General features: G+C 35.4%; 3 protein-coding genes across 4 annotated transcripts in view; all 3 read left to right on the top strand.

Annotated features, from left to right (window-relative positions):
• Positions 1-11,301, top strand: part of LOC125647863 (AH receptor-interacting protein-like) — a 12,960-nt gene extending 1,659 nt beyond the window's left edge. The window contains exons 2-6 of the mRNA XM_048874687.2: positions 4,920-5,099; positions 5,918-6,095; positions 9,364-9,550; positions 10,390-10,532; positions 10,843-11,301. Of these exons, the coding sequence (XP_048730644.2) occupies positions 4,920-5,099; positions 5,918-6,095; positions 9,364-9,550; positions 10,390-10,532; positions 10,843-11,045 (891 nt within the window). The 3' untranslated portion in view covers positions 11,046-11,301. The remainder of the gene's footprint in view (positions 1-4,919; positions 5,100-5,917; positions 6,096-9,363; positions 9,551-10,389; positions 10,533-10,842) is intronic.
• A 7,333-nt stretch (positions 11,302-18,634) lies between these two features.
• LOC125647884 (uncharacterized) lies at positions 18,635-24,149 on the top strand. Its single transcript, XM_048874715.2, has 4 exons — positions 18,635-18,914; positions 19,242-19,329; positions 20,401-20,525; positions 20,769-24,149. The coding sequence occupies exons 1-4, from the start codon at positions 18,800-18,802 to the stop codon at positions 21,938-21,940; spliced, it is 1,500 nt and encodes a 499-aa protein (XP_048730672.2). The 5' UTR covers positions 18,635-18,799; the 3' UTR covers positions 21,941-24,149.
• Positions 24,150-32,245: 8,096 nt separating this feature from the next.
• LOC125664888 (uncharacterized) lies at positions 32,246-64,528 on the top strand. Of its 2 annotated transcripts, none has more exons than XM_056156388.1 (4): positions 32,246-32,660; positions 53,609-53,752; positions 59,914-60,133; positions 64,309-64,528. In XM_056156388.1, exons 1-4 carry the CDS (start codon positions 32,600-32,602, stop codon positions 64,409-64,411), a joined length of 528 nt encoding a protein of 175 aa, XP_056012363.1. In that variant the 5' UTR covers positions 32,246-32,599; the 3' UTR covers positions 64,412-64,528. The 2 variants fall into 2 exon arrangements, with proteins under 2 accessions (XP_056012363.1, XP_048753645.1); XM_048897688.2 differs by lacking the exon at positions 32,246-32,660 and adding an exon at positions 48,801-48,890.
• Positions 64,529-72,089: the final 7,561 nt, after the last annotated feature.

Genomic DNA, 72,089 nt, shown 5'->3' with positions numbered 1-72,089 from the left:
TCCACGTAAGTTCACGATCATAGTCCAAGGTGTGACTTTGTGAGATCTCAGCCATTTTTGACGAGGGACTTCTGGGATTGGCGTCAAAATTTTTTTGTTGTGAATGGTTTAGATTTAGCTCGAATTATTTCCACTTGCGCTTCATTAGTGCTCGCAGTATGCGCTGGCTCACTGTTAATGATTTGCTAAATGTTTATTACCTTGGTTTATATTTACATTTTTATTTTGTAATATTGTCAACTTGCCATGAATACTATAGCAAACGGATATTTATCTTTCTGTCTATTCATGATGATGTCACTACAGGAGTCTGTCTACATCTTGGTGAATTTGGCTTGGATAGGATACACGGACTGACATCTACATTGGTCTAGGTATCAGTCCAGATTTCAGACTAGGGCCTGCCAGGAAACAAGCTTTGATTCCAGGCAGAGAAATGCACATTTTATCGAGTGGTTGAAGCTATACAATGAAATTTCTCCAAACTGGGTCCTCTGAAACCTGCCAGGTTCTCCTTAAATATCGTCCAAGTTTTAACGCTCTGACAGAAATCTTGACATTTTCTTACAAATGAATTCTTACAAAACCAGCCACCCTTGAGAAACAGGCATCAACCACTTTCCAAAAAAAATATCAGGAGATGAACAAGTGTAATTTCTCCATTTAGTACCTGAAAACTATTAACCAGAGGTGTGTTCAAGACTGGCCAGGTGTGAAAGTTACCTACTGACCAGATGTAAAAAAAAAAATAAAAAAAAAAAATAAAAAAAAAATAAATAAATTCAAGCTGTGATGTGAAGGTGCTGTTCTCAAATGGACAATCTAAGTGACCCTGTCTCATAGGGATCCAGGTTAGAATAGGTCCTCAGTACCCCTTACCTGTTGTAAGAGGTGACTAAATGGGATGGTCCTTCAGATGAGACCGCAAAAAGTGAGGCCCCGTGTCACAGCAGGTTGGGCACCGATAAAGATCCCCCCTGCTCAAAGGTCGCAGGATCCCCCCTCCCTGCTCAAAGGCCGCAGGCACCAAGCATAGGCCTAAATTTTGCAGCCCTTCACTGGCATTGGTGACATCTCCATATGAGTGAAAAATTCCTGAGAGAGATGTTAAGCAATATAAGATCAATCAATCTAAGTGACCCCTGTAAATTTTTTACTTTCCAAATTCTATATAAAGTTTGATTAACGAATTGTTAGGCTGTTCTTGGCACACTGATTTTGACTACGGATAACGGTTTACCTGATCAAGATATAGATCTCACGGCAGGTGTGACCAGTCGCCAAGGTATGCTTACTCCTCCTAGGTAACTGATCCCACCTCTGGTATATCCAAGGGTACGCGTTTGCCCTACTTTCCATTTTGTATTACTTATAGGAGTTATGAGATTGGTCACTGTTTCTTATTATCACCTTTCATATTGAACATGATGAATGAATATAATATCAAACACCATATTGTTTCATCATACTTTTTTATAACTACATTTTACAAATATTTACATATGCAATAGACATAAACAGAGTATTTGTAAGAGGAATGAGGAAGAAACCTCTTTGTGTTTTGTTTTTGGAATCAATCATCTTATAACTTAAGAATAGATAATTGAAATATGATATATTAATTAAGATGCACATCATACCTTCAATATTGATTAGGTACAGGTTGATTAGTTAGATATCTGCCTATAATTTTTCAAGGTGGTAATTTTAGATCACCAGGATGAGCAGCAGCTGCCTTGTATATATTGCATCTACCTTTAGTAGCAGCTATAGGGGATTATTACAGATGTGATACATCTACCTTTAATAGCAGCTATAGGGGATTATTACAGATGTGATACATCTACCTTTAGTAGCAGCTATAGGGGATTATTACAGATGTGATACATCTACCTTTAATAGCAGCTATAGGGGATTATTACAGATGTGATACATCTACCTTTAGTAGCAGCTATAGGGGGTTATTACAGCTGTGATACATCTACCTTTAATAGCAGCTATAGGGGATTATTACAGGTGTGATACATCCACCTTTAGTAACAGCTATAGGGGATTATTACAGATGTGATACATCTACCTTTAGTAGCAGCTATAGGGGATTATTACAGCTGTGATACATCTACCTTTAATAACAGCTATAGGGGATTATTACAGCTGTGATACATCTACCTTTAGTAACAGCTATAGGGGATTATTACAGCTGTGATACATCTACCTTTAGTAACAGCTATAGGGATTATTACAGGTGTGATACATCCACCTTTAATAGCAGCTATAGGGGATTATTACAGATGTGATACATCTACCTTTAATAGCAGCTATAGGGGATTATTACAGGTGTGATACAGCTTGTATTTTTATCCAACATTAAATCATTATCAAAAACATCTTACTTCAAAATTGGTTTTTATATAAAGATATGTGTTTTGTTTTATTTGTTGAACCATGGTGCAAAGAAGAAATACCTAATGCTAATTAAGATAAAGTATCACTAAATGCTAAAGTTTTTGGTAAATCAGCCACCCCTCTAATCCAGCTGTTTCATTCAGTCAGGTAGCCAGCTTGTTTAGGGAAGTTTTTATGGAACACCGTTACTGCCTTATAGTGGAAATCAGCCTTATGTTATGTCAGACTTCAGTGCGCCATTTTGCATCTGTATCAATCTCGATACCTTGAAAGTTTATCATAACTTAATGTTGTAACCACATAACACAAAGAAGTATTGATATAACGTAATGATGTAACTACATAATGTAAAGAAGCATCAACATAACGTAATGATGTAACCACATAACGTAAAGAAGTGTCGACATAACGTAATGATGTAACCACATGATGTAATGATGTTACCACATAACATAAAGAGGTATCAACATAATTTAATGATGTAACCACATAACATGATGTATCGACATAACGTAAGACTGATTTCCACTGTAAGGCAGTAACAGTGTTCCATAAGGTTTACTGTACATGTATTATCTAATATTTCATCAGAGATATAGATCACTGATATCTATTTATCCGATTTCATTTCGGGCCCTTTTTTTCATTCCTGACAAGTTTGCAGAGGTAATCTCAGTGAGATTTGGCCGATCTGTAAAATTTGGATTAAACCAATAATATTGGTGTCAAGACCCATCTGAATCTCTCGGAGACAGTGTCCGAGTTTGGTACTTCTCACATTGTGACATATATTATACACCTAGGTACTGGCTTTGAGGACAATAGCAAGTTTATTGTCCTCTTCAACAGCAACTATTTCCCGAGGTGCAGCCGAGGGAAATAGTTGCTGTCGAGGGGGGCAATAAACTTACTATTGTCCAAATAGTCAGTAAATAGGTGTTTTATTATACCGAAGTAGACTTTACTTGTGTCAGACATACCAAAGTGAAGTAAACTAACATTTGGCATTAGCTTAGATGGAATCGACCGAGGCGATCCGAGTGGTAAACTAATTAGAGTTATCAGACTTTGACGTCACAGAAAAGAAAACACGGGAAAATATAGCATAAATAGTTTTGAGACTATTTCCCTAGCGTGAGATAGTTCAGAAACTATTTCACGACTAGCGTTATCCAGAAGAAATAGCAAATTTATTCACCTAACATTTATATAGCAAAAACATTCTGAGGTATAATACATGTATATACTCTTTATGCTTGTGATTCTGAGGTATAATACATGTACTCTTTATGCTTGTGATTCTGAGGTATAATACATGTATATACTCTTTATGCTTGTGATTCTGAGGTATAATACATGTCTATACTCTTTATGCTTGTGATTCTGAGGTATAATACATGTATATACTCTTTATGCTTGTGATTCTGAGGTATAATACATATACTCTTTATGCTTGTGATTCTGAGGTATAATACATGTACTCTTTATGCTTGTGATTCTGAGGTATAATACATGTACTCTTTATGCTTGTGATTCTGAGGTATAATACATGTATATACTCTTTATGCTTGTGATTCTGAGGTATAATACATATACTCTTTATGCTTGTGATTCTGAGGTATAATACATGTACTCTTTATGCTTGTGATTCTGAGGTATAATACATGTATATACTCTTTATGCTTGTGATTCTGAGGTATAATACATGTGTATACTCTTTATGCTTGTGATTCTGAGGTATAATACATGTCTATACTCTTTATGCTTGTGATTCTGAGGTATAATACATGTCTATACTCTTTATGCTTGTGATTCTGAGGTATAATACATGTATATACTCTTTATGCTTGTGATTCTGAGGTATAATACATATACTCTTTATGCTTGTGATTCTGAGGTATAATACATGTACTCTTTATGCTTGTGATTCTGAGGTATAATACATGTACTCTTTATGCTTGTGATTCTGAGGTATAATACATGTATATACTCTTTATGCTTGTGATTCTGAGGTATAATACATATACTCTTTATGCTTGTGATTCTGAGGTATAATACATGTACTCTTTATGCTTGTGATTCTGAGGTATAATACATGTATATACTCTTTATGCTTGTGATTCTGAGGTATAATACATGTGTATACTCTTTATGCTTGTGATTCTGAGGTATAATACATGTCTATACTCTTTATGCTTGTGATTCTGAGGTATAATACATGTCTATACTCTTTATGCTTGTGATTCTGAGGTATAATACATGTCTATACTCTTTATGCTTGTGAGTTGAACTTCGGTATCTCGAACATCAACATTTCAAATACCATGGATATGACAAAGTAAGATAGAAGTCCCAGCTACATGTACATTTTCTTTTTGTATTTCAACCTCAATATCTCAAATGCTGAGATATCTTTAAGTTTTTTCTCACCCCCATGGAGTTCGAGATAATCAAGTTTGACTGTATTTGAAAGTGAAATGAATTAATCATTATGCCATCTTTTTTTTTCCCAGCTGTATTTTCATTTCCGAACAGAAATCTGTGATGAAAAAAACACAGTCCTTGATGACAGTCATAAGTACAATAAACCACTGGAAATTATTCTTGGAAAAAAATTCAAACTGGAAGTTTGGGAAACTTGTTTACGATCAATGAGGTTAAATGAAGTAGCAAGTTTTACTGTGCAAAAATCAGTGAGTATCATTTAATTTTGCAAGACTTCTATCGATTATTTTTACTATGTAAAAGAAAATCATTAGAAATAGCTGATTCTTTAAATATCATTTGCAGTAAAACATGTGACAATTAAAGAACTAATGTTCATGTGATGACTGTCTCCCGGGAGACTCTTTCTTATGGAAGGCTTTGTAACATTCTTATCATTAAAACATTTGGTAGATAGGGTTTTTATTGTGCAACATATGAATGTACGTGAATGGCAAATGACAAATTCAAAATGGTCTTTTTGTTAGCATCATAAGGATAGACACATAATTAATTGAAGTTTCATATAGCTGCAGAACTGTAGCTCTCTGAAAAAATATTGGGACAGATCAGAGATCTGTTTCATACCGAGTAATTCTTTAATTCTTTTCTTTAATTGCCTAATACATTATCTATATAACATCACATTCAATGCATACTTATTTCCTAGAACTATCATTCTGACAAGTTATGTAGTTTGATTTGATATACTGCACTATGTACACGTATATCTGTAATAGGGAAAAAGCAAAGTACATGGTTCACTCAGGAAAAACTGCCAATAGTTCCTTAGTGACATCTGCCTCAGGAAAATGTTTTTACCAATGGGAAACAAATATAGCTATTTTTGAAATGCTTATTTTTGTAATTGTATATTACAAGTTAGCAATGAATTTTTTTTTGACAATTATAAGGGTATTACATGTACCAGGTTGAATAGGTAATTTTCACAATCATCAGTACGAAGGTGGACATACTGTGGTTGAAGTTTTGTAAGAGTCTGAGAACTTTAATTTTGTACTTTTAGCATACATCTGTGTATCCAGTTGTATCCAAAACACTAAGAGAATATTATGGAGAAAAGAAGACTCACAATCATGATGAAGGAAAACATTGCTGTGGTATGATGATGGCTGAGCATGGAGTGGGTTTCGATGACCTCAATGACCTTATGAAGAATCCAAAACAGCTTAAGTTTACATTAGGTTTGAGTTTTTCATTGTAATGATATTCAATCAAGTGTAGTTCCCTTCATCATTGAATGTGATCCGTTCATTAAACACTACAGATCCAAACATAATGACGTAGGCCTATTTTGCATTTGAACAGTTTTTGAGATTGCTTATTTCCAATGGATCCCACATGATTCAAAATTGCATGAATGATTCATTGATATGTATATATGCAAGTAGTGGTGATTCCGATGCTTTCTCAATAAATGTATCTTCTCTGTTGTTCAGACTTGCATGACTGATGCATTGCACACAACCAATAATGATTTGAATACTGCAGCAGGGTCCTGTATTTTCTGCAAACATGGGATTCAAAGTTGAACAAGTGTGCATTTTAGGTTGCTCACTGCCATTTATATTGTGGTTGATGCATCTGGCCTAAATTTTCTGAAGGAGTGATTAAATTAAATTGCTTTACAGTAGGCCCCTTTATTATTAACAGGAATTACAACATGTACAGTTGAACTCGGGCATCTTGAACACCAATATCTTGAATACCATGGATATGTCGAAGTGATTCAGAAGTCCCAACCACTTATTCTTTAAAGGGACTGGTTCACGTTTTTTGAAAGAAATATTTTTCATTTTTTATGTTAAAATTTTAAAATATAACTCATTTAATGTTGACAACCAAAATTTGGACACTCTGAATGCGAGGATAAGAGCAATTCTGTATTATGTAAACAAAGACTTGAGTCATTTTATGTAAACAAACAAACCAGTGAAATGTTAATTTTGTAATTTAAAGCATTTTCATTTTGTACAATCACAAATTTTAACTTTTAAATGACACATTTTATCTAAAGCATTCTTGAGATGTGATATATATAATAAGCTTGGGTTAATATCCATTTATTTTGAAAACTTTGTAAACAATAACACACTTCATTCTTTGTTTTCAAAACAAACAATAAACTCTCTATAATGAGCTTCCGTCATGATAAATAACCTTAATTTTTTTTATGAAACATTCTAAACAAATTAGACTGTATATTTTGATCATTTAAAGTGAAAAACAAAATTTGGGAGAAAATCGTGAATCAGTCCCTTTAAAGGGAAAGGCAACCCAAAAGATTTTTACATGATAAATGATAAGATTAATTATATGATAAAGATTTGTCATACAATTCTGTTGATATATGGCCTAGATAAGTTTCAGTACTAATTTGAAAACATCAAAAATTGAAATTCCCACGATCTATAGAGGCTGCCATGATGTGCAACTCTTTTGTATTCAAGACCACAAAAATCAATAATTTTGACATCACACCGTCTGTTCCGGTTTTGATGAGATTCTAAGATCATCCACAGGTGCTTGGGTTCAGGACCACCCCCCCCCCCCCCCCCCCCCTCCGAATAAGCTACATGAGTTGATTTAATTATTTTTTTTCTTGAAAATATTTCTAATGCATGTCAACAATGTCTTGCATACCCATTAAGTCTAAAATAATTCAAAATAAGCCCTTTAAAAAATTTACCCTCACTGGTTATTATAAGTTCTGTTAATTATAATAACCAGTGAAAGTGATTTTTTTAAAGGTATTTTTTTTAAAAGGGCTTATTTTGAATTACATGTATTTCGAACTGTATGGGTATGCAAGATGTTGACATGCAATAGAAATATTTTCAACAAAACATTAATTAAATCAACTCATGTAGCTTATTTGGAGGAAGGGGGGGGGGGGGGGGTCCTGAACCCAAGCACTTGTGAGATCATCAAAGATGTGCATGTGGTAGATCTTACGAATAAATAGGTTGATGCCTTCCTGGCAAGCAGTTAATTACACTGACTCAACCAAGTCATTTGAAAAGAAAAGACTACATAAACTGTGGATCCATCATTTACGTAATGACAAGTTGTGGTTCGAGACATTTGTATGAAGAACATTTACCGTCTGCCTTGTCTGCGACTCGACCGAACATATTCTTTTCTCAATTTCTTCTGTAACATGCAAGGGAGGTCACTGCCTGTGAACCCCCTGCGGGCTCGTACCCGTGATAGAAACAGATAACCCCAAGATGCTGCAAATATTTACAATGCGCAGACTTAATTAGTTGTATTGCGCCTATATAGGATCTATTGACTGGTAGCAAACAAGTGCACTGGCAGGGAATTCCACACACCAGCGCACTTCCACAAGGACAAGCAGGGCATCCCCGCACACCTGCACACGCGCAGTGATGACCGCACACCCATCACTCTATAAAGACCAGTTCTAATCAGATACAGTGGCAGGGATGTCCACACACCCAATCTTGTGCAGCAACCAGCAAAGATATCCACACATTTGTAGCTAACAGATTCCATATCCAGAGCAGGGTTTGACCCCTCTCTGTTTGTTAGTACTAAGCAGGGATTACCTTACACATGAACATTGCACGGTTTATTGAGTTTTAACTCGGTAACCTAATTTAAATATTAGTGTAGGAGAATGCTATATATCCACAGTACCATAATGATCCGTAGTGTATAATTACTTACAAATTAAAACAAAATACTAATCATACCAAAGCTTGCTAATCTTTATAGAATCTACTATAGAAACACACAATGATTATAATTGTACGTACTTTAATTCAAAACTAACCATCATGAAGTATTTATTTGAGTATGTCTAATAAGCAATTAAAATGACAGGGGCGATAACTCTCGAAATAAAGATAACATAAGAAATACAGCTTTCCGCTTCACTTCTTGCGAAAGAACGGGCTCAAATCTATACGGCTCCAAACTTAACTGTTCGTGACTTGTCATGTTTACAGTGCTGCTGATGAAATAAACTGGAATAGATGGTGTGACGTCATGAATTAAACTTCAATGGCCACTCTCTTAGCGGCGGGTAATTTAAAATACATGATAGATTAATAATATTGATTTAATTGTTAAGCAAGGATTTTTGTTGTTAAAGACTGTCAATTGCGATATCAGTAAGTAATACTTTATTCATAAAAGCAACTATGTGGTTAGGGTTGCCTTTCCCTTTAAGTATTTTACCCTTGATATCTCAAATCCTTGGATATCTCTCAGTTTTTTCTCAATTCCATCTAACTTGACTGTATATGGTTTACCAGAATGGATGATAGCACGATACCAGTCTGGTACACTTACTAGCTTCTTTTCCCCATAAAATCCGCCTCGCTCTGTTATCCTCCAACAACATTTGTTCTTTACACAGTTCTGCTGCTGTTAGGGAGCATCCATAAATTAAATAATACTCTTTATTTCTTATTTTATTACCAGAATTATTGAAATTAGAGAAACCAGAAGACTATGAAAAGGACTCATGGACATTAACAGATGAAGAAAAACTGAAGAAAATCCCAATACTGAAGGAACAAGGCAACAAGTTTTTCTCAGAGAAGAAATATTCGGAGGCAGCAGATAAATATTTTGAAGCGCTTGGTTTTCTGGAACATCTGGTGGTGAAGTAAGGATACACTTGTAACCTTACCTCTAAATACATGTACTAAAAGATGCTGTGAAATTCTTCTCTGAGGATCTTAATTTGCTCTATACAAGAAAAATTATGTAAATTCCTCTCAGAGTACTTTTATTTCCTCCTGCTCTAACTATCAAACAAGTTTACATATTTTGTAGTTGGAAAGAGCTAATGTTTCTATTTATTAAACCCAACTTTTAATAAATATTGTCTTATCTTATATATTAGAATATGCTATATACTTAAACTTAAAACATCTATAATGAATTCAAACAATGTTTTTTCATCTCAAAAAAGTCTTACTTAGAAAATATTTAGAATTGTATGGAAGTTATGTAATCCCCCCTACCTGTTCACTGTTAAGGAAGTATGCTGCTTACTTCTCCTAGGCACCTGATCCCACCTCTGGTGTGTCCAGGGGTCCGTGTTTGCCCAACTATCTATTTTGTATTGCTTGTAGGAGTTATGAGATTGATCACTGTTCGTTATCTTCACCTTGCATGCTACACCAAAGAAATTTGATGTGGATGAAAAGTAGAGGATATGTACAACAATATTTTGAAGTTGAAAATTTTCAAATTTACTTTATTTTGTCAAAAAAATACAGTTTTAGTAGAAGGTAATCTGAAAAAAATTTAAAACCCCTGCTGGACTCGAACCTCCGACCTACAGTTCAGCAGTCGGTATTCTAACCTACTGAGATACTCGGCTATGTATTTATATGGAAAAGGAAAAGTCAAATATTGCTGATATCGATTTTTTCATCCATATTTTTAAAGGAAGTCAGCCATTATGACGATGTAGAGTACTACCTTAATCATTTTCAGGGAGAAGCCAGGTGATCCAGAATGGAACAATCTAGAGGATATGAAGGTCCCATTTTTATTGAACTATGCTCAGTGCAAATTATTTTTAAAAGACTATTATCCAGTGATTGAGCACACCTCAACTGTACTCAAACGGGACCCAGGTAAGTTAGCTGCATGTACTCAAACAGGACACAGGTATGTTAGCTGCATGTACTCAAATGGGACACAGGTATATTAGCTGCATAATGCATTTTTTGGTAATGGCAAACACTTTACATTTAAGTGAATGGACTTAATCAGGTGACTCAATTCATCTAAATTGTCGTATATGCACCATTTCTCTAATGAAATTTAAATTGTAATTCCCATATATAAGAGATTTTTGTAATAGATGCAATTGTACGGTACATAATGAATGCATTATGACTGTTATGTCCAATACTAGAATATCAGTATGCTTCTCCATTTCAGTTAACGTAAAGGCCATGTTTCGCAGGGCCAAGGCACACATTGGAGCCTGGAATCCCCAAGAGGCTAGAGAAGACTTTAACAAGGTCATGACCCTTGACCCATCACTGGCAACAGCTGTCCAAAAAGAAATGAACAAATTAGAAGAATTACAAAAACAAAAGGACATTGAAGATAGAAATAGATTAAAAGGACTTTTTAGCTGAGAATAGCAGTGTAAAAGTCTGTAATAAATACCACATTTTATTATTTAAATGTATATTATTTATTATTAACTGTCAGGGTACATTATATGTGTTTAGGAACTCTGAAACATCTTACTGAAGTTGTCAATTAAGCATTACAACCATTACTTGAAACAATTATTGGTTGAGTTTTTATACAATTAAAAAGAAAAGAACACATTGGGCTAAATTTGTTTTCCTTTGGAATAAATCTTCTTGTTTTCTGAACATCACAAAATTGTTTTTATACCTCAAACCACAGAGTTGTGGAGATTATAATGTTTTTGACCCATCCGTCAGTTTGTCTGTCAGTCAGTCCGTCAGTTCCTTTCTTGTCAGTGGAACTCCTCTGAGACTGCTCAACAGAATTTCTTGAAACTTTGTTGGTTGGTTGTATATTGTTTAATGTCCAACTTAAATTTGTATGCCCCCGAGATCGAATATCAGGGGGCATATTGTTTTTGTCCTGTCTGTCATTCTGTAATTCTGTCTGAAACTTTAACCTTGCTAATAACTTTTGAACAATAAGAGATAGAGCTTTGATATTTCACATGAGTATTCCTTGTGACAAGACCTTTTCGTGGGTATTGAACCTTTTGACCTTGACATTTGACCTACTTTTAATTTTTTTTTTTTACATTGGTCATAACTTCTAAATGATAAATATTAGAGCTTTAATATTGTACATGAGCATTTCTTTTGACAAGATCTTTCTACTGGTACCAAGATATTTGCCCTTGTGACCTTGACCATCTTCGGAATTGGCCATTATCGGGGGCATTTGTGTTTCACAAACACATCTTGTTTTAAATTCATATGGAGATGTCACCATTGCTGGTGAAGGGCTGCAAAATTTAGGCCTATGCTCGGCGCTTATGATGCAGGGAGGGATCTTTATCATGACACACCTCTGTGACAAGGGGCCTCAGTTTTTGTGGTCTCATCTGAAGGACTGCCCCATTTTGTTGCCTCTTACAACAAGCAAGGGGTACTGTAGACCAATTCTAAATCGGACTCCCACGGGATTCGTGAATCTTTGTAGTCAATAAGGACACATTGTGTAGATGTGCGTATCCCAGGAAATTCTGATTCAGTAATTTTTCTGGGAGTTGAGCCGCATTTGAACTTAGAATTTTGAACTCGTCTGTCCTGTTCTTGTCAGTGCAACTCCTCTGAGACTGCTCAACAGAATCTTGTGAAACTTTGTAGTTAATAAGGACACACTGTGTAGATGTGCGTAATCCCAGGAAATTCTGATTCAATAATTTTTCTGAGAGTTATGCCCCTTTTGAATTTAGAATTTCGAGCCCGTCTGTCCTAGCTGATCTTGCAGTAATGCATGGCATTACCATTCATTATGTTAGGCATTGTCAAGCAATGCTGGAGCGTGGGGTATGTGAGCTTGCTCACATTTTCATTTGGTAAATTTTATCTGGAAATCTTGTCAGTGAATATATATCTCTGTGTTATAGATTCTAGTAGTGAAGTAATCTTTGTTGTTTACAGTCCTATTGGAGAAACAATTTACCTACCTACACGTGTATCTACCCAAACTTTTAACATGGCCTTAATGATCAGGAGATCTTAAAGGTGGCTAAGAACCGTTAATCCACTATTTAGAATATAAACCTTTTGGAGAACCAGAATAATGTATCCTGTAAATTTAGTTTTGAATGTAGTATTTAGGGTCATATGGACCACGGATTTTGGCCTGGATAGCTAAGTGGTTAGAGTTCTTGATGCAAGGGTCCTGGGTTTGATTCCTGGTCCATTTCCTATACTACATTTGGTCCTGGTGAACACCCCCGGACTTGCAGATTGCCCTGCCAGGAGCAAAAGAATTGGGGATTTGTGTCTTCGAGGGTGAAGACAATTTAAAAAGGGAGTAGTGTAGTATTTAGGGCTATATGGATTGGATAGCTCAGTGGTACCTGACTAATAATGTAGGAGTCTGGGGTTCAATTCCCAGTCCAGCTTCTCCTTTCCTATGCTACGTAAACTAGTCATCCATAGTATATTCATCATAGGACAAGGACCTTATTTCAATTTAAAATTCCTACTACTATGTCAGAAAAGTGTGTAATCTTTTGATGAACCCGAAAATGATATCTTTGCTCCTCACAGCCATCAAGGAGAAACTTCAATATTAAGAGCCGTCAAGGAGAAACTTCAAAGGTATTGTGCCACATCATACGCCAGAAGTGGTAAATCAAATGCGGATTCTAAAGATTTCTAAAGAACTTTTAGTATTTATTTGAAATCACAAAACTTTTCAAATCACTAACATCAAAACGTCTGACTTTTCAACATTTTACACGACCATTCCTCACAATAAATTGGGCCTCCGTGGCCGAGTGGTTGGAGCATCGCGCTCAAAATCACACGGCCTCTCACCTCTGTCAGCACTGGTTCGAATCCCGCTCGTGCCGGTAAGTGAAAAGGTTTCCCAGTTTACTTTCGAAAGGTATGTGGTCTCTTCCCAGATACATTGTATCTGGGTTTTCTCTTCCACCAATAAAAACTGGGCGCCACCAGATAACTGAAAAATTGTTGAGTGTGGCGGAAAACATCAATCAATCAATCAATCACAATAAATTAAAGACTAGACTTAAATACATCATAGACAGTTGCTTCATTAACAATAATGGGTGAAGAAAATATTCATATCTAGTGATCAGTAATTAAAAAAATTACCCTGTAAAACACCATTCTTATTCTACTAAAGAGTACCCTGAAGATGATATTAAAAAGATGCTGGAGTTCCTCATTGACAATATTTTAGAAGTCTTTGGTGATCAGGTCTTCCAACAGTCTTGGAATTCCTATAGGCACGAATTGTGCTCCTTTATTAGCTGACCTGTTTTTATGTTCTTATGAGACAGAATTTATTGAACAGCTTGCAGATAAGAAGAAAAAATCTCTTGCTGTGGCCTTCAATTTGACATTTAGATATATATATCGACGACGTTTTATTTATTTACAATAATCATTTTCATTCATATGATCCGATATATCCCAGTGAACTCGAAATGAAAGACACCACAGAGACCTCCACATCTGCTTCATACTTAGATATTTTATTGAAAATAGATATCAACGGCAAACTAACAACTCAACTTTATGACAAATCGAATGATTTCAACTTCTCCATCGTCATCTTCCCATCTTTATATAACAATCCATTTTCACCTTCATATGGTGTCAACTGATTCACTAAGCAAGAGTTTGTTCTGTGTATTATAAAAAAATTTTTTAAATCAAGGCACGTTACTGACAAACAAGTTGATGTTACAGGGGTTTCAACAGTCTCGTTTAAAAGAGGCATTTCGCAAATTCTATGGTCGTTATAACGATATAATTTGCCAATACAACCTGTTATTGGGTCAAATACTATCTGGCGTGTTTTATACCAATTTGTTAGACCGTTCTTGGCACACGGATTCTAGTTACGGATTACTCTATTTACCTGATCAAGATATAGGGTTCACGGCGGGTGTGACCGGTCCACAGGGGATGCTTACTCTTCCTAGACACCTGATCCCACTTCTTGTATATAAAGGGGTCTGTATTTGCCCAATTCTCTATTTTTGTATTCCTTATAGGAGTTATGAGGTTGACCATTGTTCGTTATCTTTTCCTTTTCGTTATAATGACCATAAAATTTGCGAAATACCTACTTTAAACTAGACTGTTGACACTCCTGTAACATCAACATACTGAGATTTGTCAGTAGCCTGTCTCAATTTAAAAACTGGCCATACACAGAACAAGCTCTTGCATATCGAATCATTTGAGAGACACCATATGCAGGTGATAATGGAGTATTGATAAATAAAAATTGGAAGTTGATGATGGAGAAGCTGAAGTCATCCCGTTTGTCATAAAGATGTGTTGTTAGTTTGCCATTAACATCTATGTTCAATCAAATAATATATCTTGATTTGAATTTCATAAAATATCTAAGTATAAAACCGATGTGGAAGACTGTGTGCTCTCTTATTTCGAGTTTAATGGGATACATTGTATATCGAATCAACATATGAATGATAGAAAGGTGAAGATAATGAGCAGTGATCAGTCTCATAACTCCTATAAACAACATAAAATAGAGAGATGGGAAAATGATTATTGTTGACATAAAAACGTCGTCGATATATTTAGATGTCGAGTTGAAGCTCCCAGCAAGAGATTTTTTTCTTCTCGTGTAGAAGCTTTTGAATAAATTCTGGCTCATGAAAATGTAGAAACAGGTCATCTGATAAAGGAGTATAATTTGCTCGGAAGGCAAGGAGAATAAGCAGAAACAGGTCAACACAATCGAAAGAGCATTGTCTACAAAAAAGTACCAAGTTACTGTAAGCATAATGGAATGGAAGAAATCTCATGAAAACAAGAAGAGTATGTTTTGTTCCAATGGGTTATCTTCCACTACAAAGTTATGACCAGGAGAAATGTTTTGACTTGTTTTACCAGCGGTTAGAGACCAATGGTAACAAAATTGGATTGTTGATTTTAATGGGGGAAAAGTCAATGTTGATTTTACCAAATAAAATAGGGTTTTTTTTCAATCATACATATAGGACATTATGGTTCTGAAATAACCAAAGAAAGGTTCTCATTATAGAAATGCAATAGCACAGGTCAGCTAACAAAGCACAATTCGTGCCCAAGGGAATTCCAATCGACTATTGGTAGATCTGATCACCAAAGGCTACAAAGATATTGTCAATGAGGAACTCCAGCATACATCTAATTTCAACTTCAGAGTGCTTGTGCGTGGAACCAGAACTAATTTACCTATACCACTAGGTTACCTGTCATTAGGTAAATTGCTCTCTGACATGCTTCATACCAGTTACACACTAATGTAGACTACGGCTTACTTTTTACTCGGTGGAGATATAAGGCTCACGGCGGGTATGATCGGTCCACAGGGGGATGCTTAGTCCCTCTAGACACCTCATCCCATTTCTGGTATGTCCAGGGATCTGTGTTAGCCCTACCCTGAATTCCGCATTCTTTATAAGAGTTAGGAGATTGATCACTTTTTGTCCTGTTCACCTTTTCCCTCTCGGATCATCTCTTTTCTCTACTAATCATTTTCTCCACCAGATAAATAAATATAGATAAATGAACAATGTTGGCAAGTGGGGTATAAGAATTTCAAAATGTTGCCCAAGTAGGAAAAAACCGATACACTCACAAATACAAAATCCTTTCAAATAGTTCCAAAAAACCTTAATAATGCCAGGAAACCTACAACCGACTCATCTCGGATATGCTTTGTGAGGACAACACAAACAATCCAAAAAGATTTTGGGATTTAATTAGGAGCAAGAGAATATAATCATCCGGAGTGGCCTCAATACGTAAAGAGAGGATACATCAAAGCCACACGACTGTAAAAGCCAACATACTTAACGATCAGTTTCCATCAGTATTTACACAGGATACCTGATTAGTGGAATGAGGCACTTATAACACAGCTATTTAAAAAGGAGACAGAAAAAAGGCTTCAAATTACAGACCAGTATCTCTAACATCAATATCCTGTAAATGAACGGAACATAATATTGCAGAGAAACATTCATTACCCATCTTGAGGAAAATGGAATTGCCAATATGGATTTTGCAAAAAAATATTATGTAAGCTAGCTGAAGGATTGAACAATGGAAACCATTTGGACTGTGTATTGCTCGACTTCTCAAAAGTCTTTGACAAGGTGTCCCATCGACGACTACTCAAAATGTGTCGTTACAATGCAATCAGAGGAAGCACATTGGAATTGATCATTAGCTTTCTTATAGGTCTAACCCAGGAGGTCAAATGAGAATGAAAGACATTAAGAACATCAGATGTTACATTCGGAATACCTCAGGGAACAGTAATGGGCCCGCTTTTCTTCCTAACATACATCAATGATCTACCGGAGCAGATAACATTTAAAGCTCGGTCGTTCGCGGACGACTGTCTTCTCTATAGAAAGATCAGTAAAGAGGGGGGTACCAACCAATTCCAACAAGACCTTGACAGCTTGTAGTATGAGAAAAAACGGTCAATGTCATATAAGCAAGATAGTGTGTAGTATTGCAAATGACAAACAGGAGGAGACCCATAAGGAATAACATTATCCATGAAAAGACCTCGGACACAGTAAATCCCGGAAAATACCCAGCCTTCAACATCAACAGTAACTAATGCAATCAAAATATTGGGACAGTCACGAAGAAAGCAAAGAACATCAATGCTTTTCTCAGGCGTAACATCAGCACCTACCCTACGAACACCAATGCATAGTGTTATACTACCTTAAGTAGGACCAGATGTGAAGTACGCTTCAATGACACGGGACCCTATAACTTAGAGGAACATCTATGAACTGGAAATGGTGCAAAGGAGAGCAGCACGCTTCATTACTAAGAATTACGGAATCAAAGATAATAGAAGACCTACGATGACCGACACTACAAAACCGCAGACAGAAAGCAAAGGTAACCATGCTTTACCGTATTGTTCACCATCTCGTCGCTATACCATCACGCACCTACCCATTGTCAATGATTTGACTTTGGGATGAATTACCATCATACACTGTCAACGTCTTCAGTATGGACGGATTTAAGGACAGCACGAGAACAATTAGCATGATCTAAGGCCGCTAGTTTTTTTCAATTGTAGATAGTGCCAGAAGTTTTCATGAACTGTAAATAAATTGATGGAAAATTGTTTCCCATGGGCGTGGGTAAATACTCATTCGCGGCATCTGATGGTGGTACATGTATACGGATCATCCCTATGTGTACTTCGCGAATGTGTCGCTATCTACATCAAATTCTTCCAATCGCTGTTGTTTGATACAATTTTATTACTTCCTTCCACTCCTCTGCAAGATTCTTGAGATTCTAATAAATTTATCTACTACGATTCTGGTCGCCAGCAGCAGGACTAAGGTCTTCCGTACTACAAAAGCCATGTGGAATAGTCACGTAGACTGTATTCAGTTTTCACAAACTGGCCATTCGAGCAAACCACACGTGCCCTTTCTTGGGGTAGCAGGCTCATAATTCATTTCCACTACAACATGCCAGTTTGCATGCTTTGGCTTATCATTTGTTTGTTTAGTTTATTTATGGTTCTAAGCTGAAGTGGCGATATTTCAGCCATACAGTGGCTTTGAAGCTAAATCAGAATGGGGCTTTGAAGTTTTTCAGTTGTTGCGGTGGCTCGTAATAAGCCTATTGTTTTATCGAACCCAATGACGACGGTCCTTTGTGTGCCAAGGGGGTTGTGATATTTGACAGGGAACACTATTTTAAATATCCCATCTGACGAATCATGTTTTGGTTCATTAAATTATGTTTAGAAATACATGCAAACTGTTTGGGATTATTTAATTTTAGTAACCACTGTTTATTAACTAAAAGCCAAATGTTGACCATTTCAGTGAAAAGGAATAATATCAATATCCAATATCAGATTTTGATGTATTGACCTAGGAAGTTTGAAATCACGTGAAGCAGCATTTCCTCCACAAATTCAAATCCAATAGAAACACGGAAATAATAAATTCATTGTAATGAAATAACATTCATCAGAGTCAACGAAATTTAATCAGATGAACATGTGCACTTATTTCCCCATTTTTTGGATATTAATATTGTGATTGAAAATGAAATGATATATCTATTAACGGTGTTGAAAGAAACGTCAACTAGCGTTTAACGAAGTATATGAAATGAATGTGAATGATGTCTTTAATTCCGTTGGACGAGGGAGTACTAACCTGGTTCCCCGCACCGAAGTGGAGGGAGTTACCAAGGGTTTCCAACAAATAGTGGTGTCCTCACAAAGTAAGCTCTTATAGGTATATTTCATACTCAACAGTGGTGTCCTCACAACGTAAGCTCTTTAAGATATATTTCATACTCAACAGAAGACCGACTGTTTTAAAACGGGTATCCTTTTGATGTACATGTGTGTGTCTCTTTATGCAGAAATATATAAGCCTGAGCAATCTATTATAGCGTGAAAATCACATAAGAAAAATAAATCATGAAACAAAATTTAAAATACCAAATTAATTATATCAATTATAAAAAAGTTCTTATTTCATTTTTATTATATATTTGTTATCTTTAGGATTGTAATATTGTAATATATATGCCCTTTTCTGGTAGATGATGGGCAGATATGGGCGATAATAGGATGTGTGTTGACGATAGGAAATATCATTGCAGCATTTGTTATCTACACATGTAGGCGAAGGTATGTGTAACTCATATATATATATATATATATATATATATATATATATATATATATATATATATATTTTATATATATATAATCCAAATAGAAAGAGTTGATATCACACAATCAAAATAATTCAATAAAAAAGCAGAAAAATATACAGTTCCAAAATATATTTAATATATTTTGGAACTGTATATTTTCCTGCTTTTTTATTATATATATATATATATATATATGTGTGTGTGTGTGTGTGTGTGTGTGTGTGTGTGTGTGTGTGTGTGTGTGCATATCATTATTGTATTGTTCCGGGTTTTTGTATCCCTAAACATTGTAAATTAATCCAACGTAGGACTTATCTTATCGGGCTTACGGCGGGTGTGATCGGTCGGCAGGGGGTGCTCACTCCTCCTAGTCACCTGATCCTACCTCTGGTGTGCCCAGGGATCCCTGTTTGCCCGTCCCCTTATTTATAATTTTATTAGTAAAACTTTTCCGATTGTCCCGAGGAAGGGAAAGTCGTCCTTAGGACTTTAATTAAATTATTCGTATCGTTGGTCATGTCTGTGCTTTATATTCTACTTGTATCTTGTATGGTTCTCTTAAATTTACATCAAATGACTGTATCCCGTGTAGCATGTGACAGCGTGGCGAGAATTCCATATTCATCGAAAGCAAGCGTTGTTTTGCCCAGATGGTCAAGTCGTTTAACACGCTGGTCACATGTTGCGAGGAGATTTGGTTTCACAGGTCGTAATTTCAATAATGGGTAGGGGCGGAAGAGGGCAACCATATAATAGTGAATTCCTCTGTGTTTTATACTAAATATTTCTTCACAAAGGCGGTAATATCTATTCAATAGTTTACAGCAATCTCTGCTTTATTTTCTATGATCTTCATAGATTTATATCAAATGACTATACCATTTTCATTCTCAAAAGACCATGTGTTGATCATGTATTATGAAATCATTTGAAAAATCGGCAATGTTTGTTCTTAATACAGCTAATTTGCTTTTGAAATCGAAACTATGATGAAGTACCATTACTGTATATCATATACATATGTTATTACTTCCTTTGATAGGAAAAGGAAACTTAGAAAGAGAGAAAATGCTCGAGCCAAAACTGGCAATGTTCCAAGTGATTCTCATTACACACTACCCACCAACCAAGATCCACATTATCTCCAATTAAGGGACAGTTTAGAAGGTATATACATATACTTGGTTAATGTACACTTTAAGGAGTTAATAGGTGTACTGTTAATAAGCACTTTCATTTGCCCTCTCTGAGGAGGATTATAAATAGAATTTCAATGATTGTCTGAATTGATTCAGATTATGGATTCAATGTCCAATCCTGTTTTATATACGGAAGTGGAAAAAAAAGATTCAATTAATATTTAAGGGTATGAAATTTTAGTATAAGTTTTGAGCATAATGTTGTTTTAAGGTTTGGCAACCAGAAAGAGAAGTGATGTAGACGACGATGGATACCTGACGACAATAGGAGATCTCGAGAAAAGTTCTGGTTATACTGAAATTCTGCAACTTTCCTCTAGTCAAAGATCGAACTCCCATTATCAAGACATTATAGATGTAGATGATTTATCACCACCTTCTCACCTTCTTGTTCACGGTACGCGCAGTTTGGATAGAAATTGGTATGACGAGGACTGTCCGAAAGAAGAGATTGACGTACCTCTGCGTATTCACAAGAGAAGAGATCAACATCTTGTCAACATGGTTATACCCTCAGACTCGGATCTAACAGGGGATGTCAGAGAGAGCTGTGTGTTATCGCCAGACTTGATGGATGATGGGCTTTTTGAATCTTTACATAACTTTGCGAAGTATTTCACTTCCTTGAGTGTCAAGAAAAGAAAAGAAAGCTCCGAATGTCAACTAGAAGTTATTGTAACAGCAGATGATGATAAAGACGATAACAGCAATGTGAAAGAAACTGAAAACACAGAAATCAAAACAAGAGACGAGGAAAACTCATTATTTAGATGCCTGCATATCGAAGAGAAAGACATATTAGTACATAGCAATGAAAACGACAACGAAAATCGTACTATAACAAGCACACTTCCGACACATGTTGTCCAAAAGGAAACATACCAGAGCAATGACAGAAAAAGAGAAACCAAAGAGCTAAATAGTTCTAGTATAACTGGACACCAGGAACTTGCATCAGATGTAGAACACAGAACATGCATTTCTCCACTACAGCAGGATTGGTCGAGTGGAAACAATGCAGATGAAGACCACGCTCCCTCTTGTGCAAACGACCAAACTAAATCGTCGATCTTCATTCCACAACGCACAAAAAGTATTGAAGAAAACAAAATCACATTGACAGACACAAGGAAAGTTGACATAACAGAAAGCAAGCATATCTCCACCATGGCACCCAAGGTCGATACATATGGGACCAGCGAAACTAATGTTCTTTTATCGTTGAAGAAGAAAAGGAATATGTTTTCTGAGCCGATAGCATCTTTTGACAGTGATCACTCACTTAACCATTATGTCCGTAAAAACGGAATTCTCCTTCCGGTTAAGAACCCAACAGACGACAAAGACGTTACCGACACATCATACAAGAGGGACACTATCTAGAACATTATTTTCCCAATACCTTCATTTAGTATGAAATCACAACCATATTACCTTCTCTTTCTCTCTTTGACTTATGAAAAAGAAAGCATTCTATAAGTATTGCATAGTAATATATATTCCCCTACGGACCGTTTAGTCGTTAGTAATTCAGTCTTTCAAACGAAGTTCAGAGATTAAGTGGTTTGCTTCATGAAAAAGAAAATTTCCGGCGTAAAGAGTTGTACACAGTGCATACCCACATGTATTTCAAAAATGAAAGTTGTTTCTTAAATGGCGTCACAAATTATGTTATCACTTCTTGCGTTTTTAGCTCACCTGAGCTGAAAGCTCAAGTGAGTTTTCTGATCGCCTATTGTCCGTCGTCTGTCCGTCTGTCTGTCAACTTTTTACATTTTCGACTTCTTCTCCAGACCTACCTGACCAATTTCAACCAAACTTGGCCAAAAGCATCCTTGGGTAAAGGGCTTTCAAGTTTGTTCAAATTGAAGGGCCATGTCCCTTTCAAAGGGGAGATAATCACAAAAATGTAAAAATAGGGTGGGGTCATTTAAAAATCTTCTTCTCAAGAACCACTGAGCCAGAAAAACTGATATTTACACGAAGACTTTCTGACATAATACAGATTCAAGTTTGTTAAAATCATGGCCCCCGGGGGTTGGATGGAGCCACAATAGGGGATCAAAGTTTTACATACAAATATATAGGAAAAAATCTTTAAAAATCTTCTTCTCTAAAACCACTGAGCAAGAAAAGCTGATATTTACATGAAATCATATGAAAGCTTCCTAACATAGTGCAGATTTAAGTTTGTTCAAATCATGGCCCCCGAGGGTAGGATGGGGTCACAATAGGGGATCAAAGTTTTACATACAAATATATAGGGAAATTCTTTTAAAATCTTGTTTCTTAAGAACCACTGAGCCATTAAAGCTGATATTTACATGAAAGCTTTCTGACATAGTGCAGATTTAAGTTTGTTCAAATCATGGCCCCCGGGTGTAGGATGTGACCACAAGGGGGGATCAAATTTTTGCATACAAATATATAGGGAAAATCTTTAATAAAATCTTCCTCTCAAGAACCACTGAACCAGAAAAGCTGATTTTTACATGAAATCTTTCTGACATAGTGCAGATTTAAGTTTGTTCAAATCATGGCCCCGGGGGTAGGATGGGGTCACAAGGGGGAATCAAAGTTTTACATACAAATATATAGGGAAAATCTTCAAAAATCTTCTCAAGAACCATTGGGCCAAAGAAGTTGATATTTACCTGAAAGCTTTCTGACATAGTGTAGATTCAAGTTTGCAAAAATCATGACCTCCAAGTGTAGGTTGGGGCCATAATAAGGACTAAGGTTTTACATGTAAATATATATGGAAAGTCTTCAGAGATGAGCCAAGGTGACTCAGTTGAGCGATGTGGCCCATGGGCCTCTTGTTTATGTATGAAGTCACAATATAGAGCTTTATTGTAACGTTATCAGGAAGTATCGAAAGGTTTACAAAACGAAAACTTTCTTGTTGCTGCGAAAATTATGGGTGATCGACACACTGGGTGAAAACTGTATTATCTAAGACTAAACATTTGATCAGCTCGTCTTATTACGATCAATTGTTATTGCTGTATCATTCAGTTCAATCATTCATTTGATTACTGTGATCCTTATTTCGCAGATTAGTAATTACACTGCTGCTTCTTAGAATAGGTCCTCAGTACCCTTGCTTGTCGTAAGAGGCGACTAAATGGGACGGTCCTTCGGATAAGACCGCTACGTGTCACAGCATGTGCGGCACGATAAATACCCCTCCCTACTCAAAGAGAGTAAGGTCCTATCATAGGCCTAAATTTTGCAACCAGCAATGATGACGATACAATCAATCGTTCTATTGTTTAAATTCAATCGAGTTCTCTAAAAAAAAATGTTGTCATTCTAACCATTTCTTTATACTAAGTTTAATCTTTTCCTACTAATGACTTATGAACATGTACTTCAAAGCAAATTTTCGTTGTTTAGGTTTAGTATTTATTGTACAAGAGATACAATTACAATTGAAAATGTGAAAGTTTTTCAATCCTTAGTCCTAATGGCTTTACACCAATGTCAAACTAATTCGATATAACATTTTCTTTATAGTTCATTTTCCTTTCTGTTTTGTTAATTAATCACATGGATGAAATTTTACCAAATAAAGTTCAACATAGTTGTATAGGACGGTTGGCATTATGATGTATTTCAGCTCAACATTATATCAAAATCCTGTTAACATTTATTTATCACTTAAGTTAAGCTGGTCGCTGCAGCCTAGTGTTTGGGCCCCCACTACACAATCGGGGGTGTCTCTAGTTCGATTATCGATTCTGGCTACGCGTCAAAGTCGTTAAAAATAGTCACTCATCCTTCCTCAAGGCAATAAGCGCCGAGAATAGGCCTAAGTTTTGCAGCTCTTCAGCGGCAATGATGACCTTTCGATACAAATGAAAAACTCTCGAGAGTGACGTTAAACAATATACAACCAATCAATCAACCTTCCCCAAGCGTCCGGTATTAGGTGTGAAAATCACGAATAATGACCTTACAAACGGAAATCCCGTGTCATAGTAGCATTGGTAGGATACGATTAAGAATATTTATCATAGGTCGACTTTTGCATCTGTATGAGTTAAAATTCACTTTTGGATGTGTTAAGAATTTTTATTATAGGTCGACATTTGCATCTGTATGAGTTAAAAATCACTAATGGACTTAAAACTACAACCAAAATCCAAATGAATTACTCATCCACAAGGATGCATCAAAGAGTGGACAGGTGCATGATTGGTTCACAGTTTGAGGATTCACATGATTGGTTCACAGTTTGAGGATTCACATGATAGGTTCACAGTTTGAGGATTCACATGATTGGTTCACAGTTTGAGGATTCACATGATAGGTTCACAGTTTGAGGATTCACATGATTGGTTCACAGTTTGAGGATTTACATGATTGGTTCACAGTTTGAGGATTCACATGATTGGTTCACAGTTTGAGGATTCACTTTTTGATAAAATGAAAAGGTTTAGGACACCTGACCCTTCCTAAAAATAGATCAACTTATCAATGTTATAACGAAAGACAAGAACTGATATTTTCTCTGCCCATTTGGAACAAACACAGTTGGATATTTTTGTTAAAGAACGTTCAATTCCAAACAAAGAAACAGGTAACCAAAAGGTTCCACTGCGTCAGGTTTTGAAAAAGAATATCCCATGCTATACAAGGTACGGATGATCTCAAAAGCTTTTGAAAAGAGTAGAATTCTCAAAACTGACCAAACTATACTGCGAAGACTTGTGGTTGCATACTCGGAGCGAACACTGACGCACGAACTCCTACAAGTTTCGATTTCAATTGCCAAAACCAGCGGGTTTTTTAAGATCTGGAAACAGCCATACTTTGTGATGACATATGAAAACATTTTGGGACTTTCTTGACGAATTTGTTTCAACAGTTTTCTGTTAAAGAACCACTTTTCTAGTATTGATGTTTTCTTTGATTTGTACTGAGGCAAATCAATCAACTCAGGAACACGTATTCGTAGGGCATAATGACACTATCCAGTTAGAAGGGTGGTGGAAAATGGATACCTCCGTTTTCCAACTATCTACGTGGCTTTTTTGTCTTTGAACGAAAAAAATGGTTGAAAAAATTCACTGCCCTGGTATCTGTGGAGATAATTCTCCAAACGTCCATTGTGAAAGTAAATGTTATCGATGGAGACTTTCTGATAAAGATACTGCAAAATACGATGACGATATGTTACATTTATCAGGCAGAGACAGATAATACAATAGTTCTACATGTCATTTACTGTTCTCTGGTATCCGCTTGTACATATGTTGTCGTATTAGCATCTGATACTGATATTTTATTGCTACTTGTGTCATTCTTTTTTTTGAAATTCAAGAACATTCCTGTTCATGTTGTTTGGAGCAATTTCTCTTCTCCAGAGCTACATAAGTATGAAAAGGTGAAGATAACGAACAGTGATCAATCTCATAACTCCCACAAAGAATACACAATTAAGAGTAGGATAAACACGGACCCTTGGACATACCAAAGGTGGGATCAGGTGCCTAGGAGGAGTTAACATCACCTGTCAACCAGTCATACCGCCTTGAGCCCTATATTTTGACCAGGGAAAAGGAGTGATCCATAGTCAAAATCAATGTGAAAAGAACGGCATCAATTGGTATTAAACATGTCAGATAGCATTTGACCCAATGACAGATTGTATTGGTAAATTAGATCGTTATAACGACCACATAATTTCCGAAATGCTGACTTTAAATGAGAATGTTGAAATCACTGTATCATCAATTTATTTGTCAGTAGCCTGCCTCGATTTAAAAACGGATCATACGAAGAACAAGTTATTATGTATCGAATGAGTTGAGAGAAATAAACACCATATGCAGGTGATAAAGAAATATTGCTTCATAAATATAAGAAGTTGACGATGAAGAAGCTGAAATCACCCCGTTTGTCATAAAGTTGAGTTGTTAGTTTGCCGTTAACATCTATGTTCAATGAAATATCCAAGTATGAAGCAGATGTGAAAGATTCAGTGGTGTCCTTTATTTCAAGTTCACTGGGACATATCGAATCGAGATATGAATGAAAATTATCATTTTACAAATAGATAAAACGTCATCGATATATCTAAATGTCGAGTTGAAGGCCACAACAATAGATTTTTTCTTCTCATGTAAAAGCTTTTGAATACTGGCTCGAGCTAATAAAGGAGCACAATACGTGATCATAGGGATTCCAACAGACTGTTTGAAGACCTGCTCACCAAAGACTTCGAAGAGATTGTCAATGACGGACTCCAGCTTATTTTTGAATATCAACTTCAGAGTACTTGTGTGTAGAATGAGTGGTGTTTAACAAAGTATTGATTCGGATGACTTATCACAAGATATGAATATTTCTTTTTCCCTGTGTTTATTGAAGAAGCAGTTGTCTATGGTAATGAACTTGAAATTTGCTGAAATACAAGACTGAACTTTTTTATGACGAAGAATGTGCTTGTGTTGACGTCATCTATTTCTTAGTTAAAGATCTACATGACTCAGAGAGATTATCGTCCATAACCCACGGTGGTTTAAAGAGCATGTCCATAACCATAGAATTCAGTCTGTGTTCTGGTGTTAAAAAATCAAGGTATGGACTAGCTTTGGCGTCTTCAAATAACATGCTCAATACTTTCAGTGGAACAGAGTAAACTTTTGGTTGCATTTCACGCAATCAGAGGGTGTGTTACGAAATCTTTATATGCAGCATTTCAAAGAAAGCTTCTCTAAAAGTATACAGAGAAAATTATGAGCTTCTCGAAGATTTAGGAGGGGGGAATTAACAGATCAGAGAATCAAAGATTGTGAAAAGTTTGTAAGTTGTATAATCAAAACACAGTGTCCATTGACACACTTCGAGTTAATAAATTGGGAAATCAAAGATCTCTGAAGATATTCCTCCGACTAGTGATATCTTACGTGAAAAGTGAAGATAACGAACAGTGATCGATCTCATAACTCCTACAAGCAATACAAAATAGATAGTTGGACAAACACGGAACCCTGGATATATCAGAGGTGGGATCAGGTGCATGGGAGGAGTAAGCATCCCGTGTCGACCGGTCACACCCGCCGTGAGCCCTACGTATACCATAAAGAGAGCACATTACCAGGCATTTGATGGAGACAGGCAAATATTGGTAGGCTCACATTACTATGTCCAACAGAGATGAAGTTGGATGAGGGTTATTTGCTCCCATACCAATGGCTTTGGATTGATATATCCCTGTGAGCTCGAAATAAAGGACACCACAGAGTCGTCCACGTCTGCTTCATACTTAGATATTTTATTGAAAGTAGACATTAACGGCAAACTGACAACTCAACTGTATGATAAACGGGATGATTTCAGCTTCTCCATCGTCAACTTCCCACATTTATGTAGCAATATTCCATTATCACCTGCATATGGTGTTTATATATCTCAACTGATTCGATATGCAAGAGCTTGTTATGCGTATAGTCAGTTTTTAAATCGAGGTAAGCTACTGAAAAACAAGTTGATGGTACAGGGATTTCAACAGTCTCGATTGAAGTCAACATTTTGCAAATTCTATGGTCGTTATAACGATCTAGTTCGTCAATACAACCTCGCATTGGGTCAAATGCTGTCTGACATGTTTCATACCGATTGTTAAGCCGTTCTTGGCACACTGATTTGACTGCGGATAACTCCGTTTACCTGATCAGGATATGGGGCTCACGGCGGGTGTGACCGGTGAACAGGGGATGCTTACTCCTCCTAGGCACCTGATCCCACCTCTGGTGTGTCCAGGGGTCCGTGTTTGCCCAACTATCTATTTTGTATTGCTTGTAGGAGTTATGAGATTGATCACTGTTCGTTATCTTCACCTTGCATTGCAATCCAGGGGTTTGTCTATTTGATTACATTATACCTGCAACTGCACACCTGGTTGTAGAACATTAACGTGTGAATGTAAACGTGCCAAATTGTAGTGTATGAACCTTTGCAGATACAAAATGCAGAACAAAGAAAAATGTAGGAATAGTTTAAAATAGAAATTCAAATATTTTGGGGGATCGGTTCATATCTATCAATTAAAGTGTTCCTTTTGTATTTGTAAGTTGCGCTATTGTAATAATATAATTATTCATGCAGTTATTTTCTCGTTTAAACCACAGTGAGAGAAAATTAGGAAAATTGAATGTCCGCCATTGTGAATCACCATTTTGAACTATTTAACGCATATTTTTCATATTCGGCATGCTCAAATTATGTTAAAGAATATGCTGTACCAAATGTTGTAATTATTTGCCGTTAAAAGGTTTTTTCTTCTGTATATTGGACCAGTATGGCATATGGCAAGGCGCTTTACTATTTATTCGAAAAAGAGATATCTTTTTTATTTTGAGAGATATCTCTCTAATCTAAATAGATATCTTATTTAAAAGAAATATCTCTTAAAGTTAAGAGTTATCTTTCAAAAGTGAGAGATATCTCTTAACCTCAAGAGGTGTCGTTCAAAGTTGAGATATATCTCTTAACCTTTAGAAATATCTCTTTAAGTAACATATATCTCTTTAAATCAGAGATATATCTTTTTTTGACTTACAGAGATATCTCTTTAAGATAAAGAGATTTCTCTTTGAGTTAAAGAGATATCTCTTTCACTTTGAGAGATATCTTTATAAGATTTTGAATGAAAGATATCTCTTAAAACAGGAAAGATATCTCTTCTCGAGTCCAAGAGAGATATTTCTTTAACTGAAAGAGATATCTCTCTTGATTTTCAAAAATTATTCAATCACCAAAGCGGAAGCGCGCCAAAATTGCGTTACATGGCAGAAGTTGGAAGTAAAGAGATGAAGATATTTCGCCTTTCGATGTGTAAACATGTATGAATGAAAAATACAAACATCTTATACACATATACTATTTTTTATCTACTTTGTGAAACAAATGGTAGAGACAACCTCCTCTACATGTTCAGCCATTTTGATCATGTGCACTTATTACGTCATACAAAATGCGAAGGTCCTAGGCGGGAGAAACTATTGTAGTCAATTTAATAAGTCATGTCTTTAACTTTAAGAGATATCTCTTTTGCATCTTTTTCGAATAGATAGTAAAATGGCTCGCCATAGACCAGACTATCTGAGAATCGGCTTGATCATCGATGTCTCAGAAATATGTCGGTAAGAAATTAAAAGTCTATAAATATATGTTACAATTGAGACCAATTTGAACTCAGTTAAACGCGACAGTTGGTGATACAGGGAACAATATTTGAAAAATGAACATTCTGCGTTGATCTCGACGTAAAATAAACTAGTGCAAACTGTAACGAATGCGGTTTATTACATTTTGCGTCGTTACCAATCTTTTTGCGTCAATACAAACTTGCACTCCCTCTTAATTAGTATTAAGGATTTCTGAGATATAATCAACTAATCACAAAGTTATTTTTAAAGAGCAAGTTAATTATTGTTGTGCTGGAGAAATTAAAACCCGGCAAAAGTTAACCACGTTATGAATCAAAGGTTGGTGACTTCTGCCATGCTTTGACTGAGGCAATCTGGTTCAATATCGTTGGCATGTTGAAAGTACTCTTCGTGTATCGAGAGAAACTAAAGAATCAAACATTTCCAAATGATATTTTTACTAGCTCCTTTGAATTAGGTTCGTTCTTATTTTACTGTGGTTTCCAGTGTAGTGGTTTGAACTATATGGACAGCGAACATCGGCAAGGATACATGTAGCTCAGTGGTTAGAGCACCTGACTAAAAATGCATGTATCCCGGGTTCGATTCCCGGTCCAACATTATATTTTCCCCCTTTCATCTGTCGAAAGAGGTCACTATATGGGGCGGTACTTCTGATGGGACCGCAGAAACCAGCAGGTGTAGCACGATTAAGATCCCTCCCTGCTCATAGGCTAGATTTTGCAGCCCTTCACCGGCAATGGTGACGACTCCATATGAGTAAAAAATTCTCGAGAGGGACGTTAAACAATATACAATCAATCAATCAATCTTTTTACAATTGGTGCCGTTGACCACCCCTGGACTTGTAGGTGAAAGTCCTGCCCGGGGGAAAACAACCTCAGTTGTGTGTCTTCAAGGGCAAAAACAATTTAAAGAGGGGAGAATGCAGTGGTTAGGGTTATATGGACCGTGGGTATCGGCCTAAATAGTTCAGTGGTTAGAATACCTGACGAATAATGAAGTGGTCCCGAGTTTGATTCCTAGTCCAACCCGAATTTTTTCTCTTCCTCTTTCATTCATATATAGTCAACCCATATAACCGACCGATCCGACATAAGTAAGTAGGGTGTTGTTGGATTTTTGTGCTTATATATGTATATATGTGTGTGTGTGTGTGTATATATATATATATATATATATATATATATATATATATATATGTGTGCGTATGTGTGTAAACTGTATATTTCCATGAACATGCACTAATTCCTCATCTGAGGACTGCCAGGGGCGAAAACAGTTCAAAATTGAAAATACATTAACTATTTAAAAACATTCTCTGTTCCGAAACATTAGGGAAACAAACTAGTTGCAAAGTTACTTATATATGGAGCAAGGAGATATCTCTACCAAATTTGTGAAATTCACAATCCATGGGCTAGTGTAAACATTATTTTATTGCAATATGAGCAACTGGTAGAAATGCATGAGATACAACAGAAATATATCAAATTGCAAAATGATTCGGAAACAATTTTCAAGACATATTACTCAGTATCCACGAGTTAGGGATACAGGCTCCATATTGCGGGGTTATATGGAACGTACAGCAAAAGTACGCACGGGCATCCATGAAACAAACTAGGTGTAGAGTTGTAAAAGCATGCAGACCTCTATCAAATATCGATATTTATGACCCCCGGGTCTTGGGTTTAGACTTTATGAATCATATAGTAAAAATGCAGTAAACTTTTCAAAATATTCCCTATTCCTGAACATCAAGGAAACACAATTGGCAAAATGGTTGTTTATGACAAGAATCAGAAGAATTGAGCATCCTTTTTGTCCATCCGGGACATTCAGTTCTAAGTTTTAAAGGTGCATCATCTACTAACAACACTTTTAATTTACGCTCTACTTTGTAAGATACCCATGGCACTGTTATTGGCCACGTGTGTCTTTATGTTAAACCTAGAAGTGTTACATGTTCTCCATTTATTTTGATTTGTTGGCGAAGGAGACCATTTTATTTCGTTCTTAAATTGTTTTCTTTGTAATCGGACTTTTGAACATCCTGGAATTGTTGCTACCAGACTATTGGCATGAAATGTTTAACGACCGTTAGGGGTTGGTCTTTTTAAAAACCGTCAACATCCATGACTAGCAATGATAAGTGTTCGAGTTTACCTGCATGTTAGCAGGTAGGATGGTGTTGTGTTTCAGTTTTAATACAACAAAACGTTATTGGAATACCAAACAGGCTTAATCTTCAATTAATTGTTATTGGAAAACAGGCAATTACATTTACATGAATTCTTGTGTTTGAAGTCGAAATCATTTTGACATTTGACCTTTTCATTCCAAAATAAAGTAGGAAATAGTCGAATGCAGCAGACTTTCGTGGGCTGCATTTATTGGACACAAATGGCAAAATTAAAACGTATATATAAATATACATTTACAAAACAATGTCAGTGACACGAATTGTATAATTAGATTAATTAAATTTTATTTCATTTTGAAGGCAAATGTGCATATAAAGCGGAACACCAAAAGATGACGTTATCTCTTTGTCGATTAGGTGCTAATTTACAAAATGCATTAAGGATGGTATAAATGTAGCAGCCGACATTAAAGGTATTCGGGGAAAGACTTCGTGGCTTTGTCTGGCAAATCGGATGTAAACGGAAGTTGGATTTTTTTCGGTCGTTAATTCGATTAACATCAAACCTGAAAAAGATCAGTAATTAATATCGAGAAGACAGTTGTGTTGTCTGAGACGGCCTACATGAATTAGGTGATTTTACTATAAAGAGATCTCACTATATCGGACTGTCTCTTGGAATCAACAGTTGAAGAATTCACTCTGGACAGAGAAATGGATATCACGAACGAGATGTCAAATGAGAAAAGTGCCACATTTAGATTAATAGAAAATGGTGAGTTGGATTTGTACCATGTTATATTAACAGGTGACTATGTGCATATTTTGGGGGAAAGGACTATCAGTTTTCAAATGGATCATATATATATATATATATATATATATATATATATATATATATATATATATATTAAATCAACCACTCTTTTTTGTAAAGTTAATCTGCAACATCCAGAAACCAGAGATTTTTTTCTTGTTTGAAATTTAAAGTATTTTCTTTGCAAAGAATATTTACAAAAATAATTTACTTCGGCATGGATGATTGGACTGTAAATGTTCGCTCTAAATAACGATATATAGACAATTTTTAAAAATGCATCTGAAAATGACTAGAGATGTTGACGAAATTATGCTAAGTGATATCGATCACACCATATCTATGCGTGTTAAGATATTCAATGTATTACGAAAGGATAATGAACAATTTTGAAGGATTCAAATCGAAAGAAATGTTTATTGTTAAATAATGATGAAAGTGAAGTAGATCAAATTCATATGACTGGTAAATGAATACAAACTGACCTTTTTGCACTTGATAAAATAATATAAATCTAATTTACAAAACTTGTGTGAAACAAATGATTAATTTTATTTCATATTTTGATAAAGAGAAAATGTATGCAACTTTCTACCAAGAGAATTGTATGAAAATATAATTTCTTTTAAAAATATTTTAAAAAAATAAAACAACATATAGACTTCTTTACAAAATTCTACGTGAAATAAATCAAGCAGTAAACAAAATGTTAAAAATTCCTAAGGTTGGTTATTTTTATTTGATGTGATACCATGATTACAAAAATCCCGCCTTCCATTTACAAGATATGAAATACATTTGTATGGTCGTTATATATTGAATGCCTTAAAACAGGGTTCCTTACTGACAAGGAACACACAAACAGTATACCGCAATAGTCGAGTCTGTGACGTCTACTTTGCTGAAGTGACATATGGTAAAATACAGATTTTTAGACTCTGCCTATCTAGTTACATGATTTATGATTATCTGAAATAACCAAACTGAGAAATTATTTGAAATCGTCATTACGTTAAAGTTCGGGTAATTTTTCTTTGATTGTTTTTTTTTTTTATTATAAAAAATATTTATCAAATTTTCTTATATTATACTGGGTACTTGAACATGTGACTTGTCACGTCCATTTACGTATTTGCCAGATACGTGATTTGTCGCATCCATAAAGCCTTTCTACTTTGATTTATTTATAAATCAACTACTTTTAACATCACAGACAGCCTTAATTAGGAAATTTTTAAATGTCAGTAAAACATTCGTATTGTTTGATCTAGGTGTAATCTGTTAAATGATGATGCCCGTTTGGTCTAAAATTTGCATCATTGTATTTCATGTATCCCCTGGGATGCCAGTGAATGCTAAAATACTTTCGGAATACATCAGTATTTAAAGCTTTCAGAATTTGTGTTCAATACTGCAGTATGAGTGGAGCTAGCAATGACTCGAATGAAATTGTCCTTAATCTAAACTATAATACAGAAATTTACTTATCTATTTACATGTATTTATCAATTTAATATGCATATGATTTCGAAAGATTATAATAATCAAATGACAAAAAATTTAGCAAGTGATATCAAGAGGTTTATTCTCTCTCTCTCTCTCTCTCTCTCTCTCTCTCTCTCTCTCTCTCTCCTGTATTTTTATCTAAAAAAGATGTCTTTTCATCTGAAAGATATATCTGTAACTGAAAGAAATTATAACGATGTATCTTTAACATTAAGAGACATTGCATTACGAAAAAGAAACATCTCTTAAAAAAGAAAACTAAAGCAACATTTCCGCTGATATTTGTGCAGAACCATGTATCTCCTTCACATTAGAGATGGCACATGTATCTGTCTTTATTAACTTCATTTAGGTGATACATTTTCTTGGAAAATGAAATGCATGTTTAAAAGAACAAATTGAAGGAATTATCTATTTTTTTAAACGAATAGGCGCAAGAAATGAATTCTTGCTTTGGTGGCAGCTTAGGGGTAAATAACATGCTCTTATAATCTACGATACACACTTCGTTGAGATTCGAATTCCTCGTAATGGAAAACGCTCTGCACTGCTCCATGTACTCAACAAACGAGTTATGTTTCCCACGGCGAGTTAGCATCTTACAATTCTCCACACCCTATATGGTCATATAGATAATTAAATGCATGACCAATTTCATTCAATCCTAGCGACGATATTTCTTTTACATGGACACACCAGCTGTGTATGTAATGTAGTGCCATTTACTAACATCCTAACACGTGGACTTGGGCTAGCACAGGGAAGAGTCGGTACAAGTTTAGCTTTTGAAAAAAGCTTAGAGAGTCAGCCACTGGATTTTTATCCCTGTTGGAATGTATTTCAGCATTAGCAAACGTTATTATTATTTTTTTTATGCTTTTTAATCTAGAATACACCAATGTTTCGCTGCAAATGTACATATGAACGTAAAGATAAAACTAATATTACTCAACGAAATAGTTTCAGGAGCCAAGCATCATATACAGGGATCTTATTTACATTTATATGCTTCGCTGCGTTAAACACAGGCAAGAACTGCGAACCAGCTAAAATTGACCAGTTTACTTAAGAACCTACAACTATGCAATTACTTTTCCATTTAGTAAAATGTTCTTATTTCTTCTGATATAACAGATATGATTATGGTGTAAAGAATTAATCGTAAAATCAATAAAACGGAATTCTTTAATTCGTAACGAAGTTCTTAGGAATGACGTACTTAAAGATTACCTTCAAAGTGGGAACCAGTTTAATTTAAACCAGTTTTGTTTTTTATGAGCGAGGAAAATAATGTGTCCGTTTTGTAAGACTTTCTTATTTTAACTGAAAATACAGACATCTGTTGTAGACAACATATTTTGTATTTGCAAATCAATGCACACAGATCACAGAATTCTTTTTTACTGTTACGAAGTGATCAAGAATGCCCTACTTCAAGATAACCTCAATGCCCACAATTCCAAAGAGCGCAAGCGCATTTGAAGTTCTTCGTATGATAACTAGTCAGCCCGAGGGTTGACTTAGTCAGCCCGAGGGTTGACTAATTATGACATCACCTAACGCTACACTGGACCTCAGCTTAGACCCGTGTCGTGTGCAATAAATGTCGAGCGTGTGGTAAACGATGAGTCTGCTGACTGGTGGGTATGCTCCGAGGATCTCGAAACCTTTCCTCTTACAATGCTCTACCGACTGAACACTTGTCACGATCCAGAGGTCAGTGAACAAATGTCACAGCTGACAGGGGAAGATGGTCAAGTTAAGATACTCACTTAAAACCACATACATGTGTGATGTCACGATACAAAGCCAAAAGGTAACGATTAGGACAAGGACACAAATGACTGACTACGAATATAAATGTGGAAAAAGCTCGAAGGATCCTTGCAGAGACACATGCTAATAAGCTACTCGCTACTTTGTTTCTAGGAGTGTTGTTTTCCCATTCGAGAATTTTTTTCATAGAGACGTCACCGACTTTAGATATTGACCAAAACATGGCACTTCGGGTCGTTATGGTAATGGTTCTTTTTCATACCAATGCCTGCCGTGACATATGTACTCAATTTCTATGGTTATATCCGAAATGCCCGTAACTTTCATTCCACGTACCGGGCGCTTGGTGAAGGAACACCCACTACCTATGTTTGACGCGCCGAAATCGAGAATCGAACCCGGGCTTTTCGGTTGCGGAGCGAGCGGACTAAAACCACGAACTGCTCACTAAAACCTATCCGCAGACTAGTTGCTCGTAAATGTAAAGGAGAGAATACACAGTCAGGGATATATTAATAAAAGCAACAAGAGAGGCCAATACGAGTAGTCATCTGAAAAATTTAGCGGATATATTGTAAATACAGAAACTATAAGTCACGACAGAAAAACTTAGCGGATATATATTGTAACCACAGAAAAACGTAGTGGATATATATTGTAACCACAGAACAATTTAACGGATATATTGTAACCACAGAAAACTAAGCGGATATATTGTAACTACAGAAAATTTAGCAGATATACATGTATTGCAACTACAGAAAAAATTAGCGGATATATTGAACCACAGAAAAAGATAGCGGCTATATTGTACCTGCAGAAAATATAACAAAGTATCGACAGAAATATTTCAAATCAGTTTTTGAACAGATCGTTTTCTCGACCGGTCGACAGGGGATGCTTACTCCTCCTAGGCACCTGATCCCATCACCTCTGATGCGTCCAGGGGTCCGTGTTTGCCGAACTATCTATATTGTATTGCTTGTAGGAGTTATGAGATTGATCACTTCGTTATCTCCATCTTTCAAAAAAGATCATAAAGCAAATCAAATCTGAATGATTCGCCATGGAAAACAAGAATGTTTGGTTTACTAAGGGGAAAAGCCACTTACAATGGTTGAAATGCATCGATAAGAAGGTTGTTTTCTGTGAAATCTGTAGAACTGGTAGCTTAGGGGTTTGAAGCACAAAACCTTAACTCACAATTATCATAGGGCCTTAATGTAGTGCTGTTGTCGAAAAAAGGAAGAGGGCATATCCAGCAAAAATTTGCTCATTTTACGTTTAAAGTCGATTATGACAGACGTGATGTGGTTAAGAGCCTTAGTAGAGCAATATGAGAGTTAAAATGAAATGAAAAGTTGATGGTGATAAGCAGTACTTCGCTCTCAGTACTTCGGCTTCACGTGCGAAAGAAAGAAGATCACGGGACAGTGTTGATGAAAAGTTGAATTAGCAAATTTTAGAAAAAGATTTTTTTTTAAAAATTCGATTCTGTTTTGTTAATATACAATAGAATTACAGAATGTATAAGATGATAAAACTGATAGTTGAATTGTTGCCCTCCATGCTTCAGGGAGTTATTTAGAATAGCAAAAGAGGAACGCCCATGACGTATATGGAATGCCAAAGGGGTAAAAATTCTATCCCTGTAACTGAGTATTTGTAACTACTCAGTGCACCATTTGTTCCTTGTAAATGTAGAAATGTTAAACGTAAATGTAGAAATGTTAAACGTAAATGTAGAAGTGTTAAACGTAAATGTAGACATGTTAAACGTAAATGTAGAAGTGTTAAATGTAAATGTAGAAATGTTGAACGTAAATGTAGAATTGTTAAACGTAAATGTAGAAATGTTTAACGTAAATGTAGACGTGTTCAACGTAAATGTAGAAATGTTTAACGTAAATGTAGAAGTGTTAAACGTCAATGTAGACATGTTAAACGTAAATGTAGACATGTTAAACGTAAATGTAGACATGTTAAACGTAAATGTAGAAATGTTTAACGTAAATGTAGAAGTGTTGAACGTAAATGTAGACATGTTAAACGTAAATGTAGACATGTTAAACGTAAATGTAGACATGTTAAACGTAAATGTAGATATGTTGCGGTACTTATTAATAGTGCAATGTAAATCCAGGAATGACTGAAAATGTTGTTACTCAATGTATTAACGGTCCAATGTTTAAATAGAAATGCAATAGTATTCGAAACTTAAAGTTGTCAATGTGATTTGTTGCTAGATAAGTATAAATGCACGGCATGTTTTGAGGTATAGGTAAATCCACCATTTGTCTCTACGGAACCTTTAAGTTAATTTCCAGAGTGTTTCTAACTGTCCTGTAGAAAGGTTTATGATAATCGTGATTATCATTATACAAGCACGGGGTACATACTCTTAAGGGACAAAATGCACTGAAAAATAGATTACATGTACTCAACTTCTATTTTCAGACAATGTTTATGTTGTAACAGTTCAGTAATTAAAATGGTTTGAACATACTATATATATGCGTAATTCTTTAAAAAATTATAACTGTTTTAGATCATTTATTCAAGGAATATGGGAATAGGGAATCTTATGAAAATGTCTTACATATGAAGACTTACGAAAAACGACACCAACTTCATATTCCAAAATAATAATATTGGAGGGGGATCAGTCATTGACCTTTGTGGTAGTTTCAGCATAGAAATGATCAGATTTCAGTGAAATCGAAGAACGTTTACATTCAAGACAGAAGTGCTATTGCCGAACCTAGTCCTTTGTTGTTACATTCGTGAAGTATAACTAGTTACTGTAGAATTCCTTATTTTCGTGTAGTCAAAATTTTCGTGGCTTGGGAAAGGATACATCCTCATGAGGATTTGATTTCTTGGTAGAAGAGTTATTCTTTTATTGTAGTTCACATTCTTTATAATGGAAATTGAGATCCATGGGTATGTCCATATCACAAAAACATTTTTTAAAACAGTATATGATTCAATTACTGGATAGCGAATTTAGTATGCCGTATGTCAGAAATGTTTGAATTTCCCCGTATTTCTTTGCAAACGACCAAAATTACATCACTGTGTTTTAAAATAGCAGTTTGACTTAAAATAGTAATGACAGCATGCGTCAATCACGATCAAATTGAGATAATTCATTTTAAGGAAGAACAACACATCCTCCTAATGGTTACGTCCTTCGAAACATGAATTTAAATATAAATATCAACAACACTTGCATGTTTCTTTTAATTAAACAATAAAAAACGCGGGTTATGCATTTTTTCTTCAATGATTGCTACCTTCATCACCCGATAAAACAACAAAGAAAGACATTTTATTCTTTATATTAACTATATATAAATAAATATATAAACTAGATTTAACTTCTAAAATATATCGTTGACTCATTCGTTACTTTAAACCATTAGCTAATACACCCTTTAACCATGACGACGCTCCATATTTAGTAAGACAGATGGTACTGAAAAAATTGCAACAAACATGTATTCATAGTCGAGGATGAAAATATGTCAATTTCAAAAGAGAAACGAATCTGTGAATATGAATACGGAGGATTCTACCACGGTTATTGCAAAGATCAAAGGAATGCCGCGGTCATTATTCTGCGATATACCTTCATGCATAATAACTGAATATGGGGAAATTGATACAAATTTCGCTTGCACTTCGTGTTTTGCTAACACAACAATAAATTCGATAACTGATGATTAAATCTAATAATGATAAAAATTAATCAATATACAGGCGCGGATGCAGAAATTTTTTCCAGGGGGGGTCGAACAGAAATATTTATAATATAATAACAGCCAACTCATTTTTCTTATAAATCGTTACATTGTATTTTTTTTTATCTTTGCAAATTCCAGGGGGGGGGGGGGGGGTCCGGACCCCCGACCCCCCCCCCCCCCCCCCCCTAGATCCGCGCATGATATATGTTGCAAATCAAAATTACAAATGACTGAAGTTGTCCTCCAATATAAATAAATCGTTCCGAGATCGATAACATGTCGATGCACAGACATGTTAACCCTCTTCCACGTACTTGTAGTTTAATTTTACATGTTAACCCTCTTCCATGTACTTGTAGTTTAATTTTTTAACTGTGCATTCAAAACAGTAAGGATATAATCCGTGATTTTTTTTCGAAATAAATCCAGTATATCCTACCATCTCACCTTTTTCATAGGCAAAAAAAATATTTAAAATTTTTTATAGGCCTAATACGTTTCTGCAACTGCCATGACGTCACGGTGACCTGATTCGTAGCTGTATGGGTGAACGATCGGCTGTATAGTTCTGGGTCTTTGTAGAGTAGAAATAAAAATTTTGATGCAAGATAACCTCCTCGGTCTCGAAATGTTGTTTGAAATATAAAAGCCTCGGATTTTTCAAATAAAAAATATTGTACAATGTATATATCCTTCACTTTCTATCCATATCAGTTTCTCAAAAGTGTTATTCATCTTTGAGAAAATTTGACATTTTTGAAAACTTTCAAGAAAAATATTCATCTTTTGCACATCATACTTTAAAACAGAAATGAGGTTGTTTATTTTTATCTGACTACCTGTATTTTACCTCAGATATTTCTTATATACTTATATTTTATGGTCCTTTATACTCAATGTAACTGAAGTTCTGCTTACTTGGTAAGCTAGCTACACGCAGTTTTTGTTTTTCAAATACTTACAATTATATATATATATATATGAGCGAAGCTTGGACGGGTTGAAGGCCCGTTCGCTAAGCGAGGAATTTCATAAATAATGTACATTTTCAAGTGAATGCTTTTTTTTACTTCTAATTTACCGTGCTTCACTGAATTAGCAGTTGGGACACGCCAATGATCATTTAATGCTTCGCTCGGTCCAACGGTCTATACATATCTATACTAAAAATTAACTTTGCTAATAAACTTCGAAACGCATGCTCCAAAGTTATTTCGTAGGCTACAGTCGAATCTTACTCGATCAGTAAACATCGTAAAATAAATTGAAAACCTACTTTAATTTTTGATAAACTACCCTGAAATAGTAAAAATTGAGAATAAAGTGATGGAACAAGCTTTGGCGGATCTAAGCACAGTTTTTTCTTTAATGACAACAATGAAAGTAAAGTGGCGGATCTAAGCCAGTTTAAATCCGTTGTTTATCGATGCTCTGATTTTGATCTTACAGAAGAAATAAGTTTTGATAATTGTTGAATAAATAAATATGCCTGTTCTTTTCTTCAATCTGTGATTTTTGTCTTGAATCAACCTTATGGAAATTTACAGAACGAAGCGCCCAGAACGAGGCAACATCATAGACGCCAAGTTGGTTTACAACATGCTCAGCATAAACTAGTGTAGGGGTGAAGTGTTAGTTATACTTAAAATAGTTTTGACTAGGCCCATATTTATCATTTTATGAAGATTAATAATCATATTACCTAGATACATCTGATTCAACGAAGGACATCCCCCAATCGATTCCCCCCCCCCCCCCTTCCCGAAACCAAAGATCTGACGCATCGATAAATATTTGAATACGATGTATGCAAGGTGAAGATAACGAACAGTGATCAATCTCATAACTCCTATAAGCAATACAAAATAGGTAGTTGGGCAAACACGGACCCCTGGACACACCAGAGGTGGGATCAGGTGCCTAGGAGGAGTAAGCATCCCCTGTTCACCGGTCACACCCACCGCGAGCCCTATATTCTGATCAGGTAAACGGAGTTATCCGCAGTCAAAATCAGTGTGCCAAGAACGGATTAACAATCGGTATGAAACACGTCAGACAGCATTTGACCCAATGCGAGGTTGTATTGACGAACTAGATCGTTAACATAATAAAGGATTAGGCAGCAAGCAGCGCCTATACAAACCTTCTTCTTTAAGGTACAAGGTAAAGTCCACATAGTGATGTACATGAGAAATTACAATTCATGTGATGGTTTATGTTACATAAGGAACATTTAATTTGGAGCTCCAAATGACTTCCTAATAATCAAGTTTTATTTCCTGTATATGATATCAATAAATATAACATAACTAATGCATGCAATTGTTCAAAAATTGTTCTTTTAAAAATTCATTTGAATTAAAGATATGATTCATTCAATTCATGTGCGCATTAATTCAAACATGCATTAAAAAGTCCTTCCTCTATCCAATATTACATGTATTTAATTGTGATTTTCCGCGCTTGCATAGAGTTTCATCTAGTTATCCTTTTAAAATTTCAACGGTTTCTTGATACAGTTTTCAACTAAGAGATGGTCATAATTTTCATATTCATTCAAAATTAAGAAACATCACACTATTTTCATGAAAATACATAAATGCTAGGGGATTACTGTGGAATTTTTATTTTTCTATGGCAATTGAAACAATCGATGTGGACAAACAATAATTTGAAGAGGAAAAAAAACCAAAACAACCAATTACAAAATTCAGTTATTTATACTAAAATGTAATTTAACGAATGAGATTGTAAACATGTCATATGTTGATAAAGCGAATTAGAAATTAATAAGAAGGTGTGTGCTTTAAATTATTGTTCTTGCTAAATTACATGTTCATTTTTCTTTCAAAATATTTTCTATACTCCCTCTCTCTTTCTCTATCTCTCTCTCTTATATTATATTATATATATATATATATATATATATATATATATATATATATATATATATATATATATATACACAGTATATATAAAAGAAATTGATAATTAAATTTTTTTTAATAATACAGAATAATTTCAAAATATCATAACAATTTATTTTTATGTCCATCACCAGGACCTCAGACGTAGGCAGTTTGTCATGGTAGAATTAGCTGAGGTTTTATATAAACCAAATTGAATTTTAGGAATTCACGGCGTCCAATACTTTTTTTTTTTTGAGTAAAACTAATCGACATTCATAAAAGACTTCATATGAAAAGATTTTTTTCAGTAAAATGTTAGGTGTTTTTTTTTATTATCAGTGTCTGAACTGTGCAATATTGAAATTCTTTTTATAGATTAGACGAGAAGTCTATGGTGGTTTTTTTTTTTATGAAAACAAGTGGTTGATACTCAACCTCGCTATAAGTACACAAGTAATAAAAATCAAAACGGTGATATTTATTAAGAAAAAAATGTGTAACGGGATTTCTTGATTCTTGGAAGGTGTAAACTTTCTTACCTTAGTGTTGTACATGCATTGTATGACGTGTGGGTGGAGCAATCAGAACTCCTCGAATATATCGAGTGCGCGAGACATTCGAGGAGTTCCGAGTGTTGGGTGGAGCGTGAAATCTACTCATTTATGCCTATCACTGATTTTGATCGAATTTTCATATCCATACACATATTCTAGTGCTAGCGCCGAAATAAAAAAAATTATGACCCTAATGTCTGCTGCGATTCGACAGAGCTCGGCTGGACATTTGGACTGACGCCTTTAGCGAATCTCGGAGCAGTCCTTCATAATTCACAAGATCTGGAAATTTACTTTCAGCTTCAGCCGATTCTACAGAACTGCCATTCGCTTCAAATAAGTGCTTTGACTGTTAAGCTAACTCTCTATCACTATTATTGCTGCATTGCTTACTGTCTTGGTATGTAAATCATAAAATAACAAGAGACTCACGGGCCTCATCGCTCACCTGAGTCACCTTGGCCCATATCTCAAGATTTTCCATATATATTTGCATGCAAAACATTGGTCCTTATTGTGGCCCCATCCTACCCCCGCGGCCATGATTTTTACAAACTTAAATCTGCACTATGTCAGGAGGTTTTCGTGTAAATGTTAACTTCTTTGGCCCAATGGGTCTTGAGAAGAAGATTTTAAAAAGATTTTCTCTATATATTAGTATGTAAAATATTGTGGCCCCATCCTACCATGGTCCCCATGGATGATTTTAACAAACTTGAATCTGCACTATGTCAGGAAGCTTTCGTGTAAATGTAAACTTTTCTGGCCCAGTGATTCTTCAGAAGAGAATTTTTAATGATTTCCCCTACATATTTGTATGTAAAACTTTGATCCCCTTTTGTGGTCCCATCCTACCCCCCCCCCCCCCGGGGGGGATGATTTTAACAAACTTGAATCAGCACTATGTCAGCAAGCTTTCATGCAAAATGTAAACTTCTTTGGCCCAATGGTTCTTGAGAGGAAGATTTTAAAGATTTTTTTAAATATATATATTGGTATGTAAAACTTTGATCCCCTATTGTGGCCCCATCCTACCCTCGGTGGCCATGGTTTTAACAAAATTGAATAAGATTTTCCTTATATATTTGTATGAAAAACTTTGATCCCCCTATTGTTGCCCCATCCTACCCCCAGGAGTCATGATTTGGAAACAACTGAACCTGCACTATGCCAGGAAGCTTTCATGTAAATTTCAGCTCCTCTGGCCCAGTGTTTCTTGAGAAAAAGATTTTTTAATGACCCGACCCTATTTTTGCATTTTGTGATTATCTCCTCTTTGAAGGGGTATGCTCCTTCATTTGAATAAACTTGAAAGCCCTTTATCCATGGATGCTTTGTGCCAAGTTTGGTTGAAATTGGCCTAGTGGTTCTTGAGAAGAAGATGAAAATGTGAAAAGTTTACGCCCAAGACGACGACAGACAACGGACAAATTTTAATCAGAAAAGCTTACTTGAGCCATCGGCTCAGGTGAGCTAAAAACAATCACTAAATTATCCTTTCAAATGATGACATCCATGACGTAGATATTAAAGAGTTCTTTATTAGCGATATACTGCAGGTGAGCGCAGATACTGTATACATCACTAATTAAAAAAAGACTATAGGAACTCTTCAGTATCGGGAGTTAATTATTATCATTTGAACAGACAATTTAATGACTTTTTATTTTGGGATTTACCTGATAATTAATACAGCATTAATTAACACTGATAGAGAGGTGGTTCAACATCAAATCACTTATCTGAAGTAAACCAGAGCGTCACCTAGGTTAATTGCTAGAACCGACTGAAGTTGAATGTGAATTACAAATTCCAAACATGAATTATGAAGGACTGCTCCGAGATTCGGCGAAGGCATCAGTCCAAATACCCAGCCGAGCCGAATCTCGGTCAAGACTATCGTGACCCAATAAACAAAACTTTGACAACTTCTAACAACAAATGACTGAACAGTGCATAAAGGCTTTCAAAAGGCAGTGGTTATGAAGAATGCTGGTATTTCATATGTTACTGATAGTGCACTGTAAAAACGAAGTGTTCTAAGAAATGAATTTCGATTTTGAAAATACAAAAAGACGTGAACTGCGACGTTGCAGTTCATCTCCTCATGTATTTTCAAAAATGAAATTCAAAATGAATATTATTCAATTATCAAATTGAACACCTATACATATATCACATTAAACATCACATAATCGCAATATCAAAACATTACACTAAAAGAATTGAACAAAGAAAATTAAATAAGTCCCCTGCAGAGACGGGGTATCGAAAATTTCGGGGCGTCATGTGATTTGTTTTCATCCACAAATTTGTCTGAAGCGGGATAAATCTCAATATATTAAAAATGAATTGTTTTAAAATCAGAGTTTCCTCCAATCTGATAGACTTTCGGTAATTCATAATTGAGAATACTCGTAAGTCCAAACTAATAATTTTCAATTACTAATTTGAAAATTATAAATTTGAATGAAAGCACCGATCTCACCCCTGTAAGTTTTCACAATATCGTCATTTCAAAATTGACAAGTAGCTGTAACTTACAGTGGCTGATCCAGAGAAGGGAGATTATGGGGGTGGCAATCCCCCTTTAGTCGCATAATTTAAAACAAAATTTAGCCATTTCTTGGGCTATTTTTGGGTCTTCAGCCCCCCCCCCCCCTTTTAGACGGAAAAGGTACAATCTTTGGTCGCAATCCCCACCCCCTTTGAAAATTTTCTGGATCCACGCCTGATTTATGAATACTTGTAAGCTTATATTTATCATATGACAATGATCCATTTCCTTCTTTGAAATTACATTTTACATCTTAGTAAGAAAGACCCCCTCCCTCCTTTTCTTCAATAAATATGTACACGTAATAATGATGCGATACCCTACGAGACAAGAAATCATTTTCAATTATTATTCCTTTTTACATGTATGCATCTTTGTGTGTTATTAACCGTTTATTTTTTTATTGCTCATATGTTATATCTACATAGATACATATCTGTATTTCTCATTTTCATACACTGCAAAACCTTTGACCAGTTTATATATTCCGTGCAATACAGGGGGAAATATTCTGACAGGTCATCTCAGTAACCAAAGTGGTACTACCATGCAAAACTGGATTTAAAGTTGAGTCGTTGGAAATTTCGATTTATTCAGGCGTTGGAACCTTCCGAACACCAAATGTTTCCTATTTATTAACCTGACATTTTTCTACAGACCCTTTTCGTTTTCACACACGGCCTGGATTGACTCAGCAATGAAAGTCTACCAGTTTGAAGCTCATCATATCCGCTGGACTTGTTCAGTCAATGAATAGGGGTAACATTAGCGGCATGTGACCTTATAATTTTACACACCTTCATAGATTTCCATGAAACTTGGCATACAGACACCTCCATTTGTTATCTCTCCGAAACAGAGTTATGCCTCTTTTCAGAGATGAAGTAAAAGATCGTTAACTCAAACGGAGACGTACGCATAGTCGTAAGCGTAAATTAATTAACATTTTTTTTTTTTTTGCGTTTTACTATTAATTCATCGTAACACGTGTTTGTGCTCATTATAAGAAATCTACATGATGTAAGGGTGTACACTATAATATATACAGTTTTAATGGTTTCATATATTCTTGAAAGATTTGAAATTTGCATACGATCTTCATATAAATTAATTCATTCCTATATAATCATCAGGATTGATTATCATCACTTATTATATACAGTAAGAAGCAAAAAATATTGGGACAAACTCCTTCATTTTTACTATGTAGAAAGTAAGGCATGTAGTCAGGAATTTCCAGCGATGAGGGTTATCTGCCGTTAATCAAACACAAAAATGGTGGACATATGTACTAGAAATAGAAAAGGCAGTCTCTTATTATGAGGGTGTTCATCTATTTAGTTATTTGAAAATAATAGCCTTATGACATATTTCATATCGGATTTCGAAATCTTATCCTGTAGGCCTATATAACAAAGAACAAAAACGCTACCTACATATTTCAGCGCTACGTCAGTGCATACATGGATGTAGGCAGTATTTATATATAATTTACAATTCCAATGTTTTGGCTTCCCGTATCTTTACCAATTGTACAATGTTAGCCATTCCCTGATAAATGTAATGCATATGTAGCTGTGAAGGATGCGCGTATAAATCTTGATATATATAGTAGGTCTACCTTAGCGGCTAGGAATTCCAACAGAAATGAAAGTAGAAGAAAACATGTATGAGGGCATGAACTGCGAGGCTTCACGTCGGCATCCTAATGCTTCATGAAGCACGTTAACTTGCGTTTCACAAAGAGCATGGTAACGTGCATTATTCACCCGGAACGAAGTTGCAGGGGATTTTAGATTGTCCGTTGCCTTGATGTATGCTCAACTGTGTGCGTCACTGTGTAGATGATGTAATATCATATAGCAAATACTATTTCAAATTTCAGCCTCGTTCTTGTTACAGAGATCTCAGGAGAAAAATGGAGGTACCTCCTGAAATCAGGGTGAAAAGGGCATCTAGGTCTAGTTTGTAAAACGTATACCCTGTTTGCATGTTGATGCTCCGTTCCTTGATTTAATCTTAAAACAAAGTGTTTGAATTTGCACGACCTCAGACTTTGTCATTTTGTATTGATTCAATCGTTGCTAAAGTATAACAGCACGAAACTCCAAGTTATTGAAAGAATAATAATCATAACGCAAACATCAACTCGTTAACAAATTGAAGTCTATGTTAATTATACATAATGGATGGTATCTCTGAAGCGACACAACTTCATCATGATATTAATCCAAACTCCAGTGTCCCTGTAGTAAGTAATACTTTACATTAAATACAAAAACACTGAAGTTTGGAGAGCCATTTGATTATACTGCACTCTGACTTACACAGAGAAAAGTGCTTGAAGAATACCAGTGTCCATGTCATGTTTCCATGGTAATCACCACAACAAACAGCGCTCCGTGCCACTTCGATATTCCTTGTATGCACACGACTTACGTTAACCTTCGCTATAATTGATGACGGCAGAAATAATAGATTCCTTTTATTCTACTCGGTAGTTTCATTACGATAAACGGATAAAAAGATATCCGCTTTTGGTTTATTTCCTATCCCTGTTCATGTACATACCCGCTGAGACGAAACGTGTCTTCAATGAGGTCCGCCACAGACAACCAAATTAGATACCCAGGGAAGTTTCGTCCAAGTAATCAGTGTAGGTGTGTATCTCTTTCATACAGTACTCTAGTAATTCCAGAAATTCAAAAGATCATTAATTGATGGTGGACATCATTTATAAGCGTGAAATTTTGAAACAATAAAACAGAACACGTCAGATGCGCTTGTTTATTTGATGAGCAAAGGTCAACCATGACAAGATCGTCTTTGCTGTTAATCCTTCTTATATATTTTTTAAAACCCTTAATCTTTTCTCTAGACTAATTAGGATGATAATGAGTGCATCCTTTAGATGTGATGCCGGTGATAACGATTGGATGACTCGTCGGTGGGTGGCTTGCCGAGTGACAGAAGCTGTACAAAACATCAATGAATCGTGAAATGATGCGTCGAGAAAATATCATGTATCGATGAATACTTATAAAAAAGGCCTATTTTATGATATTTCAATGAGGGTATGCAGTTAAGCCGATCTATAAGGTTATGGATTTAAAAGACTGGAGGTTCGTTTTACGATTAAGGTAAAATGTTTTACTAAAGTTATTTATTATCGGTCCTTCTATAGATATGTACGTATTTTTACTATTACAAAATCTCTATTACATAATCTAACAATAGACGATAAGTATTAAATATTTGCGAACAGCTTATCAGTCATTTCAATCGTAAAACATACATTTCAACTACTTTTTAAAAAAAATATGGTTTACTGAAACAGAAAACCACCTCCAATTGTCAGGCGGCGACATATCGGTACCCTTCGCCAAGCGCTCGACATTCGAAATATAAGTCGCGGTGTCTCGAATGAGACCTCAAAAAGCGAGGTCCTGTGCCAGGCGTGGGTACCATAAATAACTCTGCCTGTCCAATGACCCAAGCGCCTGGATTTACTAACTCTAAAACTTGAAGCGAGTAACGTCTTCAAACGAGTAAAAAATTCTGGAAGGGACGTAAAACTCCACTCGGCTATTAACCCACCTGTTAAGGTATTTAAGGTAACAAATTGGCCATGCAGATTAGTTGATAGAATGCTTTTTGTGAGAATAAAACCACCAAAACAACGGCGCTAGAAGTCCCGAGAGATTATCGAATGAGGTCTCCAAACCGAGGTTGGGTAGGCGCTGTACACTAGAGCTGGCAAATCTCAGTTTAGCAAATTCTGATTGAGACGTTGATTATGATTGTATATACCGTGACGATATGATTTAGTTTATAACTGTAAATGTGTATTTATTTATTTATATATATTCTGATGATGTTTTATACAAAACGATTGTTCTGCCTGAATAAAACTACTACTACTACTAGTTATTTTGGATACTAATTAAACGTTTAAGTGGAATGGAAAGTGGAACGGGTGCTCATAAATCACTTCGATGTATTCTTCCTTTGTTTTGTTTTTAACGCACGAGAGATCCCTCTGAATGCATTGAAAATGTGCAGAGTAGATATATGTTTCCATTTTGCAGGCACCATTTTGTAATATTGGTAAATAATATCTCAATCAGGTAAAATTGGTATATACCTACACGACATACTATATTCTGTACAGGCTAGATGGACGAATGCATACATGACTTCTATAGCTGTGTCAAATTGATACATGTATATAGTTTCATTTCTGACATATGTTTGAAAATCCCAAGCTCCGTCATACCTATTTCATTTAAGTGTATATGATTGGTTCGTTTGCCGTTTTGGATCACTTGAAAAGGTATACGTTGATATTCCAAGACGAAGTGAATAATATCCTAGATGAACCATAACCAGACATCCTATAAAACATTAATGGAAAACCATTCTCATTTCTCATCAAAAGATAATTATTTATCAAAATGACGAACGAAAAATTTATGAAACCACATGTGATACATTATTCTGTTTGATTTCGAGTAAAAGCGCATGTTTTCTAAATAAAATGGATCTTCATTAACACAAATTGATAAGATACAAATTCGCTCTAGATATACATGTACAGGTCAAAAACCATTTTTAATTACCTTCTTCTGATTTACTTGCGCAGACCTAGTAAACATTCTTGACATTTGAGCTTTTAAAGCATGAAACGATGCTATGAAAGAGATATATATATATAGAGAGAGATACATGGAGAGAGAGAGAGAGAGAGAGAGAGAGAGAGAGAGAGAGAGAGAGCTTAATCAATCAATGTTCATTCTCATCATTAAGATGCATAGATACAAATAATACCCGGGCAAATGCGTGAAAAAGCAAACAAAAGAATTTTTGCAAACTGGGAGATCCTCTCTATAATGATTTATATAAATTTGTTATTTGCATTTCGTTTTGCTATTTCGTCAAATTTATAAATGTTAGGATTTGTATTTTTGAACTATTGACCTCTCTAGTTTGTTTACATGTTAATATCAGTGCAATCAAATGGATAATAAAATAAATCACTACTTTCATATCTCGTACACAGAATTCATCCTTCTATTATCTCTAAGCACATCATCTATCTACCTGATTTATATTACCACTTATAAATATATTCTCCCGTGGGGATCCGGGTTAGAATAGGTCCTTAGAATAGAGTGAATAGAGTTAGAATAGGTGCTTGTCGTAGAAGGCGACTAAATGGGGCGGCCCTTCGGATGAGACCGCTAAAACCAAGGTCCCGTGTCACAGCAGTTGTGGCACGATAAAGATCCTTCCCTGCTCAAAGGCCATAAGCGCCGAGCATAGGCCTAAATTTTGCAGTCCTTCACCGGCAGTGGTGACGTCTCCATATGAGTGAAATATTCTCGAGAGGGATGCTAAACAACAATCAATCAATCTAAATCTATTAAAAAATTGGAATGTTTTTGCAGGTAAAACTCGAAAACCCTGTTTGCTATATACCCCTAAATAAGTGTCAAATTACAGATATCAGCCAGGAGAAAAATCTTTGTAAAAATGCTTACTGTCTAAAGTTTACCAAAGCAAACTCATAGAAGAGGTACTTTCTGAAGGTAGACCTTAATTTACAGTAGATATAACTTTTCCGGGAAAATGGACTACGTGCTGTATAACTACAACTCTAAATACCAATGAAGTGAAGATGATAACCGAATTTACATTTCTTTGATGAATTTACACACCATGCATGTATTTTTGATGGATTTTAATTGCAATGCACGGAAACTTCAAGTGTCTGAGGCAACTTTACGATGCTCAAAGGACATGTCTGACAAATAATTGGAATTTATGACACGGGATGGTGTGATTAGTATATTGCATAAATATATCATTGCTTTACTGCTTTGGCGAAAAAAGATGTGCTTTTATTATATGAATACAATTTGATTCTTAATGTACAGACTTTTCTTCTGTGGTTTGGCTCATATGTGTGTTATTGTGACGTCTACACAAACACATACAATGCTATTCTAAACTTTGTTATAATTTCTAAATCATTATCTTTTATTTGCATGTGTACAGTGGCATGTGTACAGCGCTACAAATGGCCCAAGAGGCAGTGGGATACACCGCTTTACGGAACGCCCACTACGGGTCACTAATGACACCAGAGGGCACTGTACGTTCTGCGTAACGTGCTCTCTGTTGAGATGGAAGCCAGAGAATGCCAAATGTGGCAAGTTGGCAACCACCGATCCGGCGAGGAAATGGGAGTGTTAAATCTGCTGATAATTTGAAGAGGGAAAATTACACTATAGTGCGAGTACAAAATGACAAAATACACGGTGTTTAGATGTATATTTTAATGGGGTTAGTCCTTGAGTAAGTTCCTATGTCACTGGACGTCTTTATAGGTGGGAGTGCGGAAGGGATCAAACTTGTTGATGTTTAGGACAGTGTCAAGTCTAATGGAAACTGTGAACTAGTGCATAAATATTTTAGATTCATGTCCCTCAGATTTTGACGATAAACGCTTATTCTGAACACTGAATCTAAAATATTCATGCACTAATTTCTGTTAATTATTATATGTGTAATTGCTGATATATCCCGTTATAAATATAAACTTTTAAAATTTTGAAAAAATTTCGTACAAATATAAATTTTGAGAAGAAAAGGATGAAAAAGCTTTACACCAATCTCTTTTATATGAACTGGTCAGCTGACTCAATCATTTTGTCACATTTTGTCATTCAAAGTCACAACATTACCATACAAAAGGCGTGGGTCATTAGCACGTATATTCAAATGGTTTTAAGTATATGCAAACACTCTCTACGTATTCCTCCCCCCCCCCTTCCTTTTGAAAGTTTTCACGATATCCTTTGTCGTATTCAAATTTTGACATTTTATTGGTGTTAGAGTATATTTAATGCAGTCTTAACATACTCAACAAGAAGTTAAAAACCCGTATTTCCCGAAAAAACAATGAACTATCGAAACAATAATTTCATATTTATTCACTGTCTGAACACGCTCGCCGTTGCTTAACTTGCGTGATCACGAGAGACGTAGTATACAGCTAGCTCATTAGCAAGGCAATATAACATGTATAAGTTCCCTATATACTGTCCGCTACACTATTTTTACACATGGGGACAAAAGAGAGGAAATAAGATGGTGTGAAAGAGCAATCGAGAATGAAGATAAATGGGCGTCATTGGTATCCTACTTCTTCAGTGTCAGAAACGACTAATTGTCAGTTCGAGAGAGTGAGCACTGTAAAGCGAAGCAGACGAGGTTCAGGGTTTGTTTATTATGAACCATTCATTTGTGGAGATTTTTTTCCATCCGCCCACCCGAACATTTTCTATATTAAAGAGTGCCATGTCAAATATTCACTATAAGACAAATAACAAGTTGTTAATGGAGGATTAAGATAAAGTAAAACCACAAAACAAAATCGATGGACAAAATTAAACAATTTTAGTATATGTAAATGTACCCAAAGTCGTGATTAGGGGTAACCAAGAGCTTCGTTAAATGTCATAGAAAAGCTGAATTTTACTTTATCTACATTTCAAAGCACTACATATGATAATATTGCCCGCTTTCCACAATTCATTGTACTTTATTGAAATTAATAAAGAATTCCAGCAGATGCAATATCGGTTCCACTGGCTTAAATTAGAAAAAAATGTTTATATTTGAAAAACTGTAACACTGACACTGTGAACCTTTGTTCCGTTTGTTTGTCAATTAAAATATAGTTCATTGGAGTTGACCTTGATTAGTTGAAGGGACAAAATTTATGTGGTAGAAAGAACTACTACTTACAAAATATTTAATGATTGTTTATACATAATTATTTTGTATATTTCAGGAATCCTGACGTATAGAAGAATGGTAAAGAAAAAAGATATTGTGAAAGTGTTTGTAATTTATCTTTCACTTTGCCACGTTTGTCCTGCTCACCCGTGTGGCCAAAACCCTCTCCGCAGCCTCATCAGCATATCGTCCAAAACAGGTAGGGATCTCCCAAACCATGACGATAGCCAAGGGGTTCGATCTTCTACTCTCATCTTCATGTGAAAACAAGGGGTTCGATCTTCTACTCTCATCTTCATGTGAAAACAAGAGCTGTGGACCGGTATCCATGGCTACCAATAATGCTCCCAGGAAATGGGAACACAGCAACAACCTAATGAGACTGGAATCCCTATACATTTAGCAAGAATCCGTTGCATTTATTTCAAAAATTTCTCTACAAATCTTGAGAAAGTTGTTTTGTAGGTATAATTGTGCACAAATCAAGTATACAATTTCCGATCACACTCCGCGCCAAAACACTGAAAAATCATCAAATTGAAAAATGGCCATTAACTTCTATTTTTTTTAAATGAGCCCTGAAAAGAGTTTCGTCTTTTTCCGTTACTCGAAAAGTTGCGTGACAGCACATTTCAAATCTAGTGAAGTGTACCTCAATCCAATGTAGTGTACCATAATCTAGTGTAATGTACTTCAATCTAGTGTAACGTACCTCAATCTAGTGTAATGTACCTCAATCTAGTGTAGTGTACCTTAATCTAGTGTAATGTACCTCAATCTAGTGTAGTGTACCTTAATCTAGTGTAATGTACCTCAATCTAGTGTAGTGTACCTTAATCTAGTGTAATGTACCTCAATCTAGTGTAGGGTACCTCAATCTAGTGTAATGTACCTCAATCTAGTGTAATGTACCTCAATCTAGTGTAGTGTACCTTAATCTAGTATAATGTACCTCAATCTAGTGTAGTGTACCTCAATGTAGTATAGTGTACCTTAATCTAGTGTAGTGGAACTCAGTCTAGTGTAGTGTACCTTAATCTAGTGTAGTGTACCTCAATCTAGTGTAATGTACCTCAATCTAGTGTAGGGTACATCAATCTAGTGTAGTGTACCTTAATCTAGTGTAGTGTACCTCAATCTAGTATAATGTACCTCAATCTAGTGTAGTGTACCTCAATGTAGTATAGTGTACCTTAATCTAGTGTAGTGGAACTCAGTCTAGTGTAGTGTACCTTAATCTAGTGTAGGGTACCTCAATCTAGTGTAGTGTACCTCAATCTAGTGTAGTGTACCTCAATCTAGTGTGGTGTACCTCAATCTAGTGTGGTGTATATCAATCAAGTGTAATGTACTTCAATCTAGTGTAGTGTATCTCAATCTAGTGTAGTGTACCTCAATCTAGTGTAGTGTACCTCAATCTAGTGTAGTGTAACTCAATCTAGTATACCTCAATCTAGTGTAGTGTACCTTAATCTAGTGTAGTATACCTCAATCTAGTGTAGTGTACCTCAATCTAGTGTAGTGTAACTCAATCTAGTAAACCTCAATCTAGTGTAGTGTACCTTAATCTAGTGTAGTGTACCTCAATCTAGTGTAGTGTATACCTCCATCTACTATAGGGTACCTACATCTAGTGTAATGTACCTCAATCTAGTGTAGTGTAACTCAGCCTAGTGTAACTCAATCTAGTGTAGTGTACCTCAATCTAGTGTAGTGTAGTGTACCTTAATCTAGTGTAGTGTACCTTAATCTAGTGTAGTGTACCTCAATCTAGTGTAGTATACCTCAATCTAGTGTAGTGTAACTGAATCTAGTGTAGTGTACCTTAATCTAGTGTAGTGTACCTCAATCTAGTGTAGTGAACCTCAATCTAGTGTAGTGTACCTCAATCTAGAATAGTGTACCTCAATCTAATGTAATGTATACCTCAATCTAGTATAGGGTACCTCAATCTAGTGTGGTGTAACTCAATCTAGTATACCTCAATCTAGTGTAGTGTAGTGTACCTCAATCTAGTGTAGTGTACCTCAATCTAGTGTAGTGTACCTCAATCTAGTGTAGTATACCTTAATCTAGTGTAGGGTACCTTAATCTAGTGTAGGATACCTCAATCTAGTATACCTTAATCTAGTGTAATGTACCTCAATCTAGTGTAGTGTACCTCAATCTAGTGTAGTGTACCTTAATCTAGTGTAGTGTACCTCAATCTAGTGTGGTGTACCTCGATCTAGTGTGGTGTATATCAATCTAGTGTAGTGTACCTTAATCTAGTGTAGTATACCTTAATCTAGTGTAGGGTACCTTAATCTAGTGTAGGATACCTCAATCTAGTATAGTGTACCTCAATCTAGTGTAGTGTACCTCAATCTAGTGTAGTGTACCTCAATCTAGTGTAGTGTACCTCAATCTAGTGTAGTATACCTTAATCTAGTGTAGGGTACCTTAATCTAGTATAGTGTACCTCAATCTAGTGTAGTGTACCTCAATCTAGTGTAGTGTACCTCAATCTAGTGTAGTGTACCTCAATCTAGTGTAGTATACCTTAATCTAGTGTAGGGTACCTTAATCTAGTGTAGGATACCTCAATCTAGTGTAGTGTACCTCAATCTAGTGTAGTATACCTCAATCTAGTATAGTGTACCTCAATCTAGTGTAGTGTACCTTAATCTAGTGTAGTGTACCTCAATCTAGTGTAGGGTACCTTAATCTAGTATAGTGTACCTCAATCTAGTATACCTCAATCTAGTGTAGTGTAGTGTACCTCAATCTAGTGTAGTGTACCTCAATCTAGTGTAGTGTAGTGTACCTTAATCTAGTGTAGGGTACCTCAATCTAGTGTAGGATACCTCAATCTAGTGTAATGTACCTCAATCTAGTGTAATGTACCTCAATCTAGTGTAGGATACCTCAATCTAGTATAGTGTACCTCAATCTAGTATACCTCAATCTAGTGTAGTGTAGTGTACCTCAATCTAGTGTAGTGTACCTCAATCTAGTGTAGTGTAGTGTACTTCAATCTAGTGTAGTGTACCTCAATGTAAAACGTATACGGTACCAATTTTGATGCACCAGATGCGCATTTCGACAAATAATGTCTCTTCAGTGATGCTCAACCGAAATGTTTGAAATCCAAAATAACTATGAAGTTTTGGAGCTAAATATAGCCAAAAACAGCGTGCCAAAAAAGTGGAGCCAAATTCGTCCAAGGATAAGAGCTATGCACGAGGGAGATAATCCTTAATTTTGAAATGAATTTCTAAATTTTATAACAGCAATTAAATATACATCCGTATTTTCAATCTAGTGTAGTGTACCTTAATCTAGTATAGTGTACCTTAATCTAGTGTAACGTACCTTAATATATTGTAGTGTACCTCAATCTAGAGTAGTGTACCTCAATCTAGTGTCACTTTGTACGACAATCAGACTTTGTTCATTACAAGTAATTCAAAATTATCTGCTACTATCTGCAAAAATGGCTTCCATAGGACATACTTGGTTATGTGTTACAAACGGCACAAAATAGTATAAATTTTCTCTCCTTTCAATGTAAAGAAAAGATATACGAATACTGTGAAAGGAGAATATTTGTCTTCATTAAAGAAGTAACATATTCCTAACAGAACCAAGGCGTCGTCATAACATGGACATTTTTAGCACGGACATTGACAATCAATAAGTGATAAAACCTGGTCACGTAGTTTATTCACTCCGCCATGAAGCTACGGTACAATATGGTATTCCTTGGATTAAAAAGAACAGCAACCTTTGATGATAAAACGCCGCTTAATGATAAAATGTCATTAAACGTCGCAATTGCAACGTTGTAGCATAGAAAAGTTGATAGTTAGAACTGCTCATGATAACTCGACGCCTAATGACATGCGGTTTATCATTAAACTGTAAAACAATTCCAACACCTATTGAAGCCAGTAACGGCTACGCGTGCTTGTGACAATTCCACACTCGTACAACTTGTAGTATTACATGCATTCGCCACCTATAACCCTCTACATCAATATTAATTTGTACATTAGTATTCATAGTCCAAGGTCTTCGAATTCAAAAATGTTGATTAATACACATATCTTAACGTCCCATCAAGAATAATTCACTTATATCGAACGATCACCTGTTATAACATAGATGTTTAGGTGATGTGATAAATTTACACCTCTTTGTAGCGGGTCAATGCGCAATGATGGTTTTATATCGAATCAACACATACCGTAAACTGTGATCTTGGTTCTAGTACTGAGTCATGATGTTAATGTTTAATTAATAAAGAACAAGGTACGATTGTATACATAAAAAGGCCCACAAAATTTCTCTCTATAAAATGTGTCTGGAATTAACATTTTAAGAAAGTAAAATATATGCCAGGTATACTGTGTCAACAAAATCAGAATGATATTCCTAAATGGATAGCATTATGACATCATGAATAAGACATTTCCCGCCTTTTTCTCAAAATAAGCCTGAAAACTGTCAAATGCCATACAGATTATTGCTCAAGAAAAGATGTGCGCATTTGTCGAGCAAAATGAAAATGATATATATTGTGTATTATTTTACAATGAAAAATATTCTTGAATATGAATTTGCTCGACGCATGCGCTGTGTGTTTTCTGAAAGGAAAACCACCTGAATTTGTGGATATTTTCATTGAAAATGGCATTTTTGCAATTTTATACCAACTTCAAGCTCTCGTCATATGACAGATCATTTTGCTGATCAAACTGAGCGAAGTTTGGGTTTGTTAATCTATTCCTTATTTGAATGCCAGGGTTTGAGCTACAAGTGAAATCATCGATATTTTGGGTCAGATGACTTTAGAAACTGTACCTACTTCTTTCATTTTTGAAAATACATGAGGGTATGAACGGCGACGTTTCACGCCAGCCTACTTCATGAAGCGCGTTAGCGCTGCCGACGTGAAGCGTCACAGTTCATACCCTTATGTATTTTTAAATAAGATCAAGTAAAGGGAATAATCCATAGTGAAAATCAGTATTTAAAGAATGGCATAGCAATTGGCATGAAACACACCAGACAGCATTTGACCTAATGACAGGTTGTATTTGTAAATGAGATCAATTGATTCGATATGCATGAGTTTGTTCTGCGTATGATAAGTTTTAAAATCAAGACAGGCTACTGACAAATAAGTTGATGTTACAGGGGTTTCAACAGTCTCGTTTAAAGGCATGACATTTGGTCAAATGCTGTCTGACGTGTTTTATACCAATTGTTAGACCGTTCTTTACACACTGAGTTTTACTACAGATTACTCTGTCTACCTGATCAAGCTATGGGGCTCACGGCCGGTGTGACCCGTGACAGGGGATGCTTACTTCTCCTAGGTACCTGATTCCACCTTTGGTATACCCAGGTGTCCGTGTTTGCCCTACTCTATTTTGTATTCTTTAAATGAGAATGTTCACTGTTCGTTATGTTAACTTTTTTCATCATTATAACGACATAGAATTTTCCAAATGCTGACATCAAACGAAACTTTTGAAACCCTTGTAACATCAACTTATTTTCAGTACCATGCCTCGATTTAAAAATTGATCACATGCAGAACATGCTCTCGCGTATCGAATATAAGCACATAATCACCACATGCAGGTGGTAATGGAATATTGCTACATAATTATAGGAAGTTAACGATGGAGAAACTGAAGTCATCCCGTTTGTCATAAAGTTGAGTTGTAAGTTTACCGTTAACATCTATGTTCAATAAAATATCCAAGTCTGTGGTGTCTTTTATTTCGAGTTCACTTGGATATATGGAATCAAAATATGAATGAAAACTTTATGTGCTTATGTACCTTATTATACCAATGTTATTACTTGAAAAAGTCCTAAAACTCTAAGTAGTAGAAGTATGACAGAAATATCGATCACTGCGCAAAAAATCTAAAATTGTCAGAGTAAATTCAGTCTACCTTATATCTTATTGAAGTTTGCAAGTTTGTTATAGCTTTGCATTGCAAAAAGACAGAAATGTGTTCATGCATTGTATTTATGCTGCAAATTAGAACAGTTTTTGATAAGAATATTAATTAGGCCAATACTTGCTCTGAGGGAATTTCAAGGTCCTTTGGTATGAAAAGATAGTGACCCTAAACTGATCTTGACGCAAAAACACCCACTTTTCTATGTGTCCTGAGAATGTATACATTCTATATTTGTTGAATACAATATACCATACTTCAACGCATCCAATAGATATAAGACGATTCCATCCTTACAAACCAAACTACGGACAGACTAGTCAATCACCAGATGCCTCCTGTCTGAATCTTTTTCTGGACATAAACAAAGAGAGGGTTTACTTTCGTTTTCAACTTTCAGGTCACCCACTACGTTCAGTTCTCCTTGCTCTGAGGGAAATGGATGGGGGGATGTATAAACAGCTTCAGGGCGACTTTCAACGTTATGCGGGCTGTATTGGAATTGTTGATACCGGTTATTTCAAACGCTCAGCAGCCTCGGAATCACCCTCAAAGCAAACACTCTCCAACAACAAAGATCACGTTTCCGGATCAGATATTTTTGAAACATGGATCAAAAGGTACATGCGTATTTAACAATTCATATTAAATGCAATGAATTGAAGTTGATCAACTGCGTCAATTTAAACATTTTAAGTTACATGTTTTTATGGAGCGCCAGATTAATATCAACTCTAATAATTGAAGATATCTTTAATCATTTGAAGTTATCAGCAAATTTATTTGATGCGTGCAATAATGGAATTGATGCACGCATCAAATCATTTATAGCTCTCATCAATTGAATCGATGCGCGCATCATTGTGGTGGAATTATTGCTCGCAAAAATTTAATTTGGAGATCGGTATAAATGATTTGTTGATCTCTTAAATTCAAATAAAGGTGTCTTTAATCATTTACAACGACTTTGTATAAGGCATTAATGCGCCCATCATTTTTAAAGGGAGCAACAATTCAGTTATAAAGATCATGAAATCATTTGTGGATATGTTGAATTAAAGTTATATATTATCAAATAATTGCTCCCTCTAAAAGAATTATTGCGCGCATCAATTGAGATATATCATGAAGTCATTGAAGTTTTTTTTAATTCATGCGCGCAGTAATTCATTTACTGTGCATATTCATTGAATTGATCCGCGTACTAGTTGAATTTATACTCTCTTTAATTGAATTATATAGCGCGCATCAATTCAACTGTTGATATTATCAATTCATTTGAAGAGAGCAACCATTCAATGTATAGCGCGCATAAATTCATCAGAATAATTAATGCTATCAACAATTCAATTAATGAACGCAATAATTTACATTTGAAGATATCATTAATCATTTGAAGAGATATTTATGTGAATTGTAGCGTGCATCAAACAAATTGATATCTTCAAATAATGCAAGATATCTTCAATTATTACAGTTTATGTTAAATTAGCGCTACATTTGTCTTGGATACAAAGTACTAAATACTGTTCTGACAGTGAAAAGAAGCAAATTGAACACGAGCTGATTCGAAACGCATTTTTTCGTTTCCGTAAACAAATACATATCCTCTTTTTTGCGTGTATATAACTTAAAATAGGGTAAATAACATTTTGTTTCATACAAAATTCCGAGTGAATTAATTAAAAAAAATTTAAGGTAGTACTCTACATCGTCATAATGGCTGACTTCCTTTAAAAACATGGATGGAAAAAAAATCGATATCAGCAATATTTGACTTTTCCTTTTCCATTTAAATACCTAGCCCAGTAGCTCAGTAGGTTAGAACACCAACTCCTGAACTGTAGGTCGCAGGTTCGAGTACAGCAGGGGTTTTTAATTTTTTCAGATTACCTTCTACTAAAACTGTATTTTTTGACAAAATAAAGTAAATTTGAAAATTTTCAACTTCAAAATATTGTTGTACATATCCTCCACTTTTCATCTACATCAAATTTCTCTGGTGTAGCATACCTCCTTAAGAATCGATGTTCTGTTTGAAAAAATATATCAACCAAGTTAATAAATTATAACATTTGAAGTAGTTCCAAGTCTCAACTACCTGTATCAAAAATCATAAAACTGAAATACGTGTATACAATGTAGGAGTATAAGAATAGAACAGAAACTGTAATATCATGCAGAATGAGAACTTTTTGATTAATGAATTCTTCCGCCATAAAATATAGTCCCTGCCAACCCTTTCAAAATTTGAATTGACCCAAAAATTTCAACTGGAATGGGTTCATTAATAAACGTGTAATATGTTTGCACCAATGGGGTCAATATTGAACTAGTGAATACTTAGTTGTAGCATCCTGTGCAGTTGTACTCAAAAGCTCAGGTGCTAACTTCCTTAAACCAGGAATATATTTATTATTATAACTACATACATGTATATTATTTCATTATTTTTATTGTCACCAGTTGATATTCGAATTATGAGAGATAAAACGTTTTCCCCATGATGCAACTGCAATATAATAGAACCTACATTGCAGCTTTTAGTTTCCCTCCACTCTTTCTAATCACTCGCCTCTTCATATGCTAACGAGTGTTGTTCATAAATCGGGAATTTTATACAGTACATGCACCACTGAAATTACGTATACTTATTCTGCAATAAAGCAACAATTTGTATTCAGAGGGCGGACGATTGTTCTAATAAACTGTAATTTCATATTTGTGCTTTTAAAGTGTGGCTAGCAATATAAAAAAATGACTGAATCTGAAGTGTATGTATTTGGTATACTTATATATAATTACTCTTTTATTTTCAAAATACAGATGCTTTGTGTAGTTTATATTTCAGTTCAGATATTCTAAGGGGAAAATAACTAGTTTTACGGCAGGACACTGACTCGTCCTTGCTTCTTTCTGTCAAGAGCGCTGGGAATATGGTCCTCAACCGCTTAATTTTGCTTCGAAAACAAATTAGAATTCTTTTGAAATATCCCACGACTGAATTAATTTTCATCCATTTTTCCACGTACCCTAGGCACTCCATTGCAGAGTAAACTCTCATCTTCACCACTTCCCTTTTTAATTGTTAATAAAGTAATTTCTCAGGAGATTAAGCATGTTGATATAAAGGGATTAATAAAAGGTTTTAACACTATAGTTCCACTGCAAACAAACGAATTATAACACAAGGCCCATAGATTATTGTTAAACAAGACTTCAGATCACGAGATATTTATGCAAATGGGATTGATCAAGAGTAGTGTTTGATGATGTTTACTATTGAGCAATTATATGCACATGATTTGTGTCAAAAAGAGAAATGAACTGAGATACACATACACTAGCGCTCTAAATAAGCAAAACAGACTCAAAGTACCAAATTTATTAATTATTGGGGGGAAATCTTAACTTAATGCCCTTTCAATAGCGCTAGATATGATTAACACCTAGCGGCTATATCCCTCTCCACGAGCATAATTTGCATGATACATTTTGAGTAAAATAATATGTTTAGTGTCTAATGTCGAAAGTTTGCTCAAAGGCTTATAATTTCAAAACTTGAGAATGTTTGTGATTTTAAGAAAACGAGATTATTTTGAAAATACACTTCGATTACAAATAGTTCCCTGGTTTCTACTGTATAATGCACTATATTAATTCTAGAATTACAGAAACGTACTTGAATACAATATCTTGCTCATAAATTGCTCATATTGTCCATTATGACAATTACTTGTATATACTTATGATATTTTATATCTCAGCTCAAAGTGAGCTTTTCTTATCAAATTTTGTCCAGCGTCTGTTTGTCTGGTGTAAAATTTTCATCTCTTCCAAGAACTAGTTGGCCAATTTCAAGAAAACTTGCCATAAGGTGCTTTTGGGTAATGAACTTTTTCCATTTCCCCAACACATCATACAGAGAATTTGATGTACGCGAGATAGGGCCAAAGCATGCTGTATAGTTGCAATCAAGTGAATTTCTGCTTCTTCTTTTTTACCATCGAAGTTTCATTAAAGGTGTTCTCACTTCGCTTTATATCGTTCGTGTACTTGTTGGTGTTTGCCCAAATGAAGAAACGTGCCCTTTCAAGGAGGTGTGTTTAAAAAATCCCTCTCAAAAACCACTGAACACACACACACAAAAAAAAAAAAAAAAAAAAAAAAGACACAAAAAACTCCAATAAAAAAAACCACAAAAATAAAAACACAAACATTTAAGAAATATTCCTTCTGTAATGAAGATTCAAGTTCAAACCCCGAGTCCAAGAGTTACAGTGGCGGATCCAGCGTTAACGTACCGGGCGCATGCACGTCCCCTTTGACAAATATAATCCATTTTGATAAAAATATGCCAAAATTCACTAAAGTATATGTATGTACGTCTTATTTTGGCGAACTCGGTATTTTCAGGGTGCTTTGCCTCTTGGGTCCTCTCCAGGGCTTTGCCATGTATCCACTGGAGGCTTCAAAAGGGTCCCCAATTACCCGGCCGTTTACAGCGCCCCTCCCCTTGTTCAGAAATTTCTTGATCCGCCATCGAGCCAGAATAAGGTTCATCAAAGTATACAAGAAAACATTCCAAAATATTCTTCTTACCATCCTCCGGGATGCAATTGTCAAATTTATATGCAAGCTACATCATGTTGTGTAAATTCACTCAGTCCGGCCAGGAATAGTCATAATTTAAATTCAATGTTTTACAAGGAAAATGCAAGAGTGGTAAGGCGAGCGATTGTGGTCCATGGCTTTCTTGCTGTAAGTCATCGTTTTATTTTGACTTTCTTTACAGAAATACTAAGATACACCGCTTGTCACTTCTGAAAGAGACGAAGAAGCTGCTGGATAATGAACTTTTTCCATTTTCCCAACACTTAACACAGAGAAATCGATGACCTGCACGCGAGATAGGATAACAAATGTTGTATAGTTGCAATAACTATCCGGTATTCAAGTGAATTTTCGTCTGTTTCTTACCATTTCAGTTTCAATAAAGGTGCTTCTCAATTCGCTATTTATCGTTCGTGTCGTTAAAATAGGTGTGTGTCTTACTCCATCTTGTTCAGCAATGGTTGTTCACTGCAGAATCTTTATCAAAAAGCAATGGTACACCTGGAATAAAAATTTTGGTTTCTGACGTACATTGCACATGTAGCCGTTTTCCACCGCAGACATTATGAATATGTACATATGTAGCTGTAGAACGGTAGCTCTCTGGGTATAAATGTTGGGATACACCAGAGAGCTACAGACCCAACCGTTGTAGAAAGCCTACCATTTACAGCGCAGAACTTTTCTGTGCATGGTTCAGGACTTATATCACGACAGTTTTACATCACCGCCTTGAGATTTTACATCAAAATTCACAACATATTTTCTCACTACACTTGTGTCAAAACATACCCTCAAGCATTCATTAAAGCCCCCATTCAAAAGGATTAGGCACAAGTTCAAACATTATGAATATTTTGTTTACGTTAAACTGAAATATATATTTATTACTAGTATTAGAAGATTTTATATATATATATATATATATATATATATATATATATGCGCGCCAGGATGTAACAACTTAATAAAACTACAACTGTCGCACTTTTACAAAACATAAAAGGTCAACGATTTTCTCAATCTTTCAAAGTATGAGAACAAAAAATACATATTTATGACCGTACCATCGATTTTGTTTTCTTTGTCTGTTTATAAGTCTCTCATGTTATAAGCAATTTAAGTATGGAATTTCAAGGTAATTGTGAATGTTTTATTTTCCAACGTTGTTAAACACGCAAATCTTTATTCAGCTAGTTTTCATTATTTATGGAACATATACTTCACACTAATTAAGGCAACTTCATCTTAATTTTATCAGTTGCGAAAACTGCTAATTTATAAATACACATAAAGTAATTGTAGATCTCAGGGAAATCATGAACAGTAAATAAATCATTATTATTATTTGCCAAGTCTAAGGTTGCATGTATAACTGTTGTTTTTAGAGTATACTCTATCGGCTTTGTCATTTTATTTTTATTATTATACTACTTGTGGTAGTATATATATATACATATATATATATAGACAGATAGATAGATAGATAGATAATAATTACTTTTCGCAATGATCGGTAAAAGTATAGGTAAAAAATATTTAAAAAAATTAGTGAATGTAAAGCTTCTGAAGATTTGAAATGAAAGCGCTAAAGCTTTATTAAACGTCTTCGTGTATCTTTTTTATTTTTTACCTATATATATATATATATATATATATATATATATATATATATATGATGTCAAAAAAATCTAGTTTTTAATTTATCGTGAGGAATGGTGGTGTAAAGTGTTGTTGTTTTTTTTTAAAAATCATACTTTTTGATGTTGTTGATTTGAAGATACGAGGGCGAATCAATAAGTAACCAGCCTATCCCATTTCCGATTGACCTAGACGGTCACGATTTTCATGCCTTGTTACATGTTTTATACCTGGGTACAAAATTGCACGCGTATCGAGTCATTCTTTGCAAAGGCATGCTTTTCATCTAAAGTTGAGTACCGTGCTCTAATTCGGTACTTGCATTTAAAAGGTAAAACATGCAAGGAAATACATGGCGAGTTAGCCGATGTTTATGGGTCTTCTGCACCATTTTATGCTCCGGTTAAATTCTGAGCAGGGGAATTCAAACGCGGTAGAACGTCTTTAGAAGATGAAGCCAGGTCTGGACGACCACTGGATACCACCGACGAAGAAATATGTAAGAAAGTTCGGGATCTGGTATACTCTGATAGGCGAATTCAGGTGGAAGAAATAGTGCAGGCATTAGGCATTTCATATGGTAGCGTTTCAATAATATTACATGATCGTTTAGGTATGCGCAAGCTAACAGCCCGTTGGGTCCTCAAATCCCTTAGCGATGAGCAAATGGCAACCAAAGCATCAGTATGCAGCGCCTTGTTGAAGCGTTTTAGGTCAAAGGAGGATTTTCTTTTGCGTCTGGTGACTGTAGATGAAACGTGGGTTCATTATGACATGTATGAGCCAGAGAATAAAGCTCAGAGTCGTCAGTGGGTACGGCCTGGGTCCGAGGCCAAAGAAGTCCAAGACGCAGTCATCTGCTGGCAAGTTGATGGCCACAATATTTTGGGACGCAAAAGGCGTTATTATGTTGTACTTTTTACCCAAGAGAAGTACAATAACTGGAGTGTACTATGCAAACTTGCTAGACCATCAGAGAACCGCCATCCGTGAAAAACGCCGAGGTAAACTCTCTTAAGGTGTTTTGCTGCAACAGGACAACACGAGAGTCCACACTTGCAAAGTTGCAATGGATGCTGTAGAGTGAAACGGGTATGAATTAATACCACATCCTGCTTATTCGCCCGGCCTAGCTCCTAGCGACTTCTTCCTATTCCCAAGCTTGAAAAAGGACATCCGTGGGTTCATTATTACATGTATGAACCAGTCTGACGAAGAAGTTGTGACGGCAGTTGAGGGGTGGGTCAATGGAAAGGATCCTGACTTTTTCAATTCTGGGGTGATGGCACTTGAACACCGTTGGTCTAAGTGCATCACACTAGAAAAAGGAGAGGTGGATCTCAACCGGAAATAAGTTAAGCTGGTTACTTATTGACTCACCCTCATAAATCAAGATTTATCGCAGAGAAATCAAAGTTTTTTGGAAATAGGCCTAGATATCAATATTATCGAATAAAAATCAAATTTTTTGCATATGAATATCATGATTAGAGAATTCCGCATATAGATAGAAAATATGAAACGAAGAACTCCATCACAGAACAAAAACAAGAAGAGCAAGCGAAATAATAACTCTCAGGAAGTGGGGTTGGATTGGCCATGTACTAAGGATGGAGAACAACAGGATTTGCACCACTGCACTGGCTTGGCACCAAAAGGGAAGGAGGAAAGTAGGCCGGCCAAAAACAACTTGGAGGAGAACAACTGAACAGGAAAGGTTAATGCTGGGATGGAATAGCTGGGCGTCAGCAAGGGCAGTAGCCAGAGACAGAGGCAGGTGGAGGCAGTGTATTGGGGCCTTATGTACCAGCGGGCACGAAGAGGATAGGTGAGCTAAGGTGACCCAGAGAAAGCAAAAGGAAAACTATTCTGGATGCGCAGAGTGAAGTAATTTGATTTGAACAGTATTTTATTCATGTATATATAGAAAATACATACATCAGTAGGATTGGTTTGAACATATTTTATTGCATAAATAATATACAACAGGTTTGAACACAAGTTCTTACAACTTACGAGGTCCTCATCTTAGATTAATTGATAACAATAAATAGGATTAGGCAATAGGCACAATGCCTATATAAGCCCTCTCCATAGGTCAAAGGTCAATTATCACAGAATATAATTAATATAGTACTTGAAAATATAACAAAACTAGAGCCAAACTCGTTGCAAAGCAACGAGAGGTCTTCCGTCGGAGTTGTGTGACATAAAAACCTTAAACTTGACCATATGTCCTTGGGTCAGGTCCTAATGCAGCCTAGTTAACATGAAAATACAGGAACCGTACATGAGTATGTGTGTGTGGGATCTAACTTTCGCCTTCTTTCCCTCTTGATATGTTATACGTAACATCACCCCGGGAAAAATTATTTGAAATACTTATCCAGTGATTTTACAAAAGACGAATACAAGTTAAGTTTTTAGAAAGAAAATAATCAACTGCACTGTGACAGGAAGATAAGTACTGTAACGATATAAGTAGTTTGGCTACGCTGGCGATTCTGACTTCTCGTATGTACTTATGAAATAGTTTGAGAATTTAATATATATCATTGAAATGAAGCTATAAAGATGTACTATAAATTTTTATCGTTAGGTGTTTAATAAATTTATACTACTTAAGTACATGCGTGTATGATCTCATTCCACGAATCAGTCTTTTGAGGCGAGCGTGTATGTGGGATTAAATTCTTTCAGCATTTAACTTTTCAGTCCCAATAATGAACAAAAAATTACTATTTAAATTTATGAAATTCATGGCTCAGGACATACAATAAAGGTTTATAGCTGTTACCAATATTTTATCATACAACAAAATTATGATAGCATAATATTCAGACTGAAGAGAATAATTCATCGAGTTTGAATTATTTATACATACAAATCAAATAAATTGCTCTCAAATCTTGAATATTTTATTGAACTTTAATATCTATCTGCGTAAATACATGTAGGTATATTATGTACACAGTGCGCACAGAAGTCGCGTATGAATTTCACGCCAGGGGCACGTGCCGAAGTAAGTTATACACATATTTTTCCCCCTTCACCTACCTAATGATACGGTTACCTGTTTGCGGGTCAAGCATTTTACTCATATTTAACACAATACTCGAGCAAAATATTATGTTTATGAGATCAATAAGATGTTAAGGAACAACTTTTCCAGCGAAAGCCATATCGAAATATTTACCGTTTTTGAGTTATAAAGCGAAAACTTTGAAGATCCCCAGATCCCTAATTTAAGGAGCCAGCCCCTTTTTAGGGATATCAAAAGAAAGCTCTTAACATTTTACACAACTTTTGTTCTACACGTCTTAACAAAATATTTTTAGTTTAAAAGATACAAAGGAAAATATGTGTAATTTTTTGCTCCTTTAGGCGTCCTAATTTTTAAACCCTTACAACCACCATTTCGAACGCTGTAATCAAAAAACAAAAAACGATGTGCACAACTACAATGCTCCTACTTTTCATTTTCAATGCATTTTCTGCTCAAGCTTATACAGTCTCGGAGCCTTTGTCTGGAAACCAAAGCCCCTAAATTTTCATTCAAAGGGGAATAACTCGTGAACAGAAGGGAATTTCTGAAATGTAGTACATTATTTTAAAATTGTTCTGTAAAGTTTATAAACCCTGAAAATTTGAGCAAAATCCATGCAGAAATGAGCGAGATATGAAGCTTCAAAGTTAGCGTCTAGGAAAGAAAAAAAAAGAATAATAAGAACTAGTAATCCTAATTGTTCGCGAACAATTAGAGGGCTTTCCACCTACAATGATTTAAAAAAGATATTCAAGAATATTTAAGATGATGTTGGAAACTAAAAAAGACCTTGAAAATAAAAGTAATAATTTTTACGATGACCTTGACTTCATTTTGAAGGTCAAAGGTTATCGGCCTTAATGCAAGTGATCCCATGTCTCTATCTATATTAATGTAAAAGCTATAAGCTTAAAAAATGTTAATCAAGACATTCAGGGATTTTTGTTTCGGGGTTTTCGGTTACTTTCGGTTAGCTTCTCAATGCTAAAAATACTTTGAAAGACCTTGAAAATGGGGAAAAAAATCATTTTGATGATGACCTTCAACTTTGACCTTGACCTCATTTTGAAGGTCATCGGTCTTAATGCAAGTGATCCCATGTCTCTAACTAAATTAATATAAAAGTTATAGGCTTAGATAATGATATTGGAGACTTTCAGGGGCAATAACTATGCTTAAGGGTTTTTGTATCCCTTCCATTAATTTCTCAGTGCAAGGGGGTTTTACTCTGAAGTCATTAGCGAAGGTTTCATGTCTCTATGACTTTCGCTTTAGTAGAAGTAGCGATAACAAGCTTTTTAATGCGAGTCTCCCAAATTCACGAAAGGGTCAATGTTCAAAGTTATCATGCATAATATCTGAACCAATCATGAAGTCAATACTTACCGATATAATATTTCAATGCTATCTTAAGCAGGAAAAAGGGTATAAAAAGTGCTATTTTCTGGCCATTTTGGATTACCTTGACCTTTGACCTTGACCTAATTTTCAAGGTCAAAGGTTAATGATCCCATTCCAGTTGGTCCCGTGTCTCTACGACAAACCGTTCTCATGTTGGACATTATTTACGAATAAATCGTAAAACCTGAGGGGCAATAACTCCCCCGAGGGGTCTTCGAATCCTTTTGATTAATGCCCATATGAATCCATCTAAGTCTCTTCTATGTTTCAGCAAAGGTTTGATGCTCCTATCTTTTACGATTAAAGAGGAGTAGCGATAACAAGGATTTTTACGTAAAGTCCAATAACTCCGTAAAAGGTCAAAGGTCAATTACGAAGGGTCACATGTGATCATGTTTTGAGAAGTTGAATATGATGGGCTATAAAACTTTTCGATAAGTCTAAAGATGTCAAATTATTTTTTGGCGGAAAGAAAAGAAGGAAGAAAATAATAAACAGAACAATATCAGTAGGACTTTCCACAGAAAGGTGGAAAGCCCTAATAATCTTAACCAGCACAATCAGTAGAAGGTCTTCCGTTGTTACGGAAGACCTTAATAATTGAAGAAGAAAAAGTTTACAAATAAGAGAGAAAAATGAAACAATTATAAAAATGGGAGATACAACTATGTGCCAGTTATGGTAAGAATATAACAATTTTAATACCTACAATAATTTGGATTCCGAAATTTGTTTAGCTATACAGTGAAGTATTGCGTGATTACACATATTCATACATTTTGAATAACAGTATAGGTGAACTTCAGACAAACTTATCTGCCATTATTGGCTGATTGACTCATATATATATATATATATATATATATATATATATATATATATATATACAGACTTTCCGAGGTACCACGTGATAGGACTTAACCAATAAAATAACTGTACGGAGACACTCGACCAATCGTGGCAATGTACGGTACCACACAACATGAGTTTTGTCGTACAGTGCCAAACAAGTTTGCCGTACACATAGAATAAATGATTAAAAACATGTTTTATTTAACAAGTACATATGAGACTATTTTGGATGTTATCCTAAACTGTAAGTAAATATTCGGTTACTAGTAATATGTATATTCGTCATAAAAATATGGAATCGTCCAACAGACCATGTCAACAAAGCACCGTTACATACAAGCACAATGATAAGCTATTGTAAGGCACAAATGACTGCTTGATTATAATAAATAACTTATTACAATTGTTCTAGCAATAATCTGAGTTACTTCCAATAATGGATAATCAGGAAAATCACAGGTATACAAAATGTGAAACTCAGGCTAGTTCTTACGTCATATCAACAAAGATGGCAGCGGGTTATATACAAGTATATTTAGAACAAATGAATTAGCGCTATTACAGTTCTTTTACGTTATAATATCTCACCCCAGTTCATGAATAGCCACAAGAAATCATGTAATTTTAAAGGTATGTAACCCACTTCATGAGATATTGAATTAAACTAGAAAATATGTTATTTACGTCTTAGCATGTGCTGTAAATAGAATAAATACAGAAACCGTCTCAGATGACTTTGCATGGATGCATTACACAAATAAATTGGGATATGAATAAATTACACAATAAAATAGAGTATGGCAGATTCAGATGATGTTAAGAAAATACATTACATTTATATTATATAGTTCTTATCATTCCAATTCGTTCCCTGTATTATCAATTTCAAAAATTTAAATAGTTTCCCCGCACTATGTTATTTGTTTTTAGGCGCGTATGTATACATAGAGTTTTTGGGATTTGTTGATTTGTTGTTTAGATTTATTTTTGTCCAATCAAAACAATTGTAATAGATAACATTG

The sequence above is a fragment of the Ostrea edulis genome, chromosome 1 (assembly GCF_947568905.1).
Source record: "Ostrea edulis chromosome 1, xbOstEdul1.1, whole genome shotgun sequence".
In the NCBI taxonomy this organism is placed as follows: Eukaryota; Metazoa; Mollusca; class Bivalvia; order Ostreida; family Ostreidae; genus Ostrea; species Ostrea edulis.
This window is presented reverse-complemented; position numbering and strand designations above follow the sequence as displayed.

Coding starts and splice junctions, on each gene's coding strand:
- LOC125647884 (XM_048874715.2), top strand. CDS start 18,800: ATGAATGTGAATGATGTCTTTAATTCCGTTGGACGAGGGAGTACTAAC. Junction 18,915..19,241: donor AATAGTGGTGTCCTCACAAA/GTAAGCTCTTAT, acceptor CTTTTCTGGTAG/ATGATGGGCAGATATGGGCG. Junction 19,330..20,400: donor ATCTACACATGTAGGCGAAG/GTATGTGTAACT, acceptor TTCCTTTGATAG/GAAAAGGAAACTTAGAAAGA.
- LOC125664888 (XM_056156388.1), top strand. CDS start 32,600: ATGGATATCACGAACGAGATGTCAAATGAGAAAAGTGCCACATTTAGA. Junction 32,661..53,608: donor ATTTAGATTAATAGAAAATG/GTGAGTTGGATT, acceptor TGTATATTTCAG/GAATCCTGACGTATAGAAGA. Junction 60,134..64,308: donor TTTGAAACATGGATCAAAAG/GTACATGCGTAT, acceptor CTTTCTTTACAG/AAATACTAAGATACACCGCT.